Genomic DNA, 60,948 nt, shown 5'->3' with positions numbered 1-60,948 from the left:
TGTCTTACTTTTATGAACAAGTCAGTCAAGATTAGTCCACAATACTTTACAGAAAGGACGATTCACAAGTTCACAACACTGTCAACAACATATTGGAAAATTGTTCAAATGCATGATCATTTCTAATGCAGTTAGAAAAATGACAAGTAAAGTACTTAAATACATCTCTTTATTTATTGCCATTATGTCAGTGCAGTTTGATTTATGACATTTTGTAAATCAGAATTTTTTGGTAGAAAGGGGATGATGGGAGAGGACAAGGCCCAGGGATCTGTGAATTGGTTGAGGATATTAGGCCCTGATTCAGCAAAACACTTAAGTATATGCTTAACATTAGCACTGAACTCAGTCGAACTTCAGTGCATGCTGAATCAGGCCCTTATAGTCTAGAATGAGTGGGTCCATAGGTTCTCACCTACCCAATTCATTGTGGTCTATCCCATTTTTGGGGTTGGTCCCAATGTAATATCTCAAACTATATTGATGTCAGCAGCAAAGGAGCTAGCTCTCCCCCTTCAGAAAGGAACATTGTTTCATATGGGTCATTAGGTAGAATCTGAGATATAACAGGGCTCCCTCGGATCTCACTTATACTGATGGAACTATATTGACTTCAGCAGAGCTGCTCCTGGTTTTACTCCTGGGAGAATTCTGCACCACTGTGCACAATTCATGTCCCCCGCAGATTTCTTTGCTTCCCCGCAGAAAAATGATTTTCTGACAGGGAAGCAAAGGGAAGCTGCAAGAGTGGTCACGCACCCTTCCCTAGCAGCGCAGGCACATCATTTCAGGCACCTGGAGCAGTTCGTGGAGAGGTAAATCACTATAGTGGCTCTTACCCTGACCTGGGATCAGCTGCTAGACCCACCCCCAGAAACCTTCCCTGGCTGTAGGAAGCTCAGCATCCTCTCCTGCTTCCTGCCAGCATCGCTCCTCAGCCACAGGGGAGGGGTCGCTGTACGGGGAGCTGCTCCCCTGTCCGCCCAACCCCCTGTATTGAACCCCCCATACTCAGACCCCCCCAAGCCTCACCCCGTACACCCAGATGCCCCAGAGCCCTCCATACCTGAACCTCACCCCGCTAAATCTAAACCCCTGCACCCAGACCCCCACCTCTGCACCCAGACCACCCCCTGCAACTGCATCCCCTGACGAGCCCCCCCACACTGACCTCCACCCCACTGAACCCCAGCTAGCTGTACCTGGATCCCCAAGCCCCACTCCTCCAGCACCCAGACTCCCCCCCCACTGAGTCCCCCACACCCAGACCCGCTGCTGAGCCCCAACCACCTGCACCTGGAACCGCCCCTCCAAAGAGCCTCTGTGCATCCAGATTGTTCAATACAGAACCCTCTCACCCCACACCGAGCCCCTCCACACTTGGATCCTGCCTGGTTGAGCCTGCTTGCCCCACACCTGGTACATCTGGCACAGAGGATCAGGGCCCTGGGGTGTTTCTGAGGCCGGCCCTGCCCTGGTGCTGTGTCAGGATTGGGTGCAACCTCACCACGAGTCAGTGTCCTGGGAGTGGGGAGGGAGGCTGGGCAGCAAGTGACCTGTGCTCCCCACTGCCATGCTGGAGCCTCCACATTTGTCTGACAAATAAAACTTGCAGAATTTTAAAATATTGTGTGCAGAAATTTTTTAGCGCAGAATTTTAAATTTTTGGGGCAGAATTCCCTCAGGAGTAACCTGGTTTACACAGATGAAGTATGATCATAAACAGGCCTGAAGTGTGGCTTCTCCTCCAGGAGGGGGCAGCAGAATTTCCTCTGGAATACTGCTGGAATAATGTCACTTATTTTAATAGTTACAAAAATACAGTATCACAAGGTAGTGCATTTTTAAACAGAAAAGCAGGTACAAAAATTATAAATCCTATATTAAAAATGGACTTTGACACAAGGAACTGTTCCCACTTCAACTTTCCTACCTATCTATATTGTTAGAAAGGCATTGTAGGTCGGTTTCTGATCCCATCGTTTCTTCCATTTTTATCTTAATCTAATCTGTAATGCCACCAATCCTAGCTTTTCTAACCCTCCCTTCTAAGTTTCAGCAACGAGACTCGTATTTCCTTTGAGAAAATGCCGGTCGAGTTTTCACTGTCTTTACCGCTTTGGACAGATTGCTGTAAAATCCAGCCATGCTGCTCGGAAAGAATGAGTCCACTACAGTCTGGGGAAGATAGCCACCAAGATCAGTCTGAAAGAAAGTGAGAACTTGGGTCTTGTCTGGTACCCTGGAAAAAGAACACATCAGTGCAAGTCATCTTACAAACAGAAGTGTAAAACTTTATAAGATTTCTTATATTTCAGTTACATGTTATCTGTGGACAAATATTTCTATGCCTGTTCCATAGAATGGGCACAAAGCAAACGTCCCAATTACTCTCCCATCAATTTGCCTTTACCTACCCCTACAAGGAAAGGATAGTAAATTTCCCAGTTAATTTAGGCTGATTCAGCAGAGCACTTAAGTATGTGCTGAACTTTAAGTCAGTGAAATTGCCTCATTGAAGTCAGTGGGACTACCCATATACCTAAAGTTAAGCACATGTTTATTTGTTCTACTGGGCCAGATTCTTAATCCTTGGCTTCTCAGCTGAGAATGCCAATGAGGATACCCACTGTGATGATAGTTTCTGTAATGTTAACAGATGTCCGCTAGGAAATGGAAAAAAGAGACTAACTCATTTCATGTAGGGCACTGAACATCACTAAGTTTAAATGACAATGTCTACCCAGCCACAACCAGATATAAACCAGTAACTGGCAGAGGGTTCTCTGTTGAATGGTGCACATTAACACACACACGATAGCTATGGATAGGACTTTCAAGTACAGCATATGTAATATTCAAATAGACTTCTTACCCTGGAACAGGTATACAGAAACAGCCACAGGGATAATTAAACCCTCTAACGTATGTGGGTTGGGGAGGACTGAGTGGATGTTCCACATTGGTTGCTATAAGAAAAAAAATCACTAACAGTAAAAGTTTTCTACCACAGTAAACACCGCCAGCTGACAAGCATTTACGATGAAAGCTAATCAAAGATTCTTGAGGTTGAGGTTCTTTGGCCTGTGTTATGCATGGTGATCATAATATTCCTTTCTGGTCATCAAATCTATAAATCAAAGTACTGCATGCATTATAGGAATGATTTCTGCTGGTATGGACTGTACATCAAGGCACTTCAAGACATTTACTGGGCTTGTACAGTATTATGGCACCACAGTGTTTTAATAGTAACTTGAGTTGCTTGCACTCTAATCTAAAAGTAAAGATAAACGCATTTCACAAAGATGATCCTCTCTTGGTCTTTTGAGAAGGCCTAGGCTCACTGCCCTATCTATCTATAGAGAGCGCGCGCGAGAGGGATTCCTGCCTGGTGATCCAAAGAGGCATTGTGGAGCACTGAGACTCTTGACTTACGACTTAATGAAAGATGTAAATGAATGTGAGAAAAGAAAGAGGAATATATGCACATAGTACCAGCAGCTTGAAATAGTTGCTCTCTGCAGGAAAACTAATCACTAGTGGGGTACCCTATGGGCACATCTCTTCACTGGTTTTAGTTAAGCAAAACTTAACAGCTTTCAGTACATCTTATGAAGTGATCAGAGGCAATGCCTCCAAAGGAACTTTCTTAGGCACTTCTACAAGCTCTAAAAAATTTACACAGCTGAATACTAACTGAAATATCTATTCCTTCCCAGAAGAACGCTATGAAAAAGAACAATAAGCAAACGGTATAATCACTGACTGAAGAGTGTAAATATTGCTGATATTCTATATGGCGATAATGATGTAATTAAGCACTAATATAAGCTAATAACTACTGACTAAGCATCTTCTGACCAAGATTTTTATTGTATATCTAACAAACATATATATTTTGAAAAACAAAAAGAATATATCCTGGAAGATTTTCAGTTATATTCACTAACTTACTGTTAATATAAAATATAATACAATACAATAATAATATAAATGGATTGGAAATTTAACTATTTTACCAGCAGATGCTATAGTCCCGTCTTCATACTGCTTAATTAGCACCACATCTACAAAATCTCTTGGAGAAATAATCTTCATGAAGGCTGATGGGGTAATAGTTCTGCATATAGAGATAGTCTACAAAATACAAACAGCATTAAATCACACTGTATATGTACATATAAATGCAGTGATGTGCTTCTAACATAATAAGTGAGAGATTGCGATATCTGTTATCATGCTTACTTGACAAGCAGTGCCATTTATTTCAATTACACAAATTTGTAGAATAACTTACTATTCAGCGTGAATAAATGTATCCACTAAGTCTTGACTCAAGGGCATTTTTATGGGACAATGCAGTGATGCGAGGTGGATCCAATGCCATAAGAACAAGCAACACAATGCTCTTTAAGCAGAGAGTCACCCACAGATATACTCATAGATGTAGTAATTTACAAACTCCAATTTCAGGGAGATAATAACTTTGTTGCATCAAACTTGGTGTATAGACCTATTATCCCACAGGAAATTTAACACAGTTCCCTTGTATCTAAACATCTGCTCCACCACAATGGTGAATGTTATATAAGCTGGACAAGTCTGTACATACAGAATGGAAGACTCTCTCATAAGTAGTTTACAAATGTATCTTTTTGTATTTAATTCTAAATAACGTGAAGATTCTCACAAGCTGATAAAAATGAAAGGCTCTGAAATTCAATTGAATGTTCCCTGCACTCATGTTGGTGTGCTTAGGTACTGAAGAAAGGCAGGATGAGTTCAATGCAGTATGTGTTGTGGTGGCAAAATGCCTTAAACTCCAAGCTCAGAGTTAAATATATAAATGACTTTGCATTTGTTGGGTGGTGAGAAACCTCTTCATTAGTTAAACACAGATGTGTATATTTTATTTTTTTAAGTTTACCTTCTTTTACCAATAACTATTGTTTAAAATATTATGAATGAACACTTATGAGAGTAAGCATGATAAAACAATATAACTCTGGAGTTATGTGATGTGATGGGAATTTAACCACAATGCTCTGTAACATTTTCATGGAACTTACATCACTAATAGTTTCAATCAGCTCAAAGTCCTTCACATTTTGGTCCCATTTTGTTCTAAGTCCACCAGCTTCTGGTTTTAAGCACTCCCAGACAGCCTCAGGACTTGCAGAGACTATTCCATCTCCTTTGTATCTGTAAGAAAACAAGCATGAAACTAAAATTAACTTTGCATTTTTCTCCTGCTCCTTTACCCCAACAGGCAAGAGTTATTCACTCACACACAGACAGACACCGCCCTCACCCCTGTAATTTTTGAATACCTTACTTACATGTTGCCAGAAAACTCAGTTGATGGTCTCCAATAAATTGAAACTTCATTCTATCAAAAGTGAAATAAGTGAAGACAGCCTTCAGACTTCATGTAGCAATTAACAGGCTAATCTCTTTGCCACAGCTAGCTAGTCGACATGCCAAACCCATGGAAAAAAAAAACAGAAATTGGGCTTATTTTTGGTTTAATTGTCTTGTGAGTTGTTTGTTGGCTAGTTTTTGGTTTATAGATTGTTTTGCTTGTAGCTTGTTGCAACTTGTTCCTTTTTTTTTTGATTGGCTCCTGGCAGCAGGGGCAGGGTGAGGGGGTGGGGAAGCAGGGGTGCACAGCGGGCCCACCACACTCCCAGACTGCATGCTGGGGGGAATCTAGTCACGTAGAGTGTTGGGGTTCTTAGGGATTTGCTTGTTTTGAAATGGGATTAGCTTGATTTTTGGCATATTGTGAAAGTCGGGGTGCTTATTTATCGCGTGAAAGTTGGCAACTGTGCTAGCTAGTTTTCTTTGTCAGTGATTACTGACCCATCTAAAGGGCTGGCAAATAAAATAACTTCCTAGGATTTTAATTACAAATCCTACCTCAGAGCTAACTGTTAGCAGAATTGTATAAAGGTCTGAACTGTCACAACAAAGTCCTGATCATTGTTAGCTGCCAATACTTTGCCAGGAGAGTCACAAATCTGGGAAATAACTTCCGGCCTTAGTCTGCAGGGCGCTGAGCGCCTCCTACTAAGTCCCCCGGCCACCGACTCTTGTTTGTCATTGGCGCCCAGACACGAGGGTGATGGGCATCCAGGAAGACCAGAGAGAGAGCAGCAGCGGGACCCAGAACCCCGCAGGGCCGGCCACGGTTTGAACGCTCCCCCAGGGGATCCAACACCCTCCTGCGGCAGCGCCCAGATGAACCAGTGACCGGTTTTGCCCTGCCCCGAGGGAGGAACGGGAACCGGAGGCAGAAATGGAAGCGGGGCGGCCGAGCTGCCACGTCCCCAGTGGACTCGCTCCGGAGCCCGGGCCCTGCCTGCTCACCGTGCGCTTACAGCTCTGCCAGCCACTCGGGTCCCTCCGGTAGAGCTGCACGGTGTCCGCCAGCGAGCGGACCCGCTCCTGGTAAGCCATGGCGAGCGCCGGGCCGGCCGGAGGAGCCCCCGCCCACGGGGGGCCGGGCTCTCGCCGATAGGCGCTGCCAGCCTGGGCCGAGCCCAGCGCCTCCCACTCACCTGATGGCGCTGCCCGTGCCTTTGGGGGAGGGGCGCCGGGGCTCCTGGGCGGGCCTCCCCAGGCCGCCAGCGCCAGCCTCTGCTCCCGGCGGCGGGGGGTGAGCAGCGCCCCAGCGTGGCGGGCGCGACGCGGCTCGGTCCCTGGGGGCTGCTCCACCCGCTCGGCCCGCCCCCAGCAGCGCGCCCTACCCCCTCTTCCCGAGCTGGCCGGGGCTGAGAGGGAGGGGCGGGGCGGGCGGGTGTGAGAGGAAGGGGCGGGGTGTGGGAGGGAGGGAGAGAGAGAGGAAAAGAGGGTGGGTGTGAGGGAGGGAGAGGAAGAGAGGGGGTGTGTGAGAGAGGGGTGGGTGTGAGGGAGGGAGAGGAAGAGAGGGGGTGTGTGAGAGAGGGGTGGGTGTGAGGGAGGGAGAGGAAGAGAGGGGGTGTGTGAGAGAGGGAGAGGAAGAGAGGGGGTGTGTGAGAGAGGGGTGGGTGTGAGGGAGGGAGGGAGAGGAAGAGAGGGGGTGTGTGAGAGAGGGGTGTGTGTGAGGGAGGGAGAGGAAGAGAGGGGGTGTGTGAGAGAGGGGTGTGTGTGAGGGAGGGAGAGGAAGAGAGGGGGTGTGTGAGAGAGGGGTGGGTGTGAGGGAGGGAAGAGAGGGGGTGTGAGAGAGAGAGGGGTGGGTGTGAGGGAGGGAGGGAGGGAGGGAAGAGAGGGGGTGTGAGAGAGAGAGTGTGTGTGTGAGAGAGAGAGAGAGAGGGAGGGAGAGGAAAAGAGGGTGTGTATGTGGGGGGGAAGGAGGGAAGGTGTGAGAGGAATGGAGGGTGTGTGAGGGAGAGGGAGAGAGGTTGTGTGTGTGACAGAGAGAGAGGAAGAGAGGGTGTGTGAGAGGGAGGGATGGGGGTGGGTGGGTGTGTGAGAGAGAGAGAGCACGGGCGCGCATAAAGCAAGCCATGGAACCTCACCCAGTAACCTCTGAATCAAGCCCATACCTTCTGTTCCAGCTACAACATAGCTTTCTGCTAGACTGACACACAACTATAAAATGTACTGTAAGCAAGAAGCCTTTATTTTCAGAGAGATGGGCTGGATATCCTTTTCCTAGGATAACACAGACCTCTTCAAACTATGGCATTTTCAGTTGGGACTGGGAAAATTATGCACATATTTGAGAGCTTGAAGAAGGTAAAATAAACCTCCCTGACATACTTTTGCATGGGTTTAATTATTCCTGGAGCCCCATGTACATATTTTATTTTTACTGTATAGTAATGAGCAATAATGCAGAAATACTTCTCTCTCCAGATTTTTGTAATGCATCTGTGATGCGTACTGTACTTGGGTACAATTAAAATTAAACAGAAAGCTAAATACTGCTTTCTCCACATCAAGCAGTTGCATATACTGTTGTTCAGAAGACTATATTTCAACGGTTCTCTGTGGTTCAAATGGCAGCCAAAAGGTCTCCACAAATACATATGTTCATAACACAAAACAAAGGGAGCATTTTCCTAGACATTTGAACATATCAGTTCATTAGATTCAGACATGTTTAGGTCAATGCTGGTCTTTGATTTCTTTCTGGTAAGCTTTGCCCCAGATTTCAGGTATTTCTCCTTATTATGAATGACTTGGATGTATTGGTCATTGCTGCTGGTTTGCTGATCACTGCTGGATCCAATGGAAATGGAATCCGACTCTGTTAGAGATTGTTCAAGTTTATGCTTGGATTTAGGTTTCACTTGATGCTCTGGATAGTGCTGATCGACATCCACATGTTTCATGTGTGACTTTTTGTGGGAATGTGGGTGCCTCTCTCGTTCTAGCTCAAAGCCATCGTCCCAGGATTTGTAGTGCAGTTTAGCTAGATTCTTGCCAGTAAGGATTTGACTGTCCACACGTTCACCAATGTAAAATCGGGGAGCTGGGCGAAGATCTGAGAGTGAGCGTGGACGGTAGGATCTGCTTATCAAGTCTCTCCTTAATTCCTCCTCCTCCTCCTCTTCCTCTTCACTGAAGTGAGGGAAGTATGTCCTGTGTGGTGTTCGAACCACATATCTTCTGACGTTCCTTGGATATAATTCAACTATGTCGCCTGACTCCTCCATTCTGAAATGCCTTGGGAGCCGGGAAGTGGAACGGAGAAGCTTTTTGCGGGATTCATGTTCGTTAACAATAAAATACCGTGTGGTGGGCACTTTGCGTCCCTCAAAAGCTGGAGCTCCTGCCCCAAGAGTATCTGGATTTACTTGTTGGATACCTTTCCTAAAAAGAGGCTCAGAATGAACATCTTCAACACGCTTTTTGAAAGTCACAGGAGTGTAGGGCTTTGTTTTACAGAGCTCACTTGCACTTCCATGTACAACACTTGAGTACCTTTAAAAAAAGGAAGTAACATATTTATCCCCAAAATAGTCTTGCAGTGAAGGTAAATAATCAATTTTTTAAATAGCTGCAGAAACTAAGGCACAGAGGTTTGGGGACAGATTGTGAATCCCTTACTTACACAAGTCCTACTGGAGTCAAATAGGCTACTCATGTGAGCAAGTGATCTACACTGTGAGTTTCATTCATAATCTGGCCTTAAGTGACTTGCCCAAGGTCACAGAAGAAAATTGTGGCAGAGCAAGAAATCCAGCTCAGACATCCTAAGCAACAAGCAAATGCCTTAATCACAAAGCCATCCAAAATATGTAACAATTAATTTTCATTAAGGCTTAGAGAATCCTCTGACATATTGCTTCACCTTTACTATATTTGTCAATTTCATGAAAAGAATATGCTATTTGAATTGCTTTTTAATGTAGTGTAATTTGGAGGGTTTTATCTTTACTTTAAACAAGTTTAGGAACTTTATAAACTATATCCGCACAAAAGTACTATAATCCACTCTAACAATCAAAGGTGATTGCTACCATTCCATAGTAGCCAAGTGCCTGTGAGCAAAACTGTTTTTAAAAACTATTCTGCCAATGTTTTGTTCGTGACAGAGTTAATTTGGTTACACAGATTTTGTAAATAAAAACAAGTATTTCATGGACATATTGAAATACATTTCATTTCAGAACTAGGAGACAGCCTCACCTGTTTGCAACCTGCTCAATTCTACGCCTCTGTATGCTAGGAACAGTGGGAGTTGGTATTAAGGGGGTTGGAGTTATATTCACTGGCCTAGAAATATCAGCTTGTGGTACAGATTGTGAGATTGTTTGTATTCTGCTGCCTTTGGTCATTGGAGATTCAAAATTCAAGACGCTGCCATTCTTTCGGGGTGTTGATGACCGAGCTGAGGACTCCTGACTGGTGAGGTCATTCTCCTGCTCTGGTCTTTTGTCATTTCCCTCTAAATTCTGGATTCTGGCTAGAAAAAGCAGAGAGTGATTGTAACTTGAGCTGTCAGACCTTTAAGAAGGAAAACAAATTGGTTCAACTTCAGCCTGCAGTAAATGGATGGCGTTCCCATAGAATCCTCTGGGCAAATTCAGTGGAGACAAGCACTGAGCACCGCGATGGTGTGGTGATCGGAGTCAGTATAAGAACCCAGCTGGATAGATGGTGCCCAATGCATGTCAGGTGCTTGTTGATCAGAAAATTGTTGCAAGTGGCAAAAGTATTGTAAATTGCACTGATTTGGCATTTAGTACGTATGCAAAATTAGTGTAATTTACACACCAAATCCATGAAATGAGGATTATAGGAAAAGAAACCAACTGGAGGATATAAAGATAAGGCCTTCTCTTCCCAAGAGCATCAGTTGAGCTTATGTTCCACCATTACTAACAGCAGCTGGGCCAAATTAAACTCTAATGTAAGTGGGCGAAGCTTCCATCGACTTCAGTGGCATTTGCACCCACCAATGCCAAGAGCTGAATTTGAGCCCCCCCAAACCATACTGGTCTAATTTACTGTATACTACCAATTGTAAAATATTACTGTATACTATATTCTCTATTACAAATAGTATACTATTGCTGCATACTACATTCCTACTTCTTGACCCAACAAATAACATATACCACCATTTAATGTGTCTGTTGGATTTGGCCCAGTAAGAAACGTTTATTTTTGAATGAGGGGTTTCATGAATGTATAAGTTTGAACGCTACCAGCATTGTTACACAGTAATTAGTAGATAAAGGTGAAACTGAACATTCCATCTAGATTTAAATTCTTTTGCTAGTCTATTGCTAATAATTCAAACTAGTTTACACTATATAGGCCAGATTCTGCTCTCATTACATCAATGTCAATCCACAGAAATTCCGTTGAAGCCAATGAGTTACTACAGATTGACACTAGTATGAATGAGAGCAGAATCTGGCCCCATGCTTTTAATTTGATTAGGCAACCTAAAGCCTTTAGAAGGTCTTTAGAGAGATCCACATTTCACTTATTATCAGTTGTAAAATGTATAATAATTTCCTCATCGCATAATCACCTCATAGGATAAAAACAATTACAGTGAATGCTAGGCTTATGCTAAAACTGACACTAGAAGTAGCAGGTTTATACTGCACCCAATATATTTTTTATTTGTACTTACTGTGCATACAAGAGATAAAAATGGCCAAATGCTTTATTTACAGATGTATTTATAAAAGCTCCCAACTTACCTACTGCTATGTGAACCACCTTTTTCTTGTCTTCGGTTCTTTCCTAAAAAAATATAAATATATGGATGATTAACTAATAGTTTGGATGTTAGAAGGCAAACAAGTTAGCAAATAAGAGGTATGAATACAGGATTAGTTTTATGATACAAAACACTTAAATCAACTTTAGAATTTTAGTTAAGATTAGTGCTTTGTGAAAAGCCACCAAGAAGCGTGTAATAAATGTTTTCAATCAGTACTTACACTTTGGATCTGCATCCTCAGTTGCCTGTTGGTGAATTTTAATGACCTTGCAATACTCTGCAGGTAATAAATTAGCATGCTAGAAGAGAGGAACACAGGGCTATCTGTGAATCACATCTGAAACATTCCTAGCAATGTTCTTTCAGAAAGGCTCACATGGCACAGAAATGGAATATGATTTCTGTTCCTCTCCAGCTTTGTCCATTGCATTGGGACAGGGATGCAAAAGACAAACAAGCTTTTTGAAGGCCTGGCAGTTAATTCTTTGGAGTTTCACAGCTTAACAGATAGGTGACATTAAAAACTAAATTTTCAACAGACATTCCCAATTGTGCATGCATTATTTTCACGTGCAAAAATCCCACCTTCTTGTTTAACATATTTAGGACCAGATGGATCTGCTCTGATTCACACTAGCTGAAAATCTAGACCTTCATTCTGAGTACTGCACACAGAAACAAAATAATACATATTGTGGCATTCACTCCCTCCCCCTGCTCTTTTAGCTTTCAAAACTAAGTTCTTTTTGTGGAGATGGGCAGAATATAGGAGCAGCTTTGAGGACACTATACAAAATATAGTAGGTTTGCATATTCAATACACAATGCAACTTAGTATAATATAATGCTTCTGCACATTGTGAAGTGTTTGCTATGCAATGGCTATTTCTCTTAACATCTTTCTCACCCTCTGTGGAGAATGTGTGCATGAGGGTTTTTTTTATGAATATCATATACACCTCGGTTTACCTGCTTGTTGTTATCCTGCCTGACTGCATAGAGTTAAATCAAACGAGGATGTTAGGTGGAAACTAATAGGAAACAAAACAATAACAGAGATAAGGTACAAAAGATCTTTAAGGGAACAGTGGAGGAGTTATTAATTAGGAAATGCCCATCTGCCTGGCTCAAATGAAGTGACCAGGTTAATTTTTTCCAGGCCTGATCATAGGAAATTAACATATCCAATGAACATGAAGGAGAAAATATGGGCTGAATGATATTTTGTGAAAGTGATGTATCTTTCAAACAGCTCAAAATAAATATCAACTCCCAGATGTGATTATTTAAGGAGTGGGGTGGAAAGGACTGGAGAGACTGCAGAAAGCTATATTAAATTAACATTTGAGAGCAGGCCTTGATAATTAATTTATCCTGTCAGTAATCAGGATGACTGAGTAGCTTCTATAGATGACAGATTAAGCCCTGTGTGCAGTCATATACTGAACTACTGACCAATAATAAACAGAAGATTGGTTTCTGAGACACTCCTGAAAGAGAAACAGAGGTCTGGAAAGCTCATAGAACTACTATTAGGCCAAGCCTTGACAGCAAGTAACCTTACTGAACACTGGGAGAGCAAACCCAGTATTCCACGTTGTTGGCAATGGTTGTTAACTGTGTCTCAACACTTTACCACTACTGGCCTTTGCTGGACCCATAAAGGGCTGTTGTGTTAGGTTTTGTTGTTTAAATTAAAGACTAACATAGATTGGCTCATATGAATCTGAAAATCAAATGGCCATATCATGCCATCAAATATTTAAGAGCACTCACTCCAGTGAAACTAATTGAAGGAGGAAGTGTTTATCTTAAACATTTGATGTTATGCTTTAAGCATGTTCCCACTCCCGACTGATCCCTAATCCATAAATTCAACAAGACTTTTCCAATTGGTTTTATAAAATTACTGTCACACAATATTTTCCCCCAACTATTAAGATTTAACTATTTACAGATAGATACAGTACTGATACAGAGTAATATCACTATGAAATGTAAAATACTTACAATAGAAGTAATAATGCAGGGAGGACAACTACAGGGCTGCTGATATAATTAATCACTGTGTTGAACCATACAGGAAAATCTGCTTTAATTGTTTCAGACACAATATCATATATTTTCTCTTGTCCACTAAGGGGGAAAAAGTTGAATTGAACTCTAAGAAAATTGTCAGCATTTATCATTTGAAAGTAATATTGCATTGAATAAAACATATTTTTATGCAAGACCATTATGACTAATCCAGCTCCCATTGAAATCAATGGAAAAATTGAATGGAATCAATCTATTTTTAAAATATGGCCAGAATTTCCATGTGTTCACCAATTTTGGGTGCCTCAGTTTGAGGGTGTCTGACATGAGATACTTTGTTCTAGCCCACGAAAGCTTATGCCCAAATAAATTTGTTAGTCTCTAAGGTGCCCCAAGAGCTCCTCGTTGTTTTTGTTCTTGATGTTCAGAGACGATATGACTTGTAGTAAATTCCATTACATCATGCAAACATATTACAACTGAACTATGCAGATAATGACAAAATGTCTGCAGCTGATAAAATAGATTAAAAGACTTGGGTCAGATACCATTGAATATATTCAGGTAGTTTAACACCATTTTATGTCTGAACTAGACATTTTTGGCATAAGTAGGACACCATATATTAATTATAAGTAGGACATCAAATTAACTTTTATTTATCAGTAATCCAGCAATATTTCCATTGAAAACTGTTTAATTTATTGAGATAAGGGAACTAACAACTCACTACAGTTATTATTTCAGTACAACTTACCTAAATGGACCGCAGCTTAAAGATGGTTTATATCGGGCAATAGCAAAAATAGTTGGTAACATGCACAAGAATAACATAAAGAGCAACATAGCCAAGTAGAAGTTATTAGATCTGCAAGAAAACATAACATTTTTCATGTTGTATTAACGATACAGACAACCAGAGCCAATGTGCAGGATACAAATCTACATCAACCTGACAAGTGCAAGAGCTGCACTTCTGAAACATCAATATTGTTTTCCGTTGTGGTCAGGAAATAAATCTGGGCAGTCCGTACACACTGGCCTTGCGCAGATTCTTAATGATCAAAATTCTATTTGCTGTGTTCTCTAGATATCACTTATACATCCAGATAACTATTTATAGTATCCACACTGCAAAAACTCAGGTTGCTTCAAAGTTCTGTTTAAAAATGATTTATGAAGGTTTGGGTATTCATTTATTTTTAGATCTTAAGAACATGTTATTTTTGACATGTTTTAAAGTCTTGAAAAAAAGTCCTTAATTATTTACCTTTTGGCAAGAAATTGAGGTATTGAGGAAAAAAATGTAACAAAGGTAACACTGTTGTGTAACGTAAGGTACAGTAGTTGATACTTCATAGTACATATATAGGGCCCTAACAAATTCATGGCCATGAAAAATGTACTGTGAAATCTGGCCTTTTGTGCGCTTTTACCCTATACGATACAGATTTCACAGGGGAAACCAGCATTTCTCAAATGGTGGGTCCTGACCCAAAAGGCAATTGGAGTGGGGGTCGCAAAGTCATTTTAGGGGTGTCACAGGATTGCCACCCTTACTTCTGCACTGCCTTCAGAGCTGGGTGACTGGAGAGTGGTGGCTGTTGGCCTGACGCCCAGCTCTAAGGGCAGAGCCCTGTCAGCCGCAGCGCAGAAGGAAGGGTGGCAGTACCAGACCAGGCCATCCTTACTTCTGCGCTGCTGCTGGTGGCAGCTCTGCCTTCAGAGCTGGGCTCCCGGCCAGCAGCCGCCGCCGCTCTGCAGCTGCCCAACTCTGAAGGCAGCACCGCTGCCAGCAGCAACACAGAAGTAAGGGTAGCAGTACCACAACACCCCCTACAATAACGCCGTGGCCCCCCACCCCACAACTCCTTTTTGGATCAGGTCCCTACAATTACAACCCGGTGACATTTCAGATTTAAATAGCTGAAATCATGAAATTTACGATTTTTTAAAAACCTATAACCATGAAATTGATCAAAATGGACCGTGAATTTGGTAGGGCCCTATACATAAAGAAACACTAGGCACCGATCTTGCAAACACTTACTTAAATGGTTGAATTCAATGACAGTTTGGAGTATGATTTTTTTTTGCAACGTTTCTATGCCCACAAAAGCTCTAGTGTGTAGATACAGTTATATTGATGTAAACAATGCTTTTGCTTGTGTAGCTTATTTTACTGTGGAAACCAGTATAAGCTATACAACAAAAACATTTTTTTGATAGTATAAGCTGCATCTACTGTACTCTATAAATTGGATACTCCATATGATTTACTCTTAAAGGGCCAGATTCAAACCCCAACAGGCATCCAGTAATAACTTACAGTCACTACTGACTTTGACCCTGTGACGTAGATGTGAAAGGTTCTGTGTATAATCACAAATCCCAAGCTACACAGGTCCCTTTATGCCCTTGTGATGCACTTTCATTTGATAATTCTCTCCAATACAATGCTGCTTTCTACCTCCCTCTCTTCACTTACTATATTTTCCTTTACAGATTTTTGCTGAAGGCCTCAAAGTTAATATATTAAATCTAATTTTACTTTTTATTTCCAGCATTCAAGGCTACTCATTTCATTTAGTCAGATAATACATTTCTTCTCCTTACATTGAATATTGTCTTTATTTTAACTAACCTTGAAGCTCTGAAAACCTGCTGATGTGGTACGTTACATGTTAACACAGCCCAGCTCCTCAGGTACATAAGCCCAATCAACTTCAGAACATTGAATGCTGGGAGGCAGGGTGAAAAGAAGGCTCCCATCCTAGAAAGAAATATATAATTTCAAAGTAATCAACATGCCTCCAGTCAATTTTAGTTATGTTACAATAAGGTATATGAGTAGTTCTAAATAACCTCTCATGTTGTATCAGTGTGAAAATGTTAATAATCATGCAATGCTCCCTTACTAAACTCCTATTTGGATATATCGTGAGTTTGAGGTTTAGGTAATAAATTATCTTGGTAACCAACCAAGGACAGGAAAAATGCTTATATATATTACATACCAAATCATTCCTTGGTTGTAGACCAAATGTAGCACATTCTCTGCAATTTTGAATTCTCCATATTCCGGCTACAAGAAATACAATGAATGGTGAATAACTTGTTTCAATATTTTTAATATCTACTATCTAAAATATGAGCCTATATAAATTCATGGAATAGATTGCAGTCTGAAATCTCCAGTGTAAGTATCGCTCTTTGACATGCAGCAGGCATGTAGTCAAACCTGCACTTGGGGGGTTGGGACACTCAAGCTAATTGCACTCCACTCCACTTTTTAAATTAGCTACTAAAGACAAGACTGTATATCAGGATTTCATGGCAACAGCTGCTCCCTAGCCAAGCATTACTTCCTGCGATCTTTATTTTTCAGGACTGTGTGCTTATAATTATTGTGTCTTGCATCACTTGATATCTCATGGGGCATTGTCATAGCTGGAGAGGAAGTTAGAAGCCACCCACTCTCTCCATTTTCAAAAGGTCCATCTATTAGTCATCTTTGACTGTGGGACTGATCCATGATCTCATTATGAGAATGATGTGGGAGTCAGTGCGTTGGCCACAGCTGGCAGCGAGCTTGAAGTAATCTCACTGTTTGCTCTGTGCCCTCCAGTTTAAATTCAGCCAATCTATGCCCTTAGGACAAGTCTACACTTCGAGCTCAGGGTGTGATTCCCAGCTCAAGAAGACATGCTTGAGCTAGCTTCTTCTGTAGCCATGACAGTGTGAGTGGCTAGCCCCCCTGAGTACCTAACCTAGCATGCTCTGACAGGCACACGCTCGGAGTGGCTAGCCCCTGCCGCTGCTCGTGCTGCCATGGCAATGTTCTATTTTTAGTGCACTAGCTTGAGCAGTGACTAGTGCAAGTATCACACCCCCATCTTGAAGTGTACATATATCCTTAGGCTTGCTGTGCCCATATGGATAACCTAATTGTTGCCAGAGAAACTACTGATGAACTCAAGGGCCTTAAGGGACAGACCTAGCCTGTCCAATTTTCATCATATTTCAGAATGATTTTACTAAAATAAAAATCTGTACTTACAAACTTGCTTTCCAGATCCCAGCACCAGCAATCACTTAAGTATCGGACAAATAGTCCACGGAAAAAGTCTATTAGCAGGATGCTTGCCACTGTGAAAATCATGTCAATAATTGACAGCTTCAGCATTTCCTGAAACACAGTTTGTACCAAGCTACTGAGTCATGTTCAAAGCAAAGGATTTGCATAAAGCTCTAGAGATATTTGCACTTGACTCATGCTTACAATCCTGATGTAACATACCCTGAATCTATAATGTACCCTTCAATTAGTTTTTCCTGCTTTAATGTTTCTTTACATGTTTCTGTTCCAGGAAGGGCAAACGTCTGGTGCCAGCGTTCATCATGCTGCTTATTGCTTGCATCAGATAAAGTACTGGTTATAGTGGATTAGAATGTTCTTTTTAATGACTCAATCTGTCTGTTTTGAAAAGTTATCTTTGTTAACTAACAAAGTTTTTCACTTCTGCTATAGCAGTCATGCTTCTGGATTTATTGTACATGGTTGTTTTAAACGCATTTTTGATTAGTGCTAAGAAGTACTGCCTCTTAACACCAAGAGCATAACCAGTTAAAGATGAGATCACAGTGCTCTGAAAGAGACACACTGGATCTGTTTATTATTACAACTTGTATCTGTGCATGACTATCCAAGGTTAAAAAAATACACAATTCAAACACATAATTAAACAAGAAAACTCCAGCCCCAAACAATTTTGGCCCATACTTTTTTTAAAAAGTCAACCAATTATAAATAACTACCTCATTCCTCTAAGAACTCCAATCATCCAAATCTTTCAACTGCTCCAAACACAAGACAATAAATAGAACCTGCAGGATGTAGTTACACTAAACTAGCTGAGTGACCACTATGATATCAATTTTCTCTTCACCCTACAAGTGTGCAGGTCCTAATGATTTCATTGGGAGCTGCATACATATAGGGCAAGGAGAATATCAGAATAGAGATCTGCAAGACAAATCCGGAAGGAGAATTTTGCCCCAGATGATCAATATTTTTGTTATTTTTTAAATAAAGAGTTCTTGCTTGATGAACATGATTTGTTGGGGAAAAGTCAACATGGCTTTTGTAAAGGGAAATCATGCCTCACCGATATATTAGAATCCTTTGAGGGGGTCAACAAGCACATGGACAAGAGTAATCCAGTGGATATAGTGTACTTGGACTTTCAGAAAGCTTTTGACAAGGTCCCTCACCAAAGGCCCTTATGCAAACAAAGCAGTCATGGGATAAGAGGGAAGGTCCTCTCATGGACCAGTAACTGGTTAAAGGCTAGGAAACAAAAGGGAGGAATAAATGGTCAGTTTTCAGAATGGAGAGAGGTAAATAGCTGCGTCCCCCAGGGAAATTGTACTGGGACTACTGCTATTCAACATATTCATAAATGATCTGGAAAAAGGGTTGAACAGTGAGGTGGCAAAGATTGCAAATTTACTCAAGATATTTAAGTCCAAAGTAAAGAGTGAAGAGTTACAAAGGGACCTCACAAAACTGGGTGTCTGGACAAGAAAATGGCAGATGAAATTCAATGTTGTTAAATGCAAAGTAATGCACATTGGAAAACATAATCCCAACTATACATACAAAATGATGGGGTCTAATTAGCTGTTACCACTCAAAAAAGAAATCTTGGAATCATTGTGGATAATTCTCTGAAAACGTCTGCTCAATGTGCAGCAGCAGTCAAAAAAACGAACAGAATGTTAGGAACCATTAGGAAAGCAAGAGATAAGGAGACAGAAAATATCATAATGTTGCTATATAAATCCATGGTATGCCCGCACTTGGAATACTGTATGCAGTTCTGGTCCCCATCTCAAAAAAAGTTATAATAGAATAGGAAAAAGTACAGAGAAGGGCAACAAAAATGATTAGGGTATGGAAGAGCGTTCATCTGAGGAGAAATTTAAAAGACCTGGCCTGTTCAGCTTAGAAAAAAGATGACTAAGAGGGAAATGATAGAGGTCTATAAAATCATGACTGGTGTGGAGAAAGTGAATAGGGAAATGTTATTTACCCCCTCAGATAACACAAGAACCAGGTGTCACCCAATGAAATTAATAGCAGCAGGTTTAAAACAAACATAAGGAAATACTTCTTCACACAACGCACAGTCAACCCATGGAACTCGTTGCCAGGGGTTGTTGTGAAGGACAAAACTGTAACTGGGTTCAAAAAATAATTCTATAAATTAATGGAGGATAAATTATTAGCTAAGATGTTCAGGGATGCAACCTGGTGCTCTGGGTGTCCCTAAGCCTCTAACTGCCAGAAGTTGGGACTGGATGACAGGGCATGGATCACTTGATAATTGCCCTGTTCCGTTCATTCCCTTTGGAGCATCTGGCACCAGCCTCTGTCAGAAGACAGAATACTGGGCTACATGGACCATTGCTCTGACCCAGTATGGCCATTCTTATGTTGTTTTTGAACAAGGGACTAAACAATTCAGAGGCCCATTAATCCAATGAGGTTCAGGCCACCAGACTGGAAGTGTGGCACTGATAAATGAAGCCCTTTGAGACCAAAACACATTGAGACATAATGGAGTTAAATTACCTTTTGGGGGGTGGGTGGAGTAGAGTTAGTTCAAATGTCCCCTTAGTATTTTTGTTCTATCATCAGCAATCCAAAATAAGGGCTACAAACAAATCCCAACCTCTCATGGGGCAATCTACCAACAACCATTATCCCAGGACAGATAGTTTTCTGCAATAACAAGCACATCTGCACACTGTACATCTCTTTCTCCCCCACATGCATCCATACTGATGAACTGGCAGGGTTTTGAAAACAAGTTTCCTATTGTGTAAAGTACTGGGAGAACATCTAATTCCCTTCTGGCTTAAAGAACAGAATGAATAGGTCATGCAGAGACATGGGACAATGTGCATGTGCACAATCACCTAATTGGTTTAGGTTTCAATCCTGCATTCAGATCTGTTCGGGTGGATCTCTGAGTCTGTGCACAGTTGCAGAGGTCTTCCAGTGCAGATGTGAATGCAAGATCAGGGCTTTAGAGTATAAGCTCTGAAAGAAAAGGACATTTCACAACACAGAAACACTGTCAAAGCATAATGAATAATAACGTCCACATCCATCCCTGCAAAGTGGACAGAGAAAGTGATGGAGAGCTCAGATCCTCCCCTTGGTCCATCCCCTAACCAACCTGGGCCCCGGGACAAACTTTCACAGCACTGTCACTGGTATGTGGAACTCCCCCCCGCCACACCCTTCCAAATTTGAAAATATGCAACTTTTGCCCATTGGGCAATTCATTGCAAAATTTTCACACAGTTCTAGTTGCAATGTGCTCTCAGTATCCTGAGTATGTGCTGGTTGGTTGCTCAGTCTAAGGCCTTGTCTACACTACAGGGGAAATTCGATCCAAGCTATGCAATTTGAGTTACGTTAATAGCATAACTCAAATTGATGTAGCTTAGATCTACTTACCGCGGGGTCCACACTACACAATGTCGATGGCAGATGCTCTCCCGTCGACTCCCCCTACTCTTCTCGATTCAGTGGAGTACAGGAGTCGATGGGAGAGCAATCTGCGGTCGATTTAGCGGGTCGGACTTCACTAGACCCGCCAAATTGACCGCCGATGCATTGATCATCGATCCCTTGGTAAGTGTAGACAAGCCCTAAGAGACAAGATATGAACAGTAGTACACCCCTATGGGCTTGATGCACCAGGTCTAGCTGAGCTGTGTTCAATGCAGGATCTATAACTGGAGCAGGAAGAAGGACTCCAAGCCATCTTTCCACTGATTTGACCCTCAGTCTGACTAGAGGCCACCCCCTGTCAAATGTAGAATCTCCTAATGTCTGAAACAAATATCTAAGTTACATCATCTACAGAGGTTCCCTAGGGACTGTTCTTCCGGCTGGCCATCACCAGATCAGTGTGCTGTGCTGTGCTCTGCCTCTTTCCAGTCCTGGACTGTCCAAAAGTGCCCTCTATGCCACCCAGGAATTCCTTTTACCCCCAGGGGAATGCCAGTTGCCCGAGTAGGGTAGGGATACGAGGCCTGAACAAGGACTGGTGGGGTCTGGCACTCATCTTACTTTTTAAATTTAAAATCTTGAAAGTAAGTGGCAATAGTTACCTGGGGTTTTCTATGAGATTTCCTTATTCATTCCAGCTCCCACTTATGTATCTCTGTCAGGCACCCAGCAGGACTGCAAATACCAGAGGGGAATTCCCTGCAGGGACTCCACCCAGCCACCCTGGGACTGCTGTGGTGATGACTCTGAGTGCAGGGGGATTCATGCTCCTCTGCGTTCTTAGAGATGCCCTGCTTGGATGAGAGAGTCGCCATTCTGTGCCCCCACAATTGCTGGCTAAATCAAGTCTGATTCAACAGCTGGATTTTCTGTCTTTGAATCTGGCATATAAATAGTAAATCAGGTGGGTTGTCATTGTATAAGGGCAGAAGTTCTACCAGGTGAATTGAATGGGAGGGTTGGTCAGAGAGAGACAACAGGTACTACTTATTTTAGATCCATGTCACTCTGTATATTCTTAGGTCTGGCCTTGATAAGGTCTCTGGAAAGAAATATAACACCTCCATGTGATTTTTTAATTTGTTAGTAAAGCAAAGCAATGTATTTAGTCTATTTTTCTTAATAGGGAAAAAAGGGACTTACCTGACCAACGTATGTTTCCCAGCACTGATCCTTCTGACTTTGCATGTTGTAGGGATGGGAAGTTGTCTGGTTAACCAGCACGAGAGGTATTGTGTAGTTCTGAGTATGACTCTTTTCCAGAGTCAATGTACTGTTTCTCCTAATTCTTATATCAGGGATAGTTGTAGATAAGTTGTCTTCTTCGGGAAGGGTTCTGGTTGCTAAGAAGGTGGTAGAATCTATCCAGTTACTTGCACTGCTGTTAGCTTCAGCTTCCTGAAAGAATGGAACAGAAGTTTAATCTAAGTGTCTAAGTGCTACATTTTCAGCTGTGGTCTCCATTTGTCTGAAAAACTGTGCAGATGTCCATGTGTCCAAAATTGCAAAGGCACCCATTTATGTGCTCAGCCATGTAATTTCATGGACTAGTTAGGTGGCTAGGCACCTAATTTCCTGATTTGTATGTGCAAATGATCTACTAGTTTTGTAGGCACAAAACAGGAAGTTGATTTTAGACCAGGTTGAAATATTTGGTCTAAAATGGTGACCTAGTTTACCAAAGTAGTTAAACGATGCACAGAATGGCTATCTGTGTTATTTATCAGCATCCCTATGGATCTGAATTTCTAGATGACTGAAAAGATTTATAAATGAATACCACAACTGATCTTCTAATCAGAGTTCCACTATATTTCAATAGGTATATTTGGGTTTCAAACAAATTTATTTTGGACTTTAAATATGCTACAATAATAGTTCTATGTGTAAAGTTAGCTAGTTTTAAGACTTACAATAATAGCAGCTATACTTACAGCGATACTCATGCTGTCCACTTTATCCAACAGAGCAATAATTAAACTGTAGAGGTTTCCCAGATATAAAACGAGAACCCTGAAAACAACAAGCATAGTATATGGGGGAGAGTCATCCAGCAGGGTTATTCTGAAGACTTCTATTCATGTTCTACGCTGGCTGAAGTAAAATGTGTCATCAGTACATTTCTTCCCTCCCACCAAACAAACCAAAAATTGCTTTGATACTGAATATGCCTATTACCTGGCAAGCTGAAAGCGAAGAGTGGTTCTAGGGTGGTACATCTCTAGCGCTGCTACAAGTTCAAATGCAGAGGGTGCAATCATAGTAATTAGTGAAACAACAACACTCACCTACAGAATAGAAAGACAGTCTTTATGATGCTTTTTCATAGCCTTCTTTGGTACTTTAAGAATTCTTTGCTTGCTGATTGAAATCTTGACGATGCAGCAGAAATACTTAGTGGTGATTGCGATAACTCAGCAAATTCTACTTTTAAATGTGTCATTGACAAGAGTAAGGACATTTGTGACCCAGAATTTTTGATCTGGAATATTGCTAAGAAGCCTCTCACCTTAGTAACTAATTAATTATAGTTTATGTTATTATAGTTTATGTTATTATAGAAGTATTACCTTTATATTAACAATAAGAAATCTGAAGAGTGTTCTTCTCTGATCTGACTCATCAGTTGCTATCCTCAAGCTAATACGTTTGAAATAGTTGTTATTGCCCATGGATCAGCATCTGCTTGGCTCTTAACGTGGATGCACAGAGAGCTTCCTCCTTCTGCGGCCCATGTAAGGGCCAAGTAGAATTGCAGGCCCTGTGTCCTGAGGAACTGCTGCATCCCCATTCCCACTGTGGCCACTAAGAACCCCTCGCTGTGCAGTGGAGGTGGTAATTGTGCAGGGGATCCATATAGCAGAAGCTCCACCCCCATGTCTCCCTTGACCTATTCTCGCAGCCCTAAAACGCCAGTGCAATCGACCCTTGGAGAATTGTGCTCCATGACGCATAGGAAGTGTACACTTCCTTCATAGGTTTAAGGCCCTGACTCTGAAAACAATTACGCATGTATTTAACTTTACTACCTGGAGTAATCCCATGGCTCATCTATACCCATTGAGGGGCTGCTGGGCAGAGTTTTTCCCCATACTATGGACAGATATCAGCAAAATCAACAGTAATTTGTAACCAGCCAAGAGGCTTGTGAAGACTTTGCAGAACACAGAACTCTAACCAGAATGCACAGTTACAGCCTAACAAAGAGGTCAAATACAGCTGACATACTGTATGTACCTCATTTTTCTCCCAAAGCGTCAGTTCCTTTTTGGTGCGCTCTAATTTTTGGGATCGATCCACAACAAAGTAAATGATGTAAATACTTCCAGCAAGTGAGAGAAGCACAAGGATGTTTGCAATAATCCTTAAGCATATTGTCACAGCCCTGGAAAAGAGTCACACAACAAATGCTACAGACAGGCCACCTTGCACAAGTAGGTGTTTCCTGCATTTTTTTTTTAGGTCATAAAACAAATAGGTCAACATTATGTTATATCTGCATTTAAACAGTGGTTTTGAAAATAGCCTCAGCCATGTATACATACAGGTTTTTGCTTTTCTTCTTTTCCTGCTCTTCCAATATAGCTTCCTTGAAAGAAACACAGAATTACCATTTTAGCAGCATTCAGTAAAATCAATAAACATTTCCTCTACCCATTACAAACCATAGAAGTTAAAATGGCCAGATCCTGCACTGCATTAGGGAACAGCTGACATACGGCTCTGTGCTTCTTTACTTAATAAGAGTACTGCATGCTGTGGGTTTAAGCAGTAAAGGAGATTTTGGGGGAACAAAGACATTAAGAACTTTATCACCCTCTCTTTCCTGGTGTCTGCTATATTCACTCCTTTCTAATATGTTCACTGTTTAGATCCCAGTCCTGTTCTAGGATTCACTAATGTGGATCTGTGGGTTGTGTTGTTTCATTTGCTTCAATAGGACTGCACCTGAGGTCCCCACTAGCAGTTATTAATGTAGGATGGGACCCTTAGATTATGAGTTGTTCAGAGAAAGGACACATCACCCGTGTGAGACAAGGTGGCTGAGGTAATATCTTTTATTGGACCAACTTTTGTTGGTGAGAGTGACAAACTTTTGAGCTTGCATTTCAGCACAGCTCGGTGTAGTTCAAAAGCTTGTCTCTCACAGCAACAGAAATTGGCCCATTAAAAGATATTACCTTACCCACCCTGGTCTCTCTAATATCCCGGGACCAACACAGCTACAACAACACTGCATACATCACTTGCATGTTTCCCATGAGGCACGTTACACCCACATGTAGATGTTACAAAATAATATCAGCATAAATCATCCCAGTGTTTGAGATACAAATCAAAGTGTTTATTGGTTTGTCCTAGACAATTTGGAGTCATTTGGACAAAGGGCTTTTAGTGATGATGTGCCAAGGTTATGGAATCAATTACTTCTGGATATTAGGAAAGCTGCGTCTGTTTTTAAAAATCTAAATGGAAAAGGTTCATGTTTAATGCAGCTTTTAATGTTGATCTAGTTATAAAATGCCCCTGAACTGTTTTGGCGAAAGTACAATATAAATGCATATTATCAGGATATTAAAAGGATCCTGATTCAAAGATTCATTAGAGTTGTAGCAAGGAAGAATTTGTCTCAAGGTTTTAACTCTAAAGAACACATGTAATAATTTGTGTGTGGGGGGGTGGAGGGTGAGAAAACCTGGATTTGTGCTGGAAATGGCCCAACTTGATGATCACTTTAGATAAGCTATTACCAGCAGGACAGTGGGGTGGGAATAGGTATTGTTTCATGATCTCTGTGTGTATATAATGTCTGCTACAGTTTCCACGGTATGCATCCGATGAAGTGAGCTGTAGCTCACAAAAGCTCATGCTCAAATAAATTGGTTAGTCTCTAAGGTGCCACAAGTACTCCTTTTCTTTTTGTGAATACAGACTAACACGGCTGTTACTCTGAAACCACACAATAAATGAAACTGAATGACACTGTTGACAAAAATGTCACATGACAAAGTGACCCGAAGCTCTAATTTACATATCATGCCTGTTGACCATAACTCATGTCATCAGTGAAAGTTGGGCGCACAGATCAAGTGCATGAAGCAGCAATAAGATATTTGATACTAGCCCTCTGCTAGGTAATCAGAGTCAGAAATAAACAATGCACAACAGGAAAGAAATAGTATGGAATGGAATGGATGAAAAACCACTCTGCTATTTACAAAGCAATTGACCTAAACTATGCTTTTGTTCAGAGTCTAATTGCTTACCCTGATACTATTAACTATTGCAGCAGCTTTGCTTTCTGCAGCCTCTGGATTTCCTATTAAATAGTCCCAAGCACAGAACACTCTCCAGCAGAAAGTATAATTTTCATCAGAGGCACTTGCTAGACTCATTCTTGAGTTCTTTGCCATTCTGGAAAAGAATAATAATAATAATAATAAATGTTAATTGTTGTAAATGTGTGACAGTTTATGTTATGTGAATTGGTTCACAGGTGTCTATACCACAAAAATGACCAAAATTGGAATTAACTGGTATCTTTGTTGGCAATCTCAATAGAGAACCTAAGAACAGAGAAAGATACAGAGACTGAACTATTCCTTGTCCCCAAGAATGCATACTCCAATTCAGAGTTGAAGCACATTGGTTGGATGGAATGGGAAAATGTGCACTGCTGCCTGTGTCTGACAGAAGACTTCAGTCTCAAGGGCTGTCCATCTTACACCTTTCACCAGACTAAATTCACTTTTAAAACCCCTGTGTAGGATCTGACTGGAGTAAAGATGTCATAGCAATGTCAGAGCATTATCACTATGATCAAGAGATAGCCTGGCAAAAATGTGATAATCTTACACAGGATCGATGGCTATCCTGTATTATGAATGCAGATAACAATAGTGATGGCACAGTAAAAAGACAACAGATAGATGAAAAAACTAGTGATACTTTACTCAGCTATTGTTTTAAAAAATAGCCCACCCTTCTTGAGTAGACCTTCTTAAGGATGTAATAAATCAATGTAAGGTCTTTAAAGAAGTTAGGTGATCATTACAAAAAAACTACCCCAACAATATGAAAATAAATTATATTGTTTTAATCAAAGATATTTGTGCTCTGTTTTCTTCAGAATATTAAATATGAGTTTGTGCTGTAGAATACATTAAATGAGACCATGTTTCTCTCTAAGTATCATAGAAAATAATTAAATAGGTAGAATTTTACTGTACAGCAAATAGTTGGTTCAACTGTCTTCATTGGATCAGCGTAGCAGTCAGAAATTCAGTCACCTCCTCCTTTTCTCTGGACATTTGGCCCATCTGGGTATATAATAGCCATATGGGCCTACCAGCATATGCCATTGCCATATGACTATGTATTATTCTGCAGATGTTTCACATAACAGAATAAAATGTGCATCTGGTGTGGCTTACCAGAGGCTAATAAGAACTGTTTCACCTCAGATAGGAAATGGTAGAAGGGTCACAACAGATGGGCAAACAAAGAGTCAATGACCTAAGGCAGCACCCTTTGCAGGTAGAGAAAAGCAAACTTCATCCAGAACCTGAATGTGTAATTACTGTGTGAACCAGTGTCCAAAACACTGACCATCCTGACCTAAAATAACACATCTAATGAAAAAAAGAGTGATAATTTTTGTGTCTGACACAGCTATTACAGCTCATATTAAAAATCCTCCTGGGCTGCAACTTATCAGACAATTAGTTACCCTGAGAGGAAGGGAAAGTGAATGGAGAGAGGATAAAGTGACCTTGCCCCACTAAGTACTGCACATTTCTAGATTTATGGTCAGCACTGGCAGGCTCTCTTGCCTGTGTTACTTCCAGTCCTTCTACCTAAATAACAAAGGAAATAAATAGGCCCACATTTGAGTACTGTGCAGTGTTCCCAGTGCAAGCAATACCAAGAGTTTTATGACAGCATTCTTATATTTGTATTTAACTGGATGGGAATCATAGCACAGAAAATGTACAGGTAACAGTTTAAGTTTCTTGTCATAATACTTGCCACATAAAGCCCTCAGTGAAAATCAGGCCCCACATCTTCAGTGCACTGTACAGACATTAACTACATAACGCCCACAACACCCTGAGCGTCTGCTAAACATTGCCCTCATTTTGTAGACAGGGAAGCTGAAGGAGAGAGGGTAAGTGACAGCAAAAGAACATGCTACAGTTAGAGCTCAGGAGTTCCTGGATCCCGGTCCTGTCCTTAATCTACCAGTAAAGATGCCTCTCTGATATTAGCAGGCTTGAATATGATACAGGAATTACAGAATTAAATACAGGAGGAACTCTTTGAGGGAAGGGGAAAGAATATATCATTCATACAGCCTGAATATATATCTCTGGGCAAACATCAATAAAAGGGAAACATTACTTTTTTAAGAGGATGATGAAGCTATAAGCAAACACTGCCATTCCAACAAGGAAGTAAGCCAGGGGCAGCCGATACCCAGCTTTCCCAATCTTCCGATCTCGGCCATAGTAGCCGTAAAATAAAACAGAGTACTGGAGATAACCCTGTAAAGACAACATACAGTCAACATCAGCACCCACACCTGACTAAATTAACACATGAAGAATTCATGCAACAAAGCAATGAAGTGTGCTTTTAAGCCTTGCCCCCAGTGACCAGATGGTGTCCAGGTCCTGTGCTGATGCAAACTGCTCCTTTGGGATGGTCTTGCTGATAGTGCTTCCAAATGGCGCTCCTGCCAGGAGCTGATAAGAGAGGAAAGGTCTTAAAAACTGTGTAAAGCAGACAGTTCTATCACATGGTCTGTCAAGCACAGCCTGAAACAAGCTGCAACAAACTGCCTACCTGAGGGGAAGTATCAGAAATACTATTACTGTCATTCACTCTCCTAAACTAGAAGCATAGTGACAAATTCTGCATTCAACTCCTGCTGAGGTCAATGGGTGTTGGCCATGTATATCTGATGGCAGAATTTAGCCCCTGAAGTCTAATTTTTAGGTAAGTTATTACTGTATAGACATTAAGAGCTATTAAAGCACAGTCTAATGTATGGGGAAGATCAATTTTTAAATAATTTATACTGATGTACATTAACACCTGCTTCCTATTATATTAGATTGGTGTGCTAGACTTTTTCTCTTTATAAATAAGAAAATATAGACTCTAAAGGCCTGGTTTGCACAGACAATCACACAGAGCTCCAGCTGAAGTGTCAGAGTTGTGGATGCTCAGAACATCTGAAAATCAGGCTCTAAGGGCCAAAAACGGAGAGATGCTGAGCACTGATTTCTCCAGATGAAGTGAAGAGAAGCTTCGGGTGTTTAACACATGCTCTGCACCTTGCAGGATTGGATCCTTTATATCAGCAATCAGAAACATCTACATTACATTGGTCGGTTGGTATAATGTCATGTCATCTGAGACATTAATGGCAAGTTTCTCTTCTCCTCTGGCAGAAATAACGCTCAACAGAGGAAGGTATTTTAAATAATTTAAATTGTACACTCGAAAAAAATCATTTATGCCTTTGAGCAGAACATTTATTTAATTTAGGAAGGGAAATGCTACACTCAGTGTTTTTCCTATAGATATTGGAGTTATGTCCTAACCTCTGGTAAGACCACAAATGCTCCTGTCATTATGGTAAGCACAATATTGATTCCAAATAGCCATCTCAAAAAGATGAAATAAGAGGCAACTCCGGATCCAAAATGACCTGAAACCACAGGAAATACTTATATCAGCTGGGAAGTCTGTCAGAAGCTGTATCACTTATTAATGAAGTATTAGCTGATCATTAAAAAAAAACAACTTTTCCTTCTCTGCAATGCACAGATCAAGACGGAGAAAATGCTATAACATCAATATACAGCACTGTAATATAAACTGCTATTCATAGGTTTAAAAATCACAACAAATATTTACAGTGAAGTAGTTATGATCACAGGAATCTTCTTGGTTCAGGCTATACATATCTTCTTATTTGCTGTTTATACAGAAACTTGTGTCAAAATGCATGTGTAGCTATTAGTAGTAGTTAATCTCACCTGTTTAGTTCAGCATCTAAGAATTCTCATCTTAAGTTTATGCAAACCATTTTGGTCTGTAAACCAGGCTGGAAATTTAATAAGATCAGTCTTTTTTTAAAATGTGATATTTCCAGTATCTCCTGATTTTGTCTGGACTGAAAATAGTGGTTCCAATTCTGATTTTCACAGTGCATCTTCACTGGCTACAGCAGAACTATTCATAAGTCATAACACCATTAAGGAGTAGAGAATCAGGCTCTCTTTGTTTACAATTTTATTACACAAAAATTCTGATTTCCACCACTGTGCACATGATCACAATTGGTCCTAAGTATTGCACGCTTTGTGCAAAGCAAGTCACATGGGGCCTCAGACTGACATCCACAATCTCCATTATATAGGTGGGAGTAGGGACCCCAGCACACGACTGGTTGGGTCAACAATGTTGGTCATTAAGGTGATGCAGAAGCGGATAAATGGGCAGTCCGGGTGCTTGTAATTTCAAGAAGGTCAGAAGGGTTTTAACAACTAGGTGTGTGGGGTGGGGGCAGATTGTATTAGGCCCTCACTGCATTTTGGGAGGGAATACTCCACCATGTAGACAGGGAGAATGTTTGCCTGTCACCTGGAAGGAGCAGGAAGAGCCCACTGGTACGTACACTGCTGGCTCCCTTAGTTGCTACAAACAGGGAGCAGTGTAAAGAGTCTGAATGGTCTGATCTGAACATTCATTTTACAACTAAATAAATACAGTAGTTGCCAATAAATTGTCATAATTGTGGAGCAGTTTTTATCCACGTGAAAATATCTGCAATACAGAAAAATCCCTTCCACTTAGAACAAGATTAGAGCTAGATGTGAACATTGTCAGGAAAATACATTTTCCATTTTTTACCACCTTTAATATAGTTATTACAGGTGGTCAATCACAATACTTAGCTCTTATATGATGCTTTTCATCCATAGATCTCAAAGCACTTTACACTGCAGGGAAAGTTTAATTTTTAAATATAGACTATATGTGAGGTCTTGACTCCCAGCTCCATTCCCTTTGCTTCTGACAGGGCAAGTGGAGATTCTCTGATTTAGGGAATTTCCCTTACAAAGCTGGCTCTGTGACATCTGCTCCCAGCTTGCTGATGTAAGAGGCAGGTCAGGGATGGACAAGAGTCAAAAGCAAATGTGGCCTGAACTGCCACTGTCTAAATTATACCAGAGGCCAAATGGCTGGATAGATGGCTTTGATCCAGTTTTTCCACTCCATGTCCTGTGCTGAGCACATCTTGGGCCAGACCCAGTACAGACATCTGGCCCTATGTCTGTATTGCAAAAATACTTCAGCAGTTTATAGCACTACAGGGCCTTTTAAACTGTAGTCGCCACACTGTAGTAACATCATACTAGTATTGCTAAAGACTATGACTGACAAACGAATGTGGTATCTAACACACCAAGAGTAATAAATGTGTTGACTTTTAATGACAACCACATGACTTTGATGAAACTTTGAATGTTTTTATAATATGGTTGTATTTTTCACTAATTCAGTGAGTTCAAACATAACCCTTAAGCCTAGTATTTCAGCTTGGTTTGCATTGCACAATCCCACTAAATCTCCATACTTACTTTCTATTTTCTTTATTCTCATTTCCCAAGGAATGAAGATTACCACAAAATTATATGCAAGCCGAACAAACTTCTTCCAGAGCTAAGAAAAGGGCACAGAAATAAGAGATTTGTAACTTTTGCACATAAAGCAAGAATTGTCAAAAAGGTGTCAGAGTATTTTATCCAGTTGTAGCATCTTTCATCTAGCATCAGAAAGCATGTTATAAAAACCAACTAAAAAGTTTCACAGCTCTCCTGTGAGGTACGTAAGATGCATAAACTGAGTCATGGTGGGGGGACGGACAGTTCAGAAACTTTCCAGAAGTCAGAGAGCCAGGTACAGAACCCAGGAGTTCAACTTCCAAGTGCATGCTCTAACCACTAAACCACACATGCATATATAAGAGAGACATTTTAAAGATCTTAAGAGAATACATACAAAGAGTATTTTCCTCCACTCTTTTTATATCTGGAACCACCAATGAGGGTACCCACACAAAAATACAATATATTTTAAATTTAGACCCATTTGAAATATACCTGAGATATATTTTCATATATCAGCACATTATTTGTCTGAAGCGGTATATATTAACAGCGGCAAAGGAACCTTCAATGCTTTGCATAAGAGTTACATTCTAAGTTGAAAGGAATTCCTCAAGTAACATACCTCTAAAGTCTATGTCCACACTGAGGATAACACCCTACCTCTGCTTTCAGCTAATGCAGTTACTCCTTTAACTCAAATGATAGAGGCCTGGGCTTCAGTGCTCAAGATTCCAAGTTCACTGCGGGTGAGAATTGTTACACTTACATATCCTACATGGTAAGAGCTTTGCTGTGGAACATGTAGGTCAACAGAACAAGAAGATTTATTTTGCTTTGATGTAGGGGATCATGCCTTATTTGCCCCCTCTGCCTACTCTGTAGAGACTCTTCTTCTGGAGAGATGCAAACATTGCTCTTTCTCAAGCTCAAATTCCATCTACAGAACATCATCAGGGATAAACTCAAGGAGAGTTGCACAAAAGTGACTGAGGGCACCCTGTGGCCCTTAGACAAGAAATAAGAAAGATAAGAATAAACTAAACCTGTGACAAGGAAAATGAACATTTAAGTGAAGTAAAGTATGCATCAGAAAGAGAATGCAAGAATAGATTAATTTATGAGCACAAAGAATTTTAAACAGATTCAGAAATTACCACCAGACTAAGGCAGCATCACAGTGTTTATGTAATCTATTAAGGAATCCTACTGAATAAGAAACCAGATTTCTTATTGGATGAATGAATACAACACCTAATTTTAAATGTATAAGAGCAAGTAACTCTGAGCTAAGTCCTAATTCTTCTTAGAGACAGCGATCATTAATATTGAACTGCGGCATAATCACACGGTCTCAACTCTATGTATGAGGATTTACTTTGAACCCATTGGACACATTTTCAAAGGGATCTCAATTCAGCCTATAATTTGTGTGTGGCTAATTATTTTCATAGACAATAGGTAGATTTTTCACACACAATGGCATTTGCATGTGCAAATGAGACTGCACAAGTCACTGTGTGTGCAACTGAGGACAAATTTTGAAAGTCCTTGAAATAAAAATATAACCTTAAATATGCACTCAGATTATTTCATGCCAGTAACCTCTACTCACAAAACATTATAACAACTTTTCTTATTTAATTCAGAAATGAATGATAACTTTACTATCTATTGTAAATTGACTATATGCAAGTGCAGTATTTTATCAGGTAATTCAAGATAATTTCATAGACATTTTCTTATGCTATCTGCTTCTGTTTAGTCAAAAGTAGAGAAATATTGTATATTCTGTTCATTACTGAATTTCAGGATGGCAACAACATTTATGTACATTAGTCATTTTTAACCACAAATTTACAGTAGATCTTGTTATTTTGAATGAATATATATATATATATATAAGCAAATGGCAATGTCAACATATTACAAATAGTCTAATCTGCTAAAGCCAAAGCAGAACAAACTTTTAATTAACAAATGCATCACATGGTCAAAGTTAATTAATTTTTATGATGCTATTAAGGTGTTATTGCAAGAATTAATAGATGCTATGAACTGCACCAAAGTTGCTACTTTAATTGGAAGGCAGTGTTCATAAGGCTGAGAAAGGGATCAAGCAACTTGTACAGGTTGCACTGCAGGTATTTAAATTATATATATCTGGATGTCAATGTGAAAAAACCTCAAGCAGCAGTGATTAAAAAAAATGACTTCTAGTCCTGCATACTGATCACCTGAATAAAAAAATAATAATTTTCACCTTCATAGTCATGTTTCTGTATAATTTTTAGATGAACAAACATTGATCTATTAGTTTTAATCATAAGGAACAATACTTTAGAAGTGATTTTATCTAATTGCTAGAAAATACTACTACATACATTTGCCAGCTCTTTTTTTAAAAATACGGCTACAGTGATGGGTGCAAAACCTATGGAAGGGTTGGTAAACTCTTACAAGTTGCTAATTAAGTATCCTTCTTTCAGGATATTCAACCAGTGAATGCTTAGTTTGGTGGTGTAACGCTCCTATTGTGTATTTCATGGTTTGCCAAATGGGCCATCGGTCAATATTCTTCTGGAAAAAAAAACTGTCTAAACCTGTCTCCCTAGTTTAAGGAACAATTCAGCTCTCTCGCTTCTGCTGTTGAATTTAACCCTTTAAAAAAAAAAGTCTTTCTAGTTTCCCTAATTCATAGCCGGCAAAGCCAAACACAATAATTACTGGTAACTAACTTCTGAAATATATAGATGTATTCAGGACAGAAACAAGTAAAAACACACAACATGGATAATTAGATGAGATACCCACAGACTTTGAGGGCATTGTGAAGTATAAAGTGAAAGCCAAAAATTTGTTACAATATAGCAAGTATTAACTAATGATGAGTCCACCCTGTGCATTTTAGCAGTTGTCTGCATGCTCAGAGTCCTTAGGCACTCAAATCTTTCAAACCGAATGAAATTTTGGCCCCAATGAAGTCAATGGCAAAACTTCACTCATAATGCCTAATGTGTGTGTGCGTGCACACATGTGCCCGACCCCACAGACAGATAAATAAAACACAATCTCCACTATCCAGGAAGGTTGTATTTTTTATCAACTGTTTCTGATGACATAAGAGCAAAGCTAAAGTACTGTTGTGTCGATAGAAAAAAAGATAAATATTTAGCTTTAGAAATTTTAGTTGGCTGCACTGCATTTTATATTCTATTTCACGCACACTCCGCCCCAAAGTACAAGCACATTATTAACTTTGTAAATGCAAGCCCTCAGAAGTTAGGAAGTACCAGAACAGAGGTTGCTTAATCAGTCTCCTTGTGCGTATGCATTATGATACAGTCTTTAATTACACAATCACATTAGGGTTGCCTACCACCTGTCTGGTTTTCACCCAGACAGTCCAGGTTTCTGCTTGTGTCCCTGGATGCCATTTGACAAGGCCTGATGTCTGGTTTTTTTTGATCTGTGGAAAAGGTGGCAATCCTAAGTGGAAGGAAGGAGGCAATGCAGCATCAGTTGCTCATGCAGCTGGTGGTGGTGCGTGGCCCTGTGCAGCCCACAGGTGGCAGACAAAGCAGCCTCGGCCATGTTGGTGAAGACCCTGTGAGTGACAGGTGCAGGACCTAGGGGGAAGAGGCGGAGCAGGGGTGGGGCCTGGGGGAAGAGACAGGGCAAAGGCTGGGCCTCGAGGGTTGGGTTACCAGTCGTTAGAAAGGTGGCAACCCTAGATCACATACTATCTTTCCACAGGATCTCTACCATAAGCGTTCATAACATTACCTTGAAAACAAAAAGGCAGAAACACTCTTCATACTAAACTACTGTACTCGGTCTCCTACTTCAGCACAACAACTCTTTATAGAATACAAATTGTTTGGCTCCTGTTCCCATCACCAACCTTCTGGCAGACCCTCATTATTTGCTGGAGTATTTGAAAAGAAAAAATACTCATGTTACTGGAACGAGGCCCATCCCTCATACATTAAATTAATTTGCAAAAATGTAATTACTAAATTCTTAATAGAAAAAAGAAGCGTATAACTGGATTTTTCTTCCACACAATTCTTGAACTGGGGAGCAGTGTTTCACAGAAAATAGGTACTTCTGTAAATGAGAATTCCAGATAATTGTTATAGGAAAGAGCTGTAGTTTTAATGAAAAGCAGACATACCTCTGCACCAGCTGCCTGGTAACCTCTTGTTCTAGTGAGCCTGCCTTCATATTTCAACACAATCTCCTTAGCTTGTCTGCAGAGGAAGACAGAATCTTCATTTCATGTAACCAAAGATCTTATTACACTCTGAACATGGGCCATACCACACATAAATGAAAGTTGCCAAGTAATGGGAAATATTGTCACAACAGACTACCTGCCCAATCCTGAAGTCCTTACTCAGGCAAAACTTCATTTCCTTAAAATAAGAGTATTGCTAGCCATTTAAAATCAATGGGAGTTTTGTCTGAGAAAGAACCACAGGATCAGATCCCAATAGTTTGCAAAACAAATGTAAGATTTTCACTTTAGGGAGAGCTTCAGTAAAATTTTTTCCTGTGCCCTGCTCCCTGGTTTCTAGAATTTTTCTGTAATAATGTAACCAAAATCATCTCAAAGTAAAAGCATTATAATACCTCATTCAGTTCAGTTTATGTGGATACCAACACTTCTTCTGAAAGTATAGTCTAAAGCCTGGGGTTTATCAATATAGCAATTGATTAATATTAAACTACTGGTTACATTTTAATCAGAGGTATTGGACAAGATATGCATACAGGCCTAATCCTACTTCCACTGAAGTTAATGGGAATTTTTTACTTTTGTGGGAGCTGAATAGGGACCATAGATAATCAGACAGGACAGGAACAGAGCATTTGCTCATCCATGAAGGCAGCTCGGGTTTAGCTGCAAATTACGGACTCTCACTCCAGGGATATGAGAAAATTCTCCCTTTGCTTCCTAAGACAAGGCAAAGGTGGGCAGAAAAATGAACCTACCTTGTTAGTAAAGTGCCATTCCAGCACACAGTGAGGTGACAAGGGAGAGATTTCATAGAAGGGGAAACAAAAGTCAAATGGAATGCACAGTGAAAGGACTGATGCAGTTTAGATAAGATATTGGAGAAAGTTATGAACTTTTATACTGTGTTTCAAATTTGGAACCATTAACACTTATGGCTTTAAACTCTGTTGTCATGATGATACTACATTGCATGCTGTCAACAGTCTACATGTACCTCATTAATCTGCAAACATGGGTACTACTCTCTGGTATTTGAAACATAATTTAAAATCGGAAGTGCCAAATTCTGTCCCCTCATCCACCAACGCCTCATTACTTTCAAACACAGCCTTCCTGAATAGTGGGAAGTTGTGCTGTTTTTGACAGTGTTTCACAGAGCACGAGGACAAAATTTGGCTGATAACATTGATCAGTGATCCTTCCTGAGCATTCTAATGCAGAATCATTGAACAGTTTTAATATTCCAAATGGCTCAGGAAAATCTCTCATCACCACTAACCAGCAATACAAAGATTCTGAATTTGGAGCCAGAAACAAGGCTGAAATGGTAAAGAATGAAGAGCTGTGTGATACCTACGGCACCCTGTAGATGCTGGGCAAAGATAAAGACAAAGCTATTCTGGCCTTATCCAAAGTTCAATGAACACATACAAAAATGAGCTGTAATCAACTTTTAGAAGCTTTTTAATTTTCAAAATCCTATGATTCCCAACCTTGTACTACTCTATGATGGAGTAGTAGAAAGATAGCTGCTGCATGATTTTCTGGCAATTCTAAACCATTCCCATGCTCACACCTAATTTAGGTTAACAAATTTGTGAGAGCTGGAAAAGCAGCAATAAATGGTGGGATTGAAAGTGTCCATGAAAACTCCATTACCTGAGTGCCCTCAGCTTGTGTCTCATAGGCCATGGTCTGCAACGGATGTTTGCCATGATCTCTTTTTGAAATTGTATATTCTGGAAGATCTGCTCTGGGTCATTGCTGTCAGTATTTAAATCACCATTATCATCACCTGAGTTACTGAAGAGACCCAGACCCATGGGGGACAAACACAAAACAAGTTATTGCCATTCAGAACTATTGCAAAGAATAGACACATATACAATCCAGTCTATAACAACAGCATAACAACAGGAGCCCACCAGACTGGAGGGAGGATTGGGCTGACTTCTCTGCTGTAGATGGAGTCACCGCTTTCCTTGGCTACTCTTAGACTATCAACGCCAGAGATGACATTTATCCCTGTAGCTCAGAAAAATACTTCTGAAGAGCAATTTTTTTGCCTTTGGAATGCACCAGCTTGCACTCAGTATCAAGCATTTTGGGGTATCCCTGTATCCCTCAACAGGAATTCAAACCTTCTAGCTCCCCACATTTCAAACCATACAGCTGAAACACCATGCTGTCCTGTCCTCAGTATATTTTTCAGGAACTAAGTGCTATGTAAACATTTCCAGCAAGTGCACTTAATACAAATGTATTTGCCAGAAGCAGCACTACCTTCTACTTTGATTGTGATTAGGATACAGTGTCTCTTTGTTAAAATGAGGACAACAAATGCCTAGAGTGCTTTAGCTCTTCAATCCTCCACACTGCGAGTACTGGGGATTAACTGTGGGACCCCCTGTTACAGGGGTACTGTAAGAGTAGCACATCCCTGAAAATGAAACATGTACCCAGACACTGGCTTCTGCAGATAATTATCTTTTTCTGATGTTGTTAGTGTATATGTTGAGCTAAACAGTGCTTAATTTGTTCTAGGGCTTGCCAAGACTGAGCCCCGGCACCTCTAGGCTTGGCTGTTCATAGCCCTGGCACCTCTGGGCTTGCTGCATCTGTTATGAATGTTAAAAAAAAATTACTTGAACCCTGACACCTCTTTCATTACAAATTAAACAGTGGAGCTAAGGCTCTCAGTCCCTGTCTGTAACACATACTGTGTACTGTAAGTGAAGAACAAACACTGTTCATGCTTACAGGGGAGCTCCGGCAATTAAGATTTTCCTTTATATAAACAAAATTGCAATGCTACATGAAACAAAACCAAAAATTTCGTATCAGCTTCCTACATTTGTTGGGAATGACACCCACTAAAACTTCCCTGCAGCTTTGCTGAAAAATATGATACCTTTGGAATCACTCAAATAAATCCTCACTGGAAATCATCTCACTGGAGATGATTTTGGTCCTATAAGGAACACGATTTAAAAAAAAAAAAAAAAGGATTTAAGGAAAAATAAAATGAAAGGTTTCCTCTCTCTCTTCATGTTCTTATTCATCATTTGGATAGATTATAGCAGAAAAAAACATTAGAGGGGTGATGCCTCTTTTCACTCAGATCAATAATAATTTTATCCAACTTTCATTACAGGTGGAACAGAAGAAAATCTCTCACCTGTGGGGTGGCTCCTTGTATGCGTACATGCTGGCATGCTGCCTCACACTTTTTTGCCTTTTGCAGGACTTTGTAGTTTTCACTGCAGCAGACCCACGTACTGTTGTCATTCTGGCAATACCTGAAGCTATGTTAGCCCCAGTTGCAGCAGATGGAATTCTGGAAGGCTAGAAGGAAGACTTAGGCTCACAGGTGAGTACCTTAAACAGCAAACCTTATTATCTGGAACTAGAGAGCAAAAAATGACTCCCGAGCCCTGCAGAAGCAGAACGCTACTCGCCTGCATCTGGTGCTCCTAAGAGTGGGAAAGACCTGAAACCTGGCAACGCATAGATAGTCTTAAAGTGGCAGTACACAAGATGCTCAGTCTGGTATCTTTGAGGCATTCTGCCTAGTTTCCCAGAGTGTGTCTGGGCATCCTGCAGTCCAAAATCCAGAGCACAGATGCCATTGCCACGTATGATAGTGACTAATCTCTAGGATATGTCTGCACTGCAGTGTAAGCCCAGGGTTCAAACTCAGGTTGAAGTCTAACCACTTCCACCCCATTTGTTTACACACAAATTGTGGTAACCCTAGGCTCAGACCCCAGGGTTCCAGGAGCCCCCAGCGGTAGAGGGTCCGAGCTTGAGTCAAGCTGGGACCCAGTGTTCAAGCCCTGTTGCTTTGCAGTGTAGATGCAGCCCCACTGGATTCATGCTCTGGGGGTCCACTAAAAGTATTCTACAATCCCACAGGCCGACTTTCTATGTCCTCTGGACAGTCCAGTTTGGTGGACAGTCAAGTTTTTCCACTCTGGATCATGAACAAAGGGCTCCTTTTGGGAAGGTGCAAGGAAGTCTGGGATACGGGTAGTTGGATGCAGGCCTGCATAATGCAGTGAAGATGCTGAACCCTCAGGTTGGGACCCAGGGTTCAACAATTCCTAACCTGGGGTTACAACTGAGTGTAGACTCACAAGTCCTAGGTTAACAAATCCAGGGTCTGCTAAGGGTGAGGGTGCTCCAGTGGCTCAATTGGCTACCCCCTAGTACTTATAGAGCAGTGCTGAGTAGAGACATGCTGAAGTTGTGACTTCAAACCTCACTTGGAGCCCTGGTTTTCATTAACCAAATGGCTTCTACTAACCCTGGGCTTACATTGCAGTGCAGACATACCCTTAAAGGGCCAGAACCCACACCACTGCACTGAGGTGAAAGCACAAGTTCATATTAACATCTGAGTAAGACAATCAAATGCACTGGCCAGGCTGCCAGAGTCTCTGCCTCACCACCTTGCAAGAGGGCCTCGGGCAAAGTAGAGCTGTCAACATTTTTTCTTTGTCTTTACTAACAGCTGAAAATATGATCTCCTTTTCCCACATAACTTATGGATCTTGAACTTTCCCCATTGGGGAAGACTCAGGCAAAATGGAAATAGACTCTGATTTACTGAAGAATCCTCCCTCTCTTCTGGACTTCAGGCTGCAAAAACCTATCATGTTCACACAGCCATTGGGTGTAGGAGTTAGAACTGCCAAAGCACGAAAGTCGGTAGGGCATTTGATAGAAACAGCTGAGAGAGGAGTACCTAGTTCACCAGCCTGACAAGCCTTAGGTAATGACTAAACTGACTCCTAAAGCAGGTAATTCCAGCAGATCAAGGCACCTATAAACAGCAGGCACTCTTCCTGCCCCCTTACGATTTCAGAAAAGGTTTGGGAGAAAACTACCAAACATGGCCCAGGGCTAATGTCATCACAGTAGCAGTGGTTGTGGGATGGACCTAGACAGTTATGTGGCTCCATTGGCCAAAATCCCTGCACCTGGGATGTGCATTGGGCGTGGCTGTTACAGCAGGCTGTGTGCTGTAGCAGTGGCTGCAGAAGAATGCCCTGAAGTTCCCAACTAGGGAAGGAGGGAGGATTCTGTCCCACCCTACCCTTACGGAATCATGACTAGGGCTTTACTCAAAAATCTAGGATCACACCTTTTATTTAGCCTATTTGTTAAAAAGTAAACTCTGATATTTATCATTCGGAATCACATCAATCATGGACCCCATGGATTCAATTCCATATCAGCGCAGACCTAGGATACAGTAGCAAGCCTAACAAAATACATACATTAATACAAGCACCTTGTGCAAAACATATATGTAAATATATCATTCAAACATGACATGGCATTTGTGATGCTTCCTAAGGGTAGCCACAGTTATGAGGCACCTCGCTACTATCTGACCTTACCATGTGAAAGCCCTGTCTGTGCGTGCTGCATGTCAGTCCTCCAACACCATCAGGCTGTGGCAACATCAAGCCCTGCCTCCCAGGTCTCGCTTTTGCTTTACAAGTTAATGATAGGAACACATCAACCCCAAGTCCTCCAACCATCCCTCTATAGTGCCCAGCCCCAATCCACTGGACACACACGGACTTCCTAGATCCTCTGTTTCCAAAAAGGACCAGCACACCACAAAACACAGCTCTGCTTAACACATAGCATTTAGATTTGTTTGTAGAGGAAGCAAGTATAAATTTATTTAACAAAAAATAGAAATTCAAATGGTAGTAAGCAGAAATACTGGCAAAAAAGGGTGACAAATAAAACAAAATCATAGGATGCATTCTAGACTCTAAACTTAACTAATAAGACATTGTCATGTCACAGGGAGCAAAAGCTCACCCTAAATTCTGCCAGTGTATTACAACCAGGTTTGGCTGTGGTCTTCTGTTCATGAAACAAGCACGCTGCCCTCTTGCCTCCTCAGTTCTGCTCTGCCCCTCCTGTTATAGTCCAAAAATCCATTGTCTGCATTTGCAACCAGGATCCCCATCCTCATTTGTGTTTTTCTGTCAAGAATCAACCCTGGAGACTGTGCAATTACTTGTTAGCATTTTGCTCAGACTGTAAATGGGTACCCATTGTGAACCATAAAATATTCAATTTATATGTTGACAGATACATAAACATCTCTTGTCTGAAAGAAACCCGTTTCTCACCTTTTGGTCACAGACCTTAAGAACATAATTTTCAGTACACACACATAACTTATTCCTACATATATTTTACCCTGAGTATGAAGACCAGTGTGACTCAGGCTTTCATTAGACACCTTTCATGATACTCTTTGGTGAACTTCTCTGTGGATACCAGACCCAGGAGAATCCCTGATGCATTCTGGTGCCCTTTACCATGTGGCACCAAGAGATCCCTGGGTTACAGCATTAACAGCCACAGGACACAATTCTCTAGAAAAGTGCCTGAGTTTATAGGGGTATAGTCCTCCAATACCATCCGTGAAAGCCATCTACACGTATCTGGAGAGAATTCAGTGCTTGAAGATTGTACTGAAGATAAATCTCAGCTCCTCTTTACCTTAATTCCTTTGGGTCAAGGCACCATGAAGAACGTAAATATAGAGGGGCTGTCTACAGTGTCTTTGCTTTGCCAACTTAGAAATCATTTTTCTCTCAGCACAAATCAAGAGTGTGAAGAGGAGCACTTAAAGAGATGGAAGGCATCGCAAGTGATGCATTGCAACAAATGTAGCACAGTCAAACTGATTTCTTATAACTGTGATAAACTGAAAATATGGGGCTAGATTTTCAGCCTCTGATCCAGCTGCTTTGCAGTGCCACAGCGTAGCACTGTTCCAGAACTTCAGCTGACCTAGACATCTCTATGACCTCTAAGTCTTTTTCAGAGTAACTGTTGAACAGGATACAGCTCCCCATACTGTAAAGGTGACCTACATTCTTTGTTCCTAGATGTATGACTTTGCAGCTGGATGTATTAAAGCACATGTTATTTGAATGAGCACAGTTTACCAAGTAATTCAGTTTGTTCTGTGTAACTGAGCTGTCGTCATTTACAGCTCCACCAATCTCATCATAGAATTACAGGACTGGAAGTTATCTCGAGAGGTCATCGAGTCCAGTCCCCTGCACTTGTGGCAGGACTAAGTATTATCTAGACCATCCTTGACAGGTGTTTGTCCAACCTGCTCTTAAAAATCTCCAATGATGGAGATTCCACAATTTCCCTAGGCAATTCATTCCAGTGCTTAACCACCCTGACAGACAGGAAGTTTTTCCTAATGTCCAACCTAAACCTCCCTTGCTGCAATTTAAGCCCACTGCTTCTTGTCCTATCTCACAGGTTAACAACAACATTTTTTTCTCCCTCCTCCTTGTAACTACCTTTCATGTACTTGAAAACTGTTATGTCCCCTGTCAGCCTTCTCTTTTCCAGACTAAATAAACCCAGTTTTTTCAATCTTTCCTCATAGGTCATGTTTTCTAGACCTTTAATTATTTTTGTTGCTCTTCTTTGGACTTTCCCCAATTTGTCCACATCTTTCCTGAAATGTGGCACCCAGAACGGGACACAATACTCCAGTTGAGGCCTAATCAGCACAGAGTAGAGAGGAAGAATTTCTTCTTGTGTCTTACTTACAACACTCCTGCAATACAGCCCAGAATTATGTTCATTTTTTTTGCAAAAGTGTCACACTGTTGACCCATATTTAGCATATGGTCCACTATGACCCACAGATCCCTTTCTTCAATATTCCTTCCTAGGCAGTCATTTCCCATTTTCTATGTGTGCAACTGATTGTTCCTTCCTAAACGGAGTACTTTGCATTTGTCCTTATTGAATTTCATCCTATTTACTTCAGACCGTTTCTCCAGTTTGTCCAGATCTTTTTGAAATTTAATACTATCCTCCAAAGCACTTGCCACCCCTCGCAGCTTGGTATCATCTGCAAACTTTATAAATGCACTCTCTATGCATTATCTAAATCATTGATGAAGATATTGAATAGAACCAGATCCAGAACTGATCCCTGTGGGACCCCACTTGTTATGCCCTTCCAGCATGACTGTGAACCACTGATAACTACTCTCTGGGAATGATTTTCCAACCAGTTTTGCACCCACCTTATAGTAGCTCTATCGAGGTTGCATTTCCCTAGTTTGTTTATGGGAAGGTCATGTGAGACAGTATCAAAAGTTGTACTAAAGTCAAGATATATCAATCTTTGTGTCATCTTCAGACTTTACAAGCAACATCTTCCAAATCATTACTAAAGATATTGATTATCACAGGGCTGAGAAGGTCCCACAACAGAAAAAACTGCCATTTGATGAAGATTCTCCATTCACAATTACTTGTTGAGATCTATCAGTGAGCCAGTTTTTAAATACATTTAATCGGCATGATACTGATTTTGTCTATATGATATGTAGACAATGTATGTCTGCTTTAAAAGAAATGATCCTATGGTACAGGCACTAGCCTAGGACTTGTGAAACCTGGGTTCAAGTCCCTGATCCTCCACAGACTTCATGTATGACTTTGCAAGTCTCTGTGCTTTGGTTCCCCATCTGTAAAATGGGGGAAACAGTACTGCCCGGCCCCACAAGGGTGTTGCAAGGATAAATCCATTAAAAAGAGTGCGAAGTGCTTAAATACTACCATAATGGGGGCTATATAAGAACCACATGGAATTTACATTTAGACAGAAATCAGTATAATTTTTTCAAGAAATAAATGATTTCCCCTTCTCCCCATGGTGTCATGTTTTTCCAAGGGTGGAATGTTAAATGTTTCTTCCAAGGGTGGCAGGCTACCACAGATAGGCCTGAGGCACAAAGCTTAACTCTGGGGCCACACTTTCCCCAGCGTTCAGGGCCGTTCACATGTATGATTTTGTTTTGGACTTCCCTATGTGCTACAATGTTTTATGTAATATATTCCTGTATGATAAACTGAATCTAAAATGGCCTCTGAAAACCCACCCATTCAATTGAATGAACCATCATGTTTTAAGTCATATTCCCAGAGCATAAATAATTGCGGGGGGTGGGGGGTAGATGGGGATGTTGCTGTTGCTTTAAGAACTTCAAGACCTTATAAACCCCAGGCTTTAGGAAAGGCAGATATCAAAACCAAACATCCATAGCCACAGCCTTTATCCATTTTACATTTTATTTAAAAAGCAGTTCATCTATATATGGCACTCAGCTCTTATAGTGCACTTTTCATGTACAAATACATTGTGCTTTACCCGATTTACATTTTTTTTTGTGTTGGCATAGTTTTCATAACAGTGATGATCAGTTCATTTATTGTCACAGACAATCATGCACTTGGAAGAGGAGTGATATTCATTATACTGATAGATTTACAACTTTTACAAAATTATTTAAAATGATTTTAAAGTGACTTTAACACGAACAGGTGGGGGCCTATTATTTATACCCGGATACAATTTAGCCTTATATTGGGGGAAGTAGGGACCAAATGCTGGCACTTTGTGCCAATCCCGTTGTGCTGGTCCAGCAGTGCAATAGGAGCAGGAGTTAGTTGCATTTCCCCTGATGGGAACTCCTCTGACACAGAAGAGCCACCAGCTTGAGCAGAACTTTCATAGCTGATGCCTTTGTCGCCTCTCCTTTAGCATTTTAGGAATTTCTACCAGTGGTGGAATGTAGAACAGGCCTCAGGCCAAACTCTGCTGGGACTAAGGCTGAGGAAAAAACTAGTCACAGGATCCGAGAGCTGTGAATAGCTCCTTGATAGTCTTTCCCTTGAATTGCACTCAGATGAGGCTTGGCGGAGGATCTGGATCAAATTATAAAAAGAGAACAAAACTACAACCCACAGGCCCTGAAATCAATAGATTTTACTGACACAATTTGGCCCTTCCACTTAAAAAAAAAAAAAAACAACCCAGCAGGAAAAGCTACTGCTGGTTCATAACTCGGTATTTTCTCTCCATAAAAGCTCTGTACGAGATGGGGTGTAAGGCTTCAAGTTGCATAAATCAATGTTCCATGGTGCTTACGTTTTATTTGCATCCTCTGACAAGACAGAACATTAAGTTCTCTCCGCTAGATTTGCTGCAGAGTACAGCATGGAGTCTGCTTTCATTCATACCCTCGACTAATCTACAGTGTTGAGGCTTGCAGAGAAATGTAACTTTTTGATGGTCATTGTTACAAACGTAACACAGCACACAGCTAAGTAAGCCAAATGCTAAGTTGTCACAGGCTTCATAATTTATTGTCTGTTACTGGGTTACTCAGCAGGTTTTATGGTTTAATTTAAATGAATTTGGTTTAATTCACTGTACACTCTTTACCAGAGAGGGAAGGACCAGGTTTGATAAAGAATTGCCTGTGCTCTAAAAACTTCCACAACGAGGCCCAATTCCACAGTTGCTTCTTGTGTGGAGCTCCCATGAAAATCAGCGACACACACATACACACACACAAACTGGATCCCCACCATGGGGTAAATAAATGTCCACATTCAGGATCCAGTCTTGTAAAATCACTCCACTACATGCCACTCTGTCCCCTTTAATCCTCCTTTTATGATGCATGTTAGGTGTCCACAACATCTGAGGGCACCAATGTGCAGTAAAAACCAGTAGTGCAGAAACCACTTTGAGTAAGCTATAAAGGAAAGTAGCTGTTTTCTACTTTTGCATAAGGTGAATTTATTGGGGCCAGTACTGCCCTGAGCGTCTTTGATACATACCTCCTCTAAGCCCTCTGGAGGACTAGGATTTTGCTTGCTAGTTTCCCATAATCTTCCCTACCACTGCACCCCCAACAAGAGGTCTATATTGACTTTCTTTATGTTACACTTTAATATTCTCAATAATGAAATCTATAAAACAGAGACTGCTAGAACTCTGACACATCAAGCCATGTGTACTTCATGTAAATCCACCAGCCTGGGGACAGCTTGCTTGTTTGGCTACTAATTCACGACACACCAAAATCTCCTGACTACATAGCTATGTATCAGAACATAAATCAGGTTAAAGCAAGCAGCCAAGAGTCACAGGTATATCAGGACAGAAACACACACTTCCTTTTTCTGCCATTAGAAGGATTATCACCTCCTTCCAGCTGGAATGAACAAACAAGAGGACTGTTTTGAATGCCAGAAAAGCCCATGAAATCCTTTATGCTCATAAACATTATTGTAAATGAGCCTGAGCCACAACTTGTTTGTAGTGCTGCTCGATAAACCTCTAATTTTATGATTTAAGGGCAATAAGAAGTCAGTTCAAGTATATTTCCTATGTTATGTTTAGTCATTTGCCTGCCCATCTTGGTCAGTGACTAGTTATTAGGAGCCAGATTCTGCCATTTTCATTCATGCTGAATAGCCCCCCTTCCTCCACAAGCTGAGCCTTTGAAAACCATTAGTATTATTTATTCCAGCTATATTCTGATATTTTTCTGTTGCTCTCATTTTGAAAATTAAAATATTTGCACATATATGTCTCTGAAAGCACATTACCAACATAATTCAATTAAGCCTCCACAAAACTCCATGCCGCATATTATAGATTTCAAGCTGTTCACCTTAGATAACTACATGAAAAAGAAATTAATATGCTTGATTTCATGTCACATGTGATTCAGTTCTCTGTGAAGTATGCTGGTATAGCCAACTGCTGTCGCACGACCTCTGATGAATAGGATTTTGAAATTCATGACCTAATTGTTTTGTTTGTTTCACATTAACTTAAAGTAGAGGTGCTTTCAAAAAGGTATGCAAAAGACAGAGCACAATTTGAACAACACAATAAAACCTACCTTCTGAAATGAGAGAAATTTCAAATGTGTGTCCACATATAGTCACATTAATGATTAAAATGTCCAAAAACGCTAATCAGGTTTAACTTCAAACCACATAAGCAAAGATTTCAAACAAACTCTGTTAAACATTTGTGGGAACTTTACTGCATAAAACTATCAAGAAATACTGACATTAGGTTTATTTTGTATTTACATATGTTGCCATTTGTACACTGCTTTAGCCAGTAAGCTCCTTTCAGGCACAATCTAAAGGCCATCCACTTAATGGGAGTCCTTCCATTTACTTGGCACTTGATCCAGAGCCCACAGAAGAACATACCCTCAGATGATTTTACTGATTTATATAGCTAAGATGGGTTCTTAACTTTGACAGTCAGTGTGATAGAACAGGCCTCACAAGGCGAGTGGAGGCCCAGACTGCTGGTTTGTGTAAAGATAAATGGGTGTTTTTTACAATTTAAATCTTCAGTGTGGCCCAAACAGGAATAGGAAAATAGAAACCAACTGCAGGATTTGTGCTACAGGGTGGGTATCTCCTTTCCTCTTTCTGATTCCCCTTATTCAGAAATAATAGCCTTTTAGACACCTTTACAGTGGAGTAGTGTACCAGTGGCATTTTCCTGGAGTTGGGTAACACTGATTTTTGCTGCTAGCTGCTTGGGAGACTCCTTTTTGGGTTAGGTGGAAGGAGCTGATTGGCCAAAACCCATTAATGGGTAGGATTAAGATTAGAAAAGCTTGTTTTAGCCTAGAGAAACTCCCGGCAGTTGGAAACAATGGTTTACCGGTATTGCCAACCTCAAGACATCAAAAAGACATAAGTCCCCTCACCAAATCATGTGATTGGCCCCCCTAAAATCACTCTCTCTCTCTCTATATATATATATATTTTAAAATTGTATTGTGTTTTCAATCTGTCTTTTGATTTTTGAACTTCGTGTGTGTGTGTGTGAGAAAATTAGTGTAACCCGCTCTCTAACATCTACTGGGTAAAGGTGATTTTGGTTCTTGCTGCAGGAACTCTTACCCCCACATCTGCTTGTCCCCTGCCCAACAATTAATCAGGTCCCCAGTCCTCCCGTCAGTTTTGTCCCCACACAGCGCCTGTCCCAGCTTCACTTCTGGTCCTTCTGGGATTCTTCAACTCCTCCCCCCACTTCCCAGACCTGGGGGACTGCAGCACACTCCCCTCTCCTCCTTCCCAGAATGGGGGGACAGCTCCGGGGCTCTTCAACTGCCCTCCCACCCCGCGCCTTCCCAGACCGGGTGCTGCAAGAGGGAGGAGCAGAGGTGCTATCCCATCACAATTGCTCACAGGAGGAGAGGAACTTCCCTAAGACAGCCAGCCCCCACTCGTGAGAATGGCAAGTGGTGAAGAGATATTCTGTTGGCTTCTGACAGGGCTGAACTTCACAATAGGGCTGGTGATTCTCACATCATCATGAGACAGGTGCCAGCCCAGTTTGAAATCCCATCACTTGTGAAAAATTGTGAGAGTTGGCAACATTGGTTTAACCAGGAACCTGCTCTCACCCTGAGAGTGTCAAGACTGTTTGGAAGCTCAGAATAGCCAGGGTCTTGCTCTAGCTTTGAGGCGCTAACTCAAGTCTGGGAGTTTAGTACAGCTGAGGAGTTTACTTCAGCAGGAGCGTGGTATAGCCTGGAGCTGCCCTAATTGTTTTCCCAGTCAGTGCAGAAAGTGACAGTCCCCCAAGTGGCTCAGCAAAAAACAAAACAGCCAGTGAATCAGTGGAGCAAAGGGGTGGGGAAGGTGGGGGGTGGGAAAGCTCAGAAGCACAGCAATATGGCAGCGCCCAATGGAAGCTGGTGCCCAGGATAACCACCATGCTCAACCGCTCCTAAAACTAGCCCTGGGTGTGGCTCAGACTCATAAAGCTAACTCTACTTTTAAAGGTTTCAGAGTAGCAGCCGTGTTAGTCTGTATTCGCAAAAAGAAAAGGAGGACTTGTGGCACCTTAGAGACTAACACATTTATTTGAGCATAAGCTTTCGTGAGCTACAGCTCTAGACGCTAAGGTGCCACAAGTACTCCTTTTCTTTCTACTTTTAAAGCATCTCTCAAATATTGACACTGGTAGGATGGAGCAAAGAAGCTAGTGGCAGAGTAATGGTGAATAGATGCCAAGCTCTCTATTCACATCCCTGTGCTCAGCCCATTAGCCCATTGCAGCAAACAGCATCTGGTAGAGAACTGTTGGTTAACAGCGTGCTGTAGGGTAAATCTTCCAAGAAACAGAGATAATAGAATCTCAGGGTTGGAAGGGACCTCAGGAGATCATCTAGTCCAATCCCCTGCTCAAAGCAGGACCAATCCCCAATTTTTGCCCCAGATCCCTAAATGGCCCCCTCAAGGATTGAACTCACAACCCTGGGTTTAAGCAGGCTAATGCTCAAACCACTGAGCTATCCCTCCTACACTTCCTGCTGGGGAGCAAAAACAAAGGTGCCCAGGACAGGGCAGTCACAGGCTACAGCCAGAGAACAGAAGGAAGTTTTGTTACCGTATTGCTGTACTTAGTTTCTGTTCCCAATAAAGGATTTATCTTGAAATTGGCTTGCTCCTCAGTAAGATACTACATGGCACCAGCGGTGGAAGGCACAGTATAATGCTGACAGACCCCGGTAGGCGGGATCGAAAGTGGGACCTCTGAAGCCTAGTGTCTGAGTCGCTACTGCATGAACTAAAAGCCACATGGCCTTAGCTAAGCCTGTAGCAGACTCGTCAATCTCTAGCTGGGCTAGGTGCCATTAGAGGGGTCAGAGCACCACATCAAGCAGGCAGGCGTTACACCAGCCCCAGTGGGAGGGGCAATATTGAAGTGGCTCCTACAGAGCCCGTGCAACTGCAAGTAACTCCCCGACCAGGCCTCAGAATCAATGGAAATGTGGAATGTGTCTGGAAATGCTTCAAACAGCAATTTGAGCGGTTTATGAAAGCCACGGGTGCAAACGGGAGGATGAGCAAAATATTGCTCTGCTGCTAGTGGCAAGGACAAAAGTGCGAGGTGTATGCAATGCATCCCATAAAGGCAGTGGTGAGGAAAGAAGGGAAAGCTTTGCAAAAACAATGAAAAGGTTTGCGGATCATTGTGTCCTCTGTACAGGTGTTTGTCACAGGGTTATAAGTAAAATATCGATCCTGTGAATATAGAATATTAAATCAGACTCGCTTGTTAAAGACCAGACTGATCTGGGGTGTAACAATAAGAATGTCCATGAACGACTAAGGGAGATGAATCAGACTTTAGAAAGGTCAATATGTGTATGCTAAGCAGTGAACAAACAGAAAGCCTAGAGAAAGGCACAGAGCATGAGACTTTTTGTACAACAGTTAAAGCAGCCAGGGAGAAGTTCACAGAAATTAAAATGGACAAGGACAGAAACATGGAAAGCAGGAAACAATGCCAGTGATGTGGCAACTTGCATGAGGACAGGAAATGCCCAGCACGGGGGCTAATATGCATGAACTGCAATAAACCCAACCATTAAACTAAAATGTGCTGAGAAAGCAGGACATTTAGAAAGGGATCTAAAACAGGAAAGTGTGCTATAGAGTAGCAGGTGCCACACTTCTTGTACAACGTCATGTGGTCTTTGAGTTTCCTGAGACACACTTGCTGCTGGGGAGCCAACGCAAAGAACCCTGGACAGAGAAGTTGCAGGCTACAGCCAGAGGGTAGTAGAAAGTTTTGTGACCTTATTGCTGAATGGAACCTTCATTCTCAAGAAAGAGTTTATAACTTGAAACCAATCTGCTCATTGGTAAGATACCACAATAGAACCTAACATAGGCACCTCAGAGAAGGACATGTTCTCTGCCTCAATGAGCTATTAGTCTAACTAGTCCAAGTGACACAATAAATCAGGCTGACAGAGAGTAGGGAGGGGACAGGGAAGGAAAGATGCGGATTACTGTGATACATCGACTTTGTTTCTCAGTAGTAGACATAGAGCAGTGATACTGAGTGATGTAGTTTTGAGCAATCTCAGGAAGCTACATGCCATGACCGTACTAGCAGCTGAAAAGCAAGCCCAATGGCTGCAAACTTAAGGCTAAGATAAAACATTAACACTCCCACCAGGGCATGTTCAGTCAATAGAGGTGAAATTTTGCTGGATCTCTCCTCTGTCCAGAAGCTACCCTTCTCCACAAAAGGATTCTGCTATCCCACTTAATTTACCGCAGTTTTAGTTGAAGACCTGGTGCCTTTTATATCTCCACACCTTCAGATGTCGCTGGAGAAGTTTGATTGAAAGGGCTGCTGTTTTATTTGGTACCTAGCTGCCTCACATCCTTCTAGTCCAGACAAGTGATGACTAACAGGTAGCAGAGAAACGGCCCGAACCCTCATTCTGTGCTGCTGTTCCTGGCAAGACTTCCAACGTTCACCTTAAACTGGGCTCCCAGAAGCCCAAGATTATACTTTAGGGAATTACACAAGAAAGATTAAGGTTTAATATTAGTTCATTAGGGTTTTTTCATTCCATGAATAAAACTGTGTCCTTTTATATGCCAGCAACAGTATGCTGCTGAGCTAATGAAAAACAGAGCTTGAGAGAATGCTAGCACTAATGATGCAGGGGAGTTTTATAAATAGATTGAATTGGCTAATGTTTCCTAACTTGTCAAAAGGGAGGATATTAGTTTCCCTTCCATTAAAAAAAAATTTAAAAAAAATCCTTGAAGTCTAATCTTAAAACAAGGAGACAATTTAGCATAGAATAGCTCTAATGCTGCCAGTGCTGGAGTTAGATTACTGACATTCATTTGAAGTTACTACTCAATGCTAAAAGCACAAACAAAAATGAACAATAAGAGTCATGAATTGTGGAATTGTCTTATACCCTGGGATGCAAAGTGCACTCTCTGAGAGACTGGAAAGCAGGTGCAGAGCACTCACTGGACAAATTGGTGGCACTCTACCATTATCCATCATTCCTGTCATTCTTGTGATTCTATTTTTAAGAACAGAACTATTAATTCAGAGCTCGGTACAGAATCCTTTGCTAACTTTTTTACCCAGCAGGTTAACAGCCAGAAAATCCAACTGCCGATTCCCACAAACTGTATGTCAGCCAAAAATGCATTTTGACTCATTCTCTTTCTTGTGATTATTACAGTGATTATATACTTCATTCTAATTGGTGTTTTCATATTTTATAATCCTCAGGGTTCAAAGAGAACTTTAAACCTTTAACATAGGCACATAATTGCTGCTATCTGTGCATGACAGGGAGATTTATTTGTCATGCAGCAACTTGCATATATTTAAAAATACATACAGCACAACCTTGATTTTCTGAACTCTGATTAGCTGAAATTCCAGGTTAACAAAAGATTATGTTCCTTGAGTTTGCATATTCCTGTGGAGCTTCAGTGTTAGAGAGATCCATGGAACTGAAATTAAGCCCTTAACTCCCTGTGAAGTTTCTTTGCTTAGGAGAACCTGAAATTTTACAAAGGTTACAGATGTCCTCTAAGAGCACCATAAAATCAGGATTTGCATCCCTCTAGCCTTCTAAGTTCTTATATGGCTCTGTCCCTGTGGTATCTCCACACTTTTCTATATATTTCAAAAGCTTGGAAAATGAGCACCTTGGGCATTTTTATTGAACAGCATTCTGAGACATGCTAAGCACTTTATGCTCTGCAGAACCCAGGTTACGCTCAAAGCAAATTTTATTTATTTACTGTGGCCAATATCCAAACTCACTGAAAAACTCAGAGACACAGTTTGGGGGCCCTTCACTTTCACGGCAGGTTGAGGCTAAGATTAGAAGACAATACAGTTGATTGTGAGAGAAAGAAAGAAAGAAAGAAAGAAAGAAAGAAAGAAAGAAAGAAAGAAAGAAAGAAAGAAAGAAAGAAAGAAAGAAAGAAAGAAAGAAAGAAAGTTTGCTCTTAGGTACAAACATTATAGGGTGATCTTATGTGTTATAAATATGACACAGGAATTCTGGTATGAAATTGGGAGCAGATTCTCAGCTGGTGTAAATTGTCATTGGTTCATCTTCTTTATATCTTGGTCCACTTATCTGAGATGGGTCTGGGTTGATATGATGGGGCCAGTTTGCAGCTGGTAGAAATTTCGAAGAATGGGAAATGTCAACAAAATTTTGTATTGAAATTTTTAAATTCAACAAAAAGATGAGAAAATGGTTTTGAAAAAATTCTTACGAATTTTACCTGCTAGTTTTTGATTGCTCTAGTCAGTATCCATCAACTTTAGTAGGCCAATGTTTTCTTATTTTAGGCAAGGTTAATTTCTCCAAGGAAGACCGCAAAATATGTTACAGGATTTATAGAAATAAAATTAACCTTTTGAACTGACAATATGACAACTTTTAGAGGAATGTCTTTTCATTCTTTCTGTTGTTTTTGATGTATTTAATCAAATTAGTTCTGGAACGAATTAACCTAGGAATATTCGGATGCTCTGATTCTTAAGAAAAATGAATATTGCAGCATCCTATATTCAATAAGCTCAATGGGACAAATTCTTTTCTCATTTACACCTGGGCAACCCCAAAAAAGTCAGTAGAGTTTCATGGATGGAAATGAGAACAGCAATGAGGTTTCTAAATCTACTAACTTTGCACTGAGATGGTAAACTGAGCTTTTGGACCAAAATCTGACTGAATTATCCTCATACAAATTATCTGAATAGAGCTTTAATAATAATAGTTTCATTTTCCCATTGCCATATGCGCATACTTCCTGCTGATATTAATGAGAGATATGGGCTTGGATCACGGGGAAATAATCCCATCAATTTACCATATTGCATTCAGATCATGCATAAAATCTGAACTTCAGTTTAAAAGGCTCCTGGTTAGTTAAATGAATTTCCAAGATCACCAACACATAATCAGAAGGGGATTATTTTTATAAATTGCATGACTATCATTGTACATAATTCTGTGGCGTCTCACGCCATAACGAGAATTTAGAAGTGTATCAGATTTAGAAAATCTCCACAAGCTAAGTCATGACCCCACTTATGTGAGCATTTTTGAGCCTATAATCAAAGGCTAAGCTCTGTGTACACCAGTAGGAAGGGAGCCAATGCACATGTGCCTCACGCCGGAGAAACTGGGCAGCAGTACATCTAGCCCTGCTGATGGCATGCACTGTCACTCAGACAGAACTGCAAACGGAGATACAGGCCTGCAGCAAACGGGACTGCTACTGCAAATACTCCCTCTCTATCGATTGTGTGACACCAGCAAGCAGTAGCCAGTGCCGCCATCCCTAACAAACTGTGCTGACTGGGACAGCTGGACCAAATTACCCGGATGTAACGCAGGGCCTCGAGTGAGGTGTGTTGGCTGACCACAGACAGCCCTTTGCAATCAGCACAGCTATGCACCATAAATAACCAGTGCGGTGAGGTTACTACTTCTGCTGAAGTAGGGGTGCCCCACCCACTCCTCACACATGCGGGTGTACTGCTGATCTGTCACGAGGGCACAGCCTGCCTGACTACTGGAGCCAGGCTTTGATGTTAGGCCAGGGTCTAGCCCTATATGAATTTATGCCATAAATACATCAAGTCCCTCATTTAAGAAGGTTGCAGTTTTCAAGCACTCCCTCTCAATCACAAAGCCACTTACTTAAAAAGAAGTAATGCAGGTGATTTATTTCTCTGGGGCATGCAGCTGTGCCCATTCCACAATGTAGCTGTGAGGAGAAGGCATGCAGAAAGAGTGGAGTCTTGCATCTTGTGCTAAAAATGAAGAGACTTTGACGTGGCCTGGGTTTCAGTGGAAGTGAGTACCTTTCTCTGAATATGCCCTAGTTTTGGCCCCATGGGTTAGAATCTGGGCTCTGTGACTTACAGCACCATCTGCTATGGTGGGAAGAGGAGCAACTATGACCTATAAGAAAGCTTGATTCATTATTGCCAGAAGCAGTCTACTGTTGCCATTAGAGAAGCGGTACTTAGTATAAGATTCCACTCTGCCTGATTCCAGTCTGACTGTCCTTTAGAGCACATCAATGTGTTAAGTATATTACAAACATATTAATTTCACCAGGGACTTCATTGAAAGCATGTTAACTAAATTATTTCCTAGCTAACATGAATCAATTACAAGGCAGACATAGGATGCAGTGAAAAAAAAATAATTAGCGTATTCGTGAGGGGAAAAACCTTAAGAAATTCAGCGGTTGGGAAAAACAGCCAAACATTTAGATGTTTTCTTACCCTTTGAATATCTTGACTTGCAGACTTTCCCTAGAAAGCTTGTGAGAACAGACTCTCGTGAAATTAGCAATGTTGTCTTTTCCCATTTCTGGCCAGCTCCAGGAAGTGTAGAGACCTGCAGAAATGAAAAGGATAACGTGGGAGGGGGGTGAAGTTAACCCAGACCTGTTTGAGCATCAGAAAGTTTGGTTGTGGTTCAGTTCAAGGTTCAGTTTTTATCCTATCTGTGCTGTAGTTGTGCCAACCTAACCTCGGATGTAGACACGACTAGCTCAGCGGAAGAACGTTTCCGTCGACCTGGCCACTGCAGCTCAGGGAGGTAGGTTACCTACAGGGTTGAAAAAAACCCTTCTGTTGGTGTTAGATGCATCTACAGTCATAGCTGTGCTACTATACTGCTAATAATGTAAACATTGGCTGACTATCTGCTTCCTCAAAAATACAGTGGGGTGGACCCCTGCACGGTGTGAAGCCCCATTGACTTCAATTGGCCTCTGCACAGACTTAGGGGGTTTATTCATATGGTACATCATGCTAGATTAGGGGCTTGGTTTCTAACCCATGTTGTACCACCGCTTTATTGTTGAACTATGGGCAAATCATTTCACTTCATCGGTAAAATGGGCATAATACTTTATCCCACACAGGGCTGTTATGAGATTTAGGGTTTAATTCATTGAATATTTGTAAGCCACTTTGAGATCCTTGTCTGAGAGGCCCCATAGAGAAATTCAGTTTATTGGAGTCAGAGCTATCCCCCTTTTACTCTGCAGTGCTTTGGATTTCAAAATGTTTTCCAATATTATATTTTTGTGAAGCCCTAAGCCACCACGTGCATAATGGGGATGATGGAAATCATCCAATACTGAGAGCAAGTACAGTCAGCTGCCTCGGCTGCAATGTAATAAATGACATAATGACAGCACAATCAAATGCAACAAAATGAAAGTGGTAAATTGCAACAGAAAGTCTGGCAGGCCCATAAATGATGATGATCATCTAGGTTAATTCAATAGAGGATGCTCTCTGCTCTGCAATAAATCTGAAATACTGTGTTGGGGGAGTGTGTCTTTATACGGTTCAAAAATAACATGTGCAGAATCAACTTCAGCTCCGAAATGAAATGATATAATTTGCATTCCAATTATTTCAATTGCAAAATGACTTGTTAGAATCCTAGTGTCCTGGAATATCGATAAGAAACATTAAATATGAAGCACAAAAGCTTAATTTTAAAGGGTCTGTAGTGAATATTTTGGGAAAAGGTTTTTGAGAAGAACATTCCATATGCCTGGCTAATCAAGTGAAAACCTGTTTCCTTGGTAAGTATTACTGAAGGAGACATTGGGTGTCTTAAAAAGGAAACTAAGAAAAATAGATGCACTGAAAAAACTAATAAAATAATTCTTGCAGATTTTACCAGCTTTCTCCTTTAGTAACATTTTAAATAGAGATGGGCCCAACCCACAACATTTAGATTCAAGCTTCATTCATCTCAAAGTTCTGAGGTGTTCAGACCTATGCCTTTGGATTAAATTACTATAAACATAGTGGGCTTTTTCAAATTCTAGTTCCAGATTTCAAACACTACAAATCTGGGGGTATTCAGACCTGGGGGAGGAGGGTTGATTCAATCATGTCTCTAATTTCTAACATGATGGGCAGTATTCTATCATATCGTGTTGGAAATTATTCACACCTGATGTAGCACAACGTCTTAACAAGGAATTGCGTCAAACTCATACAACATTTTGGCTTGACTGAGAAAGGGACATTACGCAATACGCACAGCCAGTGTTCCTTGATTTTAGCAGCAAGTCAGTTCATTTTCACAGCATTAAAATTCAGTATATGCAGAGTGCACCACAATTTAAAAAGGCCTTCAACAATGAATTAAGTGATTTAGTGATTAAATGATTTCTCTACAAATGAGGTGTTATCCAGCCCTATCAATTCAGAAAGGGAAATCTAGCCCAGCATTATTTATCGTATACAGTGCTATTATTATTATTCATTATGTACATTGTGGGTAAAGCCTAGGAGTCCAGTTGTGGATCAGAGCTAGATGCTCTCCAAACACACAGCATGAATACATATTGCAGATTGCCTTCCTTTACTATTCATACGCCATTATGGAAATCAACAGCAATGTCATTAGTAGACAGAACTTATATTTTCTGACAAAAAACACTGAACAATTTTTAAAGCACCCGCTGAAGAGAGGTTTGTTTTTTTCCTGGAGAAATGAACCCAGCTTATTATCTCAAGACTGTAACAGCTTATACCTGAGTGGTGCTGAGAGAAGCTTGAAGGATGAAGATTTAGGAAGAAAAAATTCCTAAAAAGAAACCCAGCCGATAATCATTTGGTACAAAAATACTTGTTAATTTCTTAAAAATAGCTAGCCCTATCAAGAAACAGCCAAAAAAAAATTATGAGAGGTTAATAAAACAATGTAACAAAATGTTAAACTCTGGAACGAAAAACATTTTAATCACTCTACACGTTGAGTATCCTAAACTCTAAATGTCCTGGTAACTAGACATAACAAAATTAATAATCTCTAATTACTCTCCCCATAAGACACACCTTCATTTCTGAGAAGAATGACAGAAGATCAATGTTTATAGAAGTAGCAAAACATTTTTAGCTTTCACAGTCACAACACTGCTGCATTGCTTGAGCTCTGTCTATGCCGGATGACCTTGAAATTGCTTGAGTCATGGCCAACTTCTATCTTCGGTTCCAACAACCACCTTAAATCTTACACAGTGTCATGTTCTCAATGTCTGGGCTTTGTACTTCCCTGCCATTGAAGGATTTTTCACATAAATTATACAGGAAATGAAGCAAAATGTAATTACAATCTCCAGCAGCACCAAGGCAGATGGATAGCAACCGACATGGAAAGCAGTCCAACAGTCAGTTTTCAATAAATGTCACTTGGTAGAATGGGTATAAATGAAGCATATATCACTATACCACCCAGCTCCAGAATTATATTATTATCACATCATACAGCCAAAAAGTTATAAGGTTATGGCTATTTCCAACGATCACTGTTAGCAGACTGCTCCAAAGGGACTTTCATTCTTTGCTTTTAAACCTCATTATATGGACTTCAAAATGTTTCATCAAATAATATTATGCTGCATTAAATTGAGTTATCCCAATGAAAACATTTCCACTAAGGTTGAATGAGGCATTTGATAATCCATTAGCACACCTTTAACTTTTCAGCATAACAAATTTTCTCATAATTTTTTTTTATAATTCTCAAAAGGAAAAGACACAATTATATCTCACTTTGGAGTAGTCCAAATGGATGTGATTTGATTGATCTGAACAGAAGGCACATTACAGTGATGTATAACAACATTTTTGTCCTTGGAAGAGCTCCAAATTAATTCATTCCCATTTTACCTTTCAAGGTACAGCAAAATATTTAACCCTAACTTAACATAGTATTTATTTAAAAGAAGTTATTAGGGGAGATCTGTGCTACAAACAACAGCATTAACAAGGGTTAGCAATAAATTTCATATCTCCAAAATAGATTTTGCATGGTGAAAATTTGCGGTGATATAACTTCAATATAAGAGTCTGCATTTATGATTAAATAACCATGGAATTCATTAAGCAAGACCTTTAAAATGAAGAGGACACATTTTAAAAGGGTTACATATGTAATGCAAATGTATTTTCTAGTCTTGTGTTAAAGATAGGTGCTTTCTTTTCCTGGTTTCCAGGTATTTAAGAGCTCACTAAGTTCTCCCCATTCCCCTTGCAAAAGTCTCCCAATGAAGGATACAGCAGATAATAAACTGATAATATACATGATCTTAGCCAGAAAGCCAAGATGGCTGAAATGGGGATGAATTCCATTTGCTACAAAACCCTGCAATAGGATAAATGAGAGTGCAGGTCAGATTTGGGCAGGAGAAAATAAACATGTAATTTTGCATGGACTATTGTCTTCTTATGTCAGGTATAAATTTTCAAAGCAGTGTATTAAAATCAATGCGAGTCTCATAAATTAAATCTTGTGCCTCTCTGTTATTTTAACCTCAGAATGTCTTTCATCAGTAAAAGCCTCCTAAAGTACAATGGGCACACTTACTAACTTCTCTTTTACTGTTTATTATGTTTACTGTATTTGTGATATTTCCCTATTTTAGAATGATATATCAGTAAGTGAAACATCTGTAATGGTCCTCGATCTAGGTGCTTTAGTTACCATTTTGCTCTTCACGTATGTTGAGATGAGCTGTGCAGAGGACAAAAGTTCTATTTCGCAAAGGATTTTGAAATGTCGAAATCTGGCTTCATTCCAAATCAGAGCAAAAATTAAAAAAAAAAAGAAAAAAGAAAAAACCCTCAAAACTTTAAAATTCTCCACAAAGGAAAATTTAAAATAATAATAATTTTGGGTTATTCAAAATGTTTTACTTTGATTAAATCGATTTAGACTTTATTTTATGTTGTATTATGGCATAATGCAAAATAAAAATTCAAAACAAGAAATCAAAATATTTCATTCCCAAAATATTGAAACTGAACGTGTGGATGTTGTCAGAACATTAAAAAAAATTAAACCAAAATTCCAGCAAAATTGATCTGATTTTCTGAAGCTTTTTGATTTGGACAGAACTGTATATTCTTATGCAATATGACTCCTTCGAAGTTTCTCTGACCAGCTCTAATACTGAGTTATAAAACTAGACTGGTCAGTTTCATTTTTTGTTTATGGTTATCATTTCCTGCTTCTGCTACCCTCATGCAATTCTGTTGTTCTTGGCTTCCAACATCATGGTAACTTCCATATACATTGTTTAAAACAGCTTCACTATTCTTGTTAAGATTTAGAAGACATCTCCCCCTCTGGAGCCTACTTTTTAAATAAAACCTAGATCTAATCTACACACAAACTGTACTGATTTAATTAAATTAAATTCTAACTTCATTTAGTTAAATCGGTGCAATGCTCTTGTGTTGATACCCTTCAATTGATTTAAGAGTAGCTAATATTGATGTAGGTTAATTTGGTAAGCAGTTTAAGGTGCCCACATAATTTAACTGTGAATCAGTTTAGAAACTGATTTAATTCAATCAGTGCAATTTGTGTGTGTGGACAAGCCATGAAATTTGCATTCTAAACTAGAATACATTGTTCCCTTAAACAAAGAAGCTAAAAGGTGGACTACAACTGTAACA

At 40.6% G+C, this 60,948-nt stretch overlaps 2 protein-coding genes across 2 annotated transcripts; both read right to left on the bottom strand.

Moving 5' to 3' along the window:
* Positions 1 to 1,260: 1,260 nt before the first annotated feature.
* STARD5 (StAR related lipid transfer domain containing 5) lies at positions 1,261 to 6,551 on the bottom strand. Its single transcript, XM_073304087.1, has 6 exons — positions 6,373 to 6,551; positions 5,343 to 5,392; positions 5,073 to 5,205; positions 4,023 to 4,140; positions 2,876 to 2,969; positions 1,261 to 2,242 (listed from the first exon to the last, which is right to left on the bottom strand). Exons 1-6 carry the CDS (start codon positions 6,460 to 6,462, stop codon positions 2,056 to 2,058), a joined length of 672 nt encoding a protein of 223 aa, XP_073160188.1. The 5' UTR covers positions 6,463 to 6,551; the 3' UTR covers positions 1,261 to 2,055.
* Positions 6,552 to 7,206: 655 nt separating this feature from the next.
* On the bottom strand, positions 7,207 to 38,958 carry TMC3 (transmembrane channel like 3). Its single transcript, XM_073304086.1, has 22 exons — positions 38,902 to 38,958; positions 37,383 to 37,526; positions 35,658 to 35,733; positions 31,454 to 31,535; positions 29,408 to 29,514; positions 28,445 to 28,543; positions 28,200 to 28,342; positions 26,066 to 26,213; positions 24,344 to 24,387; positions 24,036 to 24,183; positions 22,977 to 23,086; positions 22,733 to 22,811; positions 21,942 to 22,196; positions 17,271 to 17,399; positions 16,228 to 16,295; positions 15,855 to 15,983; positions 13,968 to 14,078; positions 13,184 to 13,309; positions 11,394 to 11,472; positions 11,151 to 11,193; positions 9,622 to 9,898; positions 7,207 to 8,913 (listed from the first exon to the last, which is right to left on the bottom strand). The coding sequence occupies exons 1-22, from the start codon at positions 38,928 to 38,930 to the stop codon at positions 8,049 to 8,051; spliced, it is 3,291 nt and encodes a 1,096-aa protein (XP_073160187.1). The 5' UTR covers positions 38,931 to 38,958; the 3' UTR covers positions 7,207 to 8,048.
* Positions 38,959 to 60,948: the final 21,990 nt, after the last annotated feature.

Source organism: Lepidochelys kempii, chromosome 10 (genome assembly GCF_965140265.1).
Source record: "Lepidochelys kempii isolate rLepKem1 chromosome 10, rLepKem1.hap2, whole genome shotgun sequence".
Classification (NCBI taxonomy): Eukaryota; Metazoa; Chordata; order Testudines; family Cheloniidae; genus Lepidochelys; species Lepidochelys kempii.
This window is presented reverse-complemented; position numbering and strand designations above follow the sequence as displayed.

Excerpts from the sequence above, each read along its gene's own strand:
- STARD5 (XM_073304087.1), bottom strand. The coding sequence starts at position 6,462 with ATGGCTTACCAGGAGCGGGTCCGCTCGCTGGCGGACACCGTGCAGCTC. Across the intron at positions 5,393-6,372 it reads GGCAGAGCTGTAAGCGCACG|AATGAAGTTTCAATTTATTG; the intron begins GTGAGCAGGCAG and ends CACTTTTGATAG. Across the intron at positions 5,206-5,342 it reads ACTGAGTTTTCTGGCAACAT|ATACAAAGGAGATGGAATAG; the intron begins GTAAGTAAGGTA and ends GTTTTCTTACAG.
- TMC3 (XM_073304086.1), bottom strand. The coding sequence starts at position 38,930 with ATGTACGCATACAAGGAGCCACCCCACAG. Across the intron at positions 9,899-11,150 it reads GGTGGTTCACATAGCAGTAG|CCAGAATCCAGAATTTAGAG; the intron begins GTAAGTTGGGAG and ends TGCTTTTTCTAG. Across the intron at positions 8,914-9,621 it reads ATTGAGCAGGTTGCAAACAG|GTACTCAAGTGTTGTACATG; the intron begins GTGAGGCTGTCT and ends CTTTTTTTAAAG.